Below are 70,185 nucleotides of genomic sequence, written 5' to 3'. Positions count from 1 at the left end.
GAGGCTTCATGAGAGCAGAGATTGGTCTGTTCTGTCCTCCCAGCGTCTGGGACCGTGCCCAGCCTGGCGAGATATTCAGCAAATATTTTAGAATGAATGAATGAATCTCATAGGATTTGCCCTTCTGGTCATTCACTCATTCAACAAGGACCAATCTTGAGCATCACTTCTTGTGCAGGTAACTGGCTTATTTCTGGAAGGGATGTCATGGCCATTCAGATGGGGGCAGCCTGATGCCTGGTCCTCCACCCTCGCATCCTCCCCCCGCCCCCCATTGCACAGCCAGCTCCAGACCTGTAGAACCTACAGATCCAACAGACCCTACAGACCTGTAGGCTCCGTGGAGGAGGGGTTAACAGCACTGCTCCCCAAGGCCAGGGACAGGGCCACTGGGCTGGTCAGGAAGCAAGGGCTTTGGGGGAGAAGGAGGCGGGGAGGGAGCTGCTGACGAGTCATTCCTGGGGACTGTTCAATCATCCTGGGGTTGAATGCTTCCCGACAGCCCTGACAAGGAGCACGCGTCTGAGCTGCAGCTCGGTGCCAGGGACAGCACGATGCACCCGGGATCAGGGTGCTCACTGCAGGCACAGTCCCTCCTCCATCGCTCAGGGCTGGGGCCGCTCCTCGGAGCCCCACTGCTTGTAGAGTGTACTAGCGGGGTCGTCGGTGGATGCAAAATAGTCGCTTTGGGTAAATAAGAGGCTTTAGGGGACGTGCGTGGGGAAGGCCTCTTGAGGGTTATCTGGCATGGATCCTCAGGAGTAATATCTTTCGTACATTAGAGCGGATTTGCTGTAATGCCTTCATGTCAGAGGGCGACGCAGAAGAGAGGGCTGGGAGAGTCGTAGGAGTGGCGTGTATTTAGATCGGGGTTTCTCCGCCTTGGCACCGCTGGCATTTTAAAACGGCTAATTCTCTGTTGCGGGGGCTGTCCCGTGCATTGTAGGATGTCTGGCTGCCTTTTTGGCCTCTACCCACCGGATGCCAGAATCATCTCTCTCGTTGTGACAACCCAGAATGCCTCCAGATATTGCCAAGTGTTCCCTAGGGGGCAAAACTGTCCGTGGGTGAGGACCACTGAGGTATGAACTCAGTGAGTAGGGAATATTGATTCTTAAAATTGAAATCTGCAAGGACTGGGGCTCAGACTGTCGGTGTGAATCCTGCTTTGTCTTGTAAGGTTTGTTTCCCCATCCCTGCTCGCGTGGGTGCCTCAGGACTAGCTGAGTTAACACACGTCAGGGGTCTAGGACAGCGCCTGACAAATGGTAAGGCTCCGTATACACCAGCTCTTCTGAACAGCCGTTGGGATGCTGATGAATCCCCCTAGGGTGAGCCCTCATGCAGCCGTGGCTTCTGTTTTGCAGTTTCCTATAACGCGCTGTGTCGCATCTGCCTTCTGGGACACCGCCTTCTGCTGGTAATGACCTTCGCTGTTCACGTGGGCCTGGTTGTTTATGCCTCGCTGATGCGGTGCTTGGCGGTGGTGGCCATCTCGGTAAAGGGCAGAGGGAATGTGACTGACTCACTTTCTGCGCGCCCGGAATGCAAAGTGCAGCCCTGAGTGGTGGCCGCGGAATCGCGCGGAGGCCGTGATGTCCTGATGGCGTCAGCAGAGGGCAGCAGGCGCCGGGACAATGCCGGCTGCAGGGGCCCCTGAGCGCTGCCTGTCGCGGTTTTGATTTACTGCGAGGCTGCGTGTATTTAAAGTTGAGTAAATCATCCCTCCTGAGCCGCGGAGGCTGTAACAGCCCGCGATAGCTCATCTGCGGGAGCCGGGAGCTGCTGTTCTAGAACATTCCACATTTAGCATGTCTATTTCCCATGGCTCCCTCTGAACGTAGGCCAAATTCTGCTAGGGGCAAAGTTAAGCTCGTTCCTGTTGCTCTACTTTTTCCCCCCACTTTCTGCTCGCCTCACCCTGTCCTGTCCCGTCCAGTGACACAATGCCTTTCCCAGGTAGCCCCCCAAGCAGCTGCAGCCCAGGGTCACCCCGTCTAACCATGTTCTTGCCCCCTCCTCCTAAAAACTTAGCGGTCCAGAGCCTCGCTCTCTCATCGTTCCCCTGAATCCGCTCTTGACCCTCCCCACTGCATTTCCCACCCAGCTGCCAGGCCGTCTTTAAGACGTTAAAATAGCAGAAGCTGTCACACACGCTCTGCTGCACTTTGCTTTTTCCATCTAGGGATATACTTTGGGGAGTTTCCACGCTGGCACCCAGAGGGCCCCTTGTTCTTTTTTAATGGCTGTGTCCTATTCCGCTGAGAGAGTGGGCTTTCTCAATCTTGTCCTATTTCCACTGCAACCCCCCCGAAGGCTTCCTGCTGTCCTTGGGGTAAGGTCTGCTTTCCCCACAGAGCTGTCCAGCCTGGTGCGCAGGCCGTTGCCTGTCTCCAGCTTCATCTCGCGTTCTGTGCCCAGGGCAAGCTGGCTTTCTCCGTCCTCAAACCTGACCTGCCTCTCCTGCCCCAGGGCCTTTGCCCCTGCTCTCCCCTCCTAACCTAGTTAGCTCCTACTGTGCTTTTCTCAGCTCAGACATCACTTGCTCCATGTGTCCTGTACATTCCATCATAGCCATGACCAGGGTTTGTAGTTATTGGCAGTGTAGCACAGTGGCTAAGTCACAGGTTCTAAGGCCAGACTCCTGGGGTTCAAATCCCAGCTGGGCCACTTCATCGCTGTGTGACCTTGGGCAGCTTACCATCCCTCTCTGCCGAGTGGTATGGGAACAATGATAGACCCTTGGTCCTGGGCTTTTGTGGTGAGGATTCAATGATGGGGTGAGTAGCCCAGGGTGAGCCTCTATGAGCGTGGTGACAGGAGCAAAGCTCTTTCACCCTGCGTGCAAACTCCTGGGGGAGGGGCTGTGTCTCCTTTGCAGGGGTCACATCCAGTGCCTGGGATGGAGTAGGAATTCTGTAAATATGGGCTAAACCTGTGGGGCATATTCACACGGGAGAAAGAGCCTCTGGAGGAATCACTGTCTTAACCCAGTAGTTTTAAACCGTGCCCATTGTGATACTAGTTAATAGTAGAGGCCAACAGTAATTGGCCCTTGCGCCAGGCTCGCCCTTAGATTATTGCCTCTTGTCCTCATGAAAATCTTGACAGGTAGGGAGCATCATTATTCCTATTTTCCAGATGAGGAAACTGAGGCACAGAGAGATTCAGTAACTTGCCAGAGGTCACACAGGAGCAGAGCTTGGAGTCAAACCCAGGAAGCCTTCTAGGAAGCAATAAAGGTTTGAGAAGCATTGTCTGGACTCGGACTGTCATCTCCGTGACGAGGGTGGGCTGTGCTCAGGGGCACCCTTCTCGTCCATCTCTGCCGGTGTCAATTCCAGGCAGGTTTCCATTCCCAACTCCAATACACGCTCCTTCACCCACCTGGCAGCCTGTGTCCTCATCTACCTCTGGACCCTCAGACAGGGGGGGTGGCCAGTCCCTCCTCCTGGGTCTGGGCCCCTCCACCATTACCCCCTCTGGTTCCCAGGCCTTCCGTCTCCTCTGCCCCCTTGCCCTCCCCGCCCCCACGCTGCCCACATAAGCTCCAGTCGTCTGCAGCTCCCAAAGGAGCCTGTCCCTCAGTCCTGCATCCCCATGCCTCCTTTCGAGGCTCGGCTCCTCTGAAAGGACGTGCCCACCCCTCTTTCATCCCCTCACCTCCCGCTTACTCCATAATCTACTGCCAACAGTTTTCCCCTGTGTCCAAGGCCACTCACGGCCGAGTGATCACCTCCAATGCCAGGCAGCAGGACTCGGGGACACTGTGCACTCAGTACATGTCAGGCCCGTGATAAGAGCTTAGGCCTCTGGGTGTCCTTGTGAGGTGGGGACTACTGTTATCCCCATTCTACAGATGAGGAAATTGTGGCACAGAGAGGGTTAGTAACGTGCCTAGGGTCACACGCTTGAAACAGTGGGGCAGGATTCGAACCCAGGCAGGCTGGCTCCCTGAGCCACACTCGGGGCCACTCTGCCACTCTGTCTCCGATGGGGCCGCTCCTCCCTCCCGGCATTCTCTCTGCCTTGCTCGGTGACGCCCCTCCTCCTGGTTCTCCTCCTGCCCCTGACCAGAGGCTCCTCTGCTCCCTGCTCCTGAAATGGCCCTCGGGTGGCCTCCTTCCCTTGGGGCTGAGTGCACTCAGGCCCTGACTGACCTCCCACCACAGGCCGCCTGACACAGCTGGACTTGGGAATAACAATATCCCCCTCCCCAGAGAGTTCCTGTGAGGGTCAAAATTGGTGCCACGTGTTGCCTAAGGTATCCGTTGCAAACTGTGAAGTGCTGACAAAGGGGAGGGCTGTGACTGTTACCAGGAAGGGCTCCATCCAGAGGTCGGTTCCTGTCTGCTGCCCCAGATCTTCCCGGGCCACGTCATCACACCGCATCATGGCACCTGTGAGTTGGAACCTGGCAGCCTCTTGGGCTGAAAATGCCCGAGAGCCGTTCAGGATGGAAGGTCCAGGGGGTAAACACGGGCTGACCGGCATGTTACCTGACTGGCGGCCCCCAGGCGTGCCCGCCGAGCCTGGGGAAGCTGTGGACAGGCGGGATTGCTCCTATGCACAGGCGTCCCGCACTCTGGAAAGGGGGCTGGGGAGACACGGGCAGCCCAGATGCTGTGGACTCATCACCCCCGAGGGCCACGTGCCTGATGGTGCCAGCGCTGGCTCCCGTGGGTGCCGATGGACAGGAGGACGGACTTTGAAGCCAACAGACCTGGATTTGGAGTCTGACTGGGAACAAAAAAGGAGCCTCTGGTCTAGCCTGTCAGTGAGACGGCCCTCAGCAGCCCCAAAGAGAAGTTCCGACATCTGGCTTCCTCGGAAAAGTTTTTAAAATCTCACAAGTTGAATCTTTGTTGGGGGGAAAGCGGATTTAGGATATGGGAGGCTGAAGAGCAGGCGCCAGATCGTGTGACGTGGCCCCTCAGAGTGTCGGCACGTCGCCCCTCCGATAGCTCTGGTCTGTTCTCTCAAACTTCAATAGTCAGCATGTCCATTTTCCAGAGGAGGAAACTGAGGCCCAGTTAAATGACGATTCCGACATGACGTGGCTGGGGATTGGAATGCACATCTTCTCTGTCTGAATGCGGCTGCACTGCTGACCGGCTGAGTGGCCTAGGGAGAGCTAATGAGCCTTGCTGAGCCTCTGTTTTCTCATCTGTAAAGTGGGCTAATGAGCGACCCCAGGGAGCTGGGACGATTAATGGGGTGATGCGTGTGAAGCGCTCGATGAGCCACAGAGCAAACACACAACAAATGCTGGCGGTTATGACTACCCTCGGGCATGTGGTTGTTCAATGAATGAATGAACGAATAGCTTTAAGCTACTTCTACCGTCCACCGAGGCACAGGAAGCTTTCTTTGCAAGAAACACAAGAAATAAAGGCAATTTCCTTTAGACAGAAATAAAGTGCCCGTTGAAGCAGTTTGTTGTGGCAGAAGAAATTGGTCATCGCTTCCTCTGTGTTATTCACCTTCTTGAAGGAGAGAAAGGGCTGGCCCGGAGCAGATCATGCGCGACAGTGTCTCTGGCAATGCTGACACGGCAGTGTTTTCTGATGATTACGCAAGAAACCTTTCAATAACTGACCAGCAAAAAGCTTTGAATCTGGCAGAACTGCTGGGGCGTGGCAATTTCTCGTCCGGCGCTGGCTCGCCCAGCAAGTTTCGCGGCCATGCCACGATTGTCTCCGAAGCACTCTGCCCAACCAACTGCCCTCTGCTTGTTTCTGGAGAGTTAACAGAGGTGAGCCTTAGAGAGGTGACAAGTGGCCTGAGACCTGGAGGAGCTGGGGTAGTAAGAGAGGGGGCGGGCATCTCTTGGAGCGCATCCAAGTCAGCACCAGAGACGCTGTGGTGCATGTAGAAAACGTTAGAATGTTCTGTTTCCGCAGCATGATGTTCAAGAGCCTCACCATCAGAGCTGCCTCCATGTCGTCCCTCGGCTGCTGCTTCTCTGCTGCGTCCCGCTCTTGGCTGCAGATAGCTGGCCACTGCAAGTTTGTGTCCCTAACTATGGGATGCACCTCGGAGCTGTTATGCATATAACCCCACGGGGCAGAGGAGTTTAGTGGGTCCGTCCAAGCCTGGGCTCTGGGGTCTGAGAAACCAGGGATGGGCTCTGACTCCAACCCTGTCTTGGTTTGGAGTTCTGAGCAAGGACTTGAGCACAGCAGTTTACTGTGAGTCGATCCCTGGAAGCACCACTCGGGGAGCAGGAACACGAGACGTGGAGGGTGATAAATAAATAAAAAGCAACGGGAAATATCGGAGTGTATAAGGAAGTTTTGGTGTAAAATTAATTTGGCCTGACCTCGTTTATCCAAAAGGACCTGATGTGGCCTGTTGAGCATGCATTGTACATCTGCTTTAAACATTTACAGTGTCCCAAAGATAAGAATGATGCACTCAAAGATAGGGATGTAGCTTTCCCCCATATTGGCATTTCTTTAAGGATAACCATCTTTTCCTGGAAACTAAGGATTAATTATCTACCTACTGTGCTCACCTTGTGACCGCTGACCTGCTGACCGCTGACCTTCTGTGCCAGCTAAGCATCTCATGACAGTAAAAGAGATAATCCTGTCGTACGTGATGTATGCTCTTTGTTCCAAGATGGTATATACCCACTCTGTATACCCCACTTTGGTGCCCTTCCTTCCTTGCAGATGGAAGGCCTTGGGCTATAGTCCTCGAACCTGGCTCATAATAAAGTCACCCCAATTTTGACTTATAAATTGATTATGGATTTTTTGCATCGACAAGGGGAAAGGAGCCAGGAGGGCACACCACTAAGCCAACTGCCTCTGTGGGCAGCTCAGCCCTGCTGGGGACTTGGGGAGACTGTGTGCAGCGTGCCTGCAGTCACCCCACTGAGGGCTGAGGATGCTGGTGAGTTCGTATCCGGCTCATCATCCGGCAGTGGTCCAGCGCTGCACGGCTGGGACCCTCGGCACTTCCGCTGTGTCTTGTGTCGGGGCTGGACATCCAAAGCCAGGAACAAAAAACCCCTTGGACAATGAGTCTTGGATCTTTGGGGTGGCAGGAGCACCTGTTGTGACCAGCTCAGGCATTTAACCCCTCTCTGCCTCAGTTTCCTGTGCTGTCAGAATAACAATACCCATCACCGGGGCTTGGTGTAAGGATTAGGGGAGAGGGGACATAAGGCACGCAGCAGAGGACGCACTCAACGGTGTTGCTAATGTTATCATAGTTTGCCACCCGTGTTTCTAGAAGGCCCTTCTTGTCTTTTTTAACCGAAGAACTCCTAGTTATGCTTTGAAGGCCCAGCTTTGATGTCATATCTTCTGTGACACCTCCTTTTCTGTATATATTTGTGTCTTAGGGCTGCTGTAACAAATGACCACAAACTTGGTCACTTCAAACAACAGGAATTTCTTCTCTCACAGTTCCGGAGGCCGGAAGCCTGAAATGAGCTGTGAGGGGCTGCGCTCCCTCAGAAGGCTCCTGGGTGGACCCTTCCCCACCTCTTCCAGCAACTGGTGGCTCCTGACGTTTGCTCCTTGGCTTGTGGCCTCATCACTCCCGCCTCTGCCTCATCTTCACACGGCGTCTTCCCTGTGTGTTTTCTCATGACCCGTGTTGTTGGATTTAGGGCCCACGCTGATCCAGGATGACCTCATCTTGAGGTCCTCACCTTAACACATCTGCAAAGACCTTCATTCCAAATAAGGTCACATTCTGAGGTTCCAAGAGGACATATCGAGTCAACCCACGACACTGCATTTTGTACATTGTCTTTAATTAGAATCGCATTGGTTACAGTTCGGTTTGCTTCATGCGCTAACCACAGCAGCTTAACCAATACGGCCTTATTTTCCTCCTGTCACGAGGACTCTCAAGGTTGGCAGCTGCCAGGCTGATACCAGGGCTTCAAGGAGCCGTCAGGAACCAGGCTCCTCCCAGCTTCCCGATGGCACCATCGCCAGCTGTGTCTTTAATCCCCATGGTCGTAAGCAGGCAGCTCCATCTTTGGGCACCAAGGCTGCATCCTAGACAGGGTGAAGGGGGAAGGCAAAGGCTGAAAGTCTAAGGGATCTGCTTCTCCAGAAGCTTCCATGCAAGCCCTACCCAGGGATGTATGTTTATATCTCATGGACCAAAACCGTGTCTCCAGGTCAGGGGAGTCTTTTTCACAGGGTGCATTGCTGTCCTGCCCCCAAACGGGATTGTGATAGAAAGAAAGAGGGCAGAATTAATGGTAAGTAGGCAATGATACTGATGAGTAGGCAAACTTTGATATAATATAAAATGTGTTACCTATAAACAATTAAAATTCCCATCACAGATCTTTCCCCATGTCCTTATAGAACATCCACCACGGCTAGTTTACAGGACACACTATAGCTGATTCGTGGGTACCCCATAACTTTCCTCAACCTTGGCCGTCCTGGCGCTGCAGGAGCCTCCTTTCTGGACAGAGGGCCTGGCCCTGGGGGAGAGAGGGGCCAGGACGTGGGCAGACAGGTCAGCCCGGTAGAGCGGCATCGGTCCCGGCAGCTGGTGGCGAGGCTGCCAGTACGGGTCAGTGCGGGGCCAGGAGGCGGGGAGCACACCAAGGGGACAGCAGAAACCTGCAGCAGGGACATTAGGTGAACCTGGTGACATCTGCACATCAGAGCCTTGCTGAGCTGACGTTCTGAACACTGGGTCATGTCGGGAGGGAGAAAATAAAAGGAACGACCTGGAAACTTCTCTGCCTCTTTAGGACCCCATACCTCTTTGGATCCATCCGCGCAATATCAGTGCTCAATAAATATTGGGTGGACGATTGATGCGGCAGGGTAGCGAGCAGCCAGCGGGAAGTTAAATGGATTTCTGACGGCCCAGATCACAGCCTCTCAGAGTTGGAAGGAACTGGCTGTCTAGGGGACCTCTCCTGCTGATGTGTGAGTTCTTTCAACAAGTCCTCTCATCTGCATTTGTATGCCTCTCATGACAGGATGCTCACTGCCACACAGGCCAGCCCGTCTTACTGCCCAGGAGCTCAAAGGGGAGACAGGGCTTCCTTAGGTTTAGTCAAGAGCATTGCCTCGTAAATCCCCTAGTGGGTCCTGATTTTGGGCCTGCAGAATCACACAAAATAAACCCACTTCCTCCTCAGGCTGCACTCCCTGCCTTTACTTATGGAAAGGATCACCATCCTCCATCTGGTGATGCCTTGCTTTTTTCTTCACTCGTGAATGTTCTTCTTTGTTTTATGTGCTTATTTACTCCACAAAGACGTATTAAGCACCTCCTTTGTGCCAGCGACTGTGTGGGGTGCTGGGGTTACAATGGTGAGTGAGGTAACCATGATTCCAGCTCTCAGGAAACCTAATGACCAAATGGGGAAGATAGGTGACAGTGATGGTGATGACGATGGCAATGGTCATGATGGAGATGATGGTGATGGTGATGATGGAGGTGATGGTGATAATGGAGGTGATGGTGATAATGGAGGTGATGGTGATGGTGATGACAGAGGTGATGGTGGTAATGGAGGTGGTGGCAATGGTGTTGATGGAGGTGATGGTGATGATGGAGGTGATGGTGATAATGGAGGTGATGGTGATAATGGAGGTGATAGTGATGGTGATGACAGAGGTGATGGTGGTAATGGAGGTGGTGGCAATGGTGATGATGGAGGTGATAGTGATGATGGAGGTGATGGTGATAATGGAGGTGATGGTGATGATGGAGGTGATAATGGAGATGATGGTGATGATGGAGGTGATGATGGAGGTGATGGTGATGGTGGTAATGGAGGTGGTGGCAATGTTGATAATGGAGGTGATAGTGATGATGGAGGTGATGGTGATAATGGAGGTGATGGTGATGATGGAGGTGATGGTGATGGTGATGATGGAGGTGATGGTGATGGTGGTAATGGAGGTGATGGCGATGGTGATGATGGAGGTGATAGTGATGATGGAGGTGATGGTGATAATGGAAGTGATGGCAATGGTGGTGATGGAGGTGATGCCAATGGTGATGAGGGAGGTGAAATTCACATCATATACAATGAACCGTTTCAGAGTGTACAGTTCGGTGGCATCTATGTATTCACAATCTTGTGCAATCACCACCTCTCTCGAGTTTCAAAACTTTTGATCACCCCAGAAGAACACCCATACCCATTAAGTAATCTCTCCCCATTCCCCTTTTTCATTCAGCCCCTGGCAACCTGTAGTCTGCTTTCTCTCTCTTTGGATTTACCTATTCTGGACATTTCATGTAAGAGGAGTCATACAATATGTGACCTTTTGTGTCTGGCTTCTTTCACTTAGCATAATGTTTTTGAGGTCCATCCATGTTATAGCATATATCTGTATTCTATTCTTTTTTTTCTTTTCTTTTTTTACTTGAGAAGGATGACCCCTGAGCTAACATCCATGCCAATCTTCCTCTGTTTTGTATGTGGGACGCCACCACAGCATGGCTTAATGAGCAGTGTGTAGGTCTGTGCCTGGGATCCAAACCCATGAACCCCAGGCTGCCAAAATGGAGCTTGCAAACTTAACCACTACGCCACTGGGCCAGCCCCCTGTTCTTTTTTATGGCCAAGTAATATTCCATTGTATGGATATACCACATTTTGATTATCCATCCATCCACCGATGGACATTTGGGTTGTTTTCACCTTCTGGCTATTATGAATAATGCTGTTATAAACATTTGTATACAAGTTTCTGAGTGGACATATGGCTTCATTTCTCTTGTATGTATACCTAGGAGTGAATTTCTGGGGCATATAGGAATCCTATGTTTAACTTTTTGAGGAACCACCAAAATATTTTCCACAGTGACTGCACCATTTTCTGTTCTCACCAGCAATACATGAGAGTAGTAATTTCTCCACATCCCTGCCAATAATTCTTCTTTTCCTTTTTTGGATTATAGGCATCCTAATGGGTGTGAAGTGGTATCTCATCGTGGGTTTGATTTTCAGCTCCTTAATGAGCAGTGATGTTGAGCATCTTTTCATGTGCTTGTTGGCCATTTGTGTATATTCTGTGGAGAAATGCCTGTTCAGGTCATTTGCCTATTTTAAAATTGGATTTTGTGACGGTTAATTTTATGTGTCAACGTGACTGGGCCATGGGATGCCCAGATGTGTGGTCAAACATTAGTCTGGGTGCTTCTGCGAGAGTGTGTTGGGATGACAGTAGCATTTAAATTGGCAGACTGAGTGAAGCAGATGATGCGCCTTAATGTGGGTGGGCTTCACCCAATCAGTTGAAGGCCTGAATAGAATGAAAGGCTGACTTCCCTGCGTTAGAGAGAATTCTTCAGCCTGACTGCCTTTGAGCTGGGACACTGGCTTTTTTCCTGCCTTCAGACTTGAACTGGAACTTCAGCACGAGCTCTCCAGCTTGCCAGTTCACCCTGCAGACCTTGCGACTTGTCAGCCTCCATAACTACATGAGCCAATTCCTTACAATAAATCATATATACTTGGAGATATATATATATCTGCTATTGGTTCTGTTTCTCTGGAAAACTCTGACAGATATAGGTTGTTATCTTTTTGTTGTTGAATTGTAAGTGTTCTTTGTATATTCAGGATACTAAACCCTCAGCTGATACATGATTGGCAAACATTTTCTTCCCTTGAGGAAGATAGATTATGAAGAGGCAGTAAACATGAAGTGGAGTGGGTGTCGAGGGCAGCCCAGAGCACAGAGTGGGGTCCCCTGGGATGGAAGCTCCATGAGCGCAGGCCTGATCTGGTTTATTGATTGTGGCCCTACTGTGCCTGAGGCATAGTAGGGACTTAAGGAAGGGTTGTAAGTCAAAGTGAGCAGCTACACTTGGGGGTTCGTTGGGAGAGGAGAAGGCTTCCAAGAGGCAGCCTTGTTGGGCTGAGGCCTGGGGTTGCATAGGAATTAGCCAGGCAGGAAAGAAACAGCGTCCAGCCAAAAATGTGGCTTTGGGGAATGGCACACTCTCTCTGGTTGGAGCAGAGAATGCAGGGAATGAATGTAGGGTTGGGGTCCAAGTGGAGGTGGGGAGAGAGGAGCATGCAGGCAGAGTGGCAAGTGACGAGACTGGTGAGGCTGGAAGGGGCCAGACACGAAGGGCTTTGTAGGTTGTGAAGGAGTTTGAGGCTCTGAGAAGGAGAGAGGGAGCACAAAGCAACGAAGGGTTAGTGAATGCGTGGAAGCCACAGGCAGGCCCGGGGATGCCCACAGAGGACGTGGGAGAAGCAGGCGAAGAATGTGGCCTCGGGCGCTGGATTCAGGCTCCTTGGAGTTTAAATCCTGGCTCTGTCCCCCTCAGGCAAAGAGTGGGGGTGAGCAAGGGGGTCCTGGAATCTCAGCCAAGACACTTGCGCCCCATTTCCTCATCTGCAAAGGAGGGATAGTGAGGGTACCCTGGCTCGAGTGCCACCATGCGTGGGGCAGCCTGCCCTGGCCCCGGGGAGCCCTCAGTCTGACCTCATAAAGCCCCGGATGCGGACACGTCTTCTGCCACTTCCCTGAGAAGGCGCAACAAGACCAGAAACGAAGGTAGGGCAGGTGAGGGCCCTTCGGGACACGGTCTGGGGTCCAGGCTGGCTGCCCAGGCCCTTCTCCTGGACTGGCTGGACCGATGGAGGAGGACAGAAAGTGGGCAGTGATCCGGTCCCCTTCTGAACCGCCCCTCATAAACGACCTCCTGATTCCTGTTTAAACTCGAATATCAAATTCACTGAATTCGAATCTTCCAGCGTTAATTCTCCCTGTAGAGTGGCCGCAGGGGCCCCAGGGTGGGGAATCTACTGTCGGAGGCAGAGCCAGCGGGAGGCTGAACACTTTGGGAAAGGTTCTAGCAGTTACTATGACGATTCAGTGAGCTGATGTTTCTGAAGTGCTTAGCCATGTCAGGCACAAGTAGGCACTCCAAAATTATTTGTTGGATGGGTGAATAAATGTTTTCATTTTCCATTTTCTATTTTCATTTTTATTAGCTGTGTGGTTTGGGCGACTTACCTAACCTCTCTGAACTTTAGGTTTTTTCACTTGCAAAATGGAGACTGTTCTCTTCTGTGGAGGGTGGTGGTGTGGGTTAAGAGGCGGCAAATATGAAGCACCCGGCACATAGTGGGTGCTCAAAGGAGGAGGCAGCAGATTGGGAAGGCAGCTCTGTCCAGCCGGAAGGTGGAGCCAAGTCATCTTCTCCAAGCCCATGGCTGAAAGAGGAGAGAGGCCCCCGCCTCGACTTTCCCCTCCGTCCTTGCCCGCGTCTGATTCTCCCTCGCTCCCTCCTTCCCTGCTATCTGCATCCTCTCCTTGCTCCGGGACCTTCCATCCAGCAGTCGGCACTCTGCCCACAGGCTGCCCTCGGAACCGGCCCCTCCTCCCGGCCCCCCTCCCTGCCCCCAGCCTCTCCCAGACAGAAGGGGGCGGAGGTCATGAGGGAGGCTCCTCTGAGCACAACAATCAAGAGGAGTCAGTCGTGTTCAGCTGAGGAGCAAACCAGGAGGGGAGTTGTTGGGGGTCGGACGGCTGGGTGGCGGGGGGTGCCGGAGTCCACCGACAGTGGCTCCCCTCTGAGCCCCACCCTCCTCGCTGAGTTGGAAGGTGTGTGGATGAGGCACCCCGTGGCAGGCGACTGTTCTGTTCCGCTCTGCACTTCTGTGTGGCTCTGAGCAAGTCACGGGCCACGCTGCACCTCTGTGACCACATCTGCGTCAAGACAGCTTCCAGCGTGCCAGGCCCTGGGGTCACGGGGACCCCACAGACACGCCCTCGGGCATCTTTCCATCTCTGGGAGCCATGGCGGTGAATTAGGTGGTCACACCTTTTTTTTCCCATTTCACCTGTGATGAGGGGAAGTTCAGGGGCTCCAAGCCCGGCCAGGGGGCATCGTCCAGGGCAGCTGTCCTGAGGGTGAATAGGGCTGAGGCAGGGGAAGGAGGGTGGAAGCAGAGGGCGGGGAGGGGGGGGGAAGGGATGGGAGGGGACGGGCGGGAGAGGGAGGCTGGGCCGGCCCTGTGCGCAGGAAAGGCTGCACTTGGATTTTTAGTCCATAAATTATTTATAGAGATATATTATAAAATTAGAAATAAAATAGAATTGTTTTATTCTATAATGGGACGATCGCTGGACGGTTTTAAGCAGGAGAACAGTGTGACCTGCTCTGCTTTGGAAAGAGCCCTGGGGGGGTCTGGGTGCGGAGTGGATTGGGGAGGGGGAGGGGTGCCGGGAGACAGGCCAGGAGGCCACTGCCACGGTCAGGGGCTGGGCAGTGCCCGCCTGCATCTCTCAGAGCCTGGGTGAAGCCAGGTCACCCGCTCATGGCAGAGGTCCCAATATACAGAAATGCCCAACCTGAGTTACGGCGACTGGAGGTGTTGCCTCATGGGAAGAGATGCCCGAAGTCCGAACGGGAGGCTTTTCTTGAACGTGAGACCCAGGCCACACGGCTCCGTGGAGTCAGGCCCCTACCCTGCCCCGCCATGGGGCCTGGACCCACAGGGTGGCAGAGAGGGCGAGGGAAATGGGCAGAAGCAAGAACAACGTAGGAGGGCTTGGCGACTGACTGCTGGTGTCAGCGTTGCTTGTCATTACTCCCTCCCTGACCACGCTGCTGCTACCCCCCCACCCTCCACAAGGTGCCCCTACCTTGTCCTGACCTTGTCCTGCCCTGGCTCCAGGTACATCCTTTCCCAATGGACGGCCCCGGAGCCGATGTCCTGTGTCCTCTAAGAGTCAGGACGGCCCTGCTCTCAAACCAGCTTGGCTGTGTCACGTGCTGCCCTGCGTCTGAACTGCGACGTGTGGGCGGTCTGTTGCATGTGGGGCGAGAGGCACTGAAGGCCACCCCCGGCCAGCGGGAGCAGCAGCTGTCACTGTCGTCCTGAGCTGCCTGTCCTCCTGGGGCCCTGAACCGGCTCCGCAGCCCCAGTGCCCGCCCTGCACTCCACAGGGGCCTGGCACTGGGCGGCCCGTCTGCAGCCTCTCAGCCCCGCCCCATCCTCAGTGTCCAAAGTCCGGCGCCCTCAGACCCCACATGAGAACCTGCGTCTACCCTGGTCCCGACTGCGGTCACAGCACGTGTGCACACGTGTGCCCTCACACTGGCCACAACACTCACGCCACCTCTCACTCACACACTCAGACACGTTCCCAGCCCCCTCGGCCCGCGTCCACCCGCTGACCTCTGGCTCAGCCCCCGCCTTCAGGTGCAGCCCTGCAGCTCCGGTGCCGGGCGCCTCGCTGAGCCCACGGCGGGATGGCCCTGTGGGGCTTGCTGCTGCTTTGGCCCAATTCCGGTTCTGGTCCCAAGGCCCCTCCCAGGCCCGGGCCTGCTGGCTCGGCCTGGCTGCCACCTTGGAAGGTGGCCCGTCCCTTTCTGCCCCACAGCCTGAATCCTGATGGGGTTGCCTGCCCCGGGCCTCGCCCTCGGCAAGCACCTTCCCTGACGGGCCTGCCCAGGGCGACACTTTGGGGCCCAGGGGAAGCGTCGAGTGGCACCGCTGGGTGCAGGGTCTGGAGACCCGACACATGGGAGGGAAAACACTGCTCCAGTTCCCACCCCACGGCGGCCATGGGAAAGGGCGGAAGCCATCCTGCAGGCTGCTGCCATGCTCACCCCCCAGCTTCCGTCCCCTTTTCTGATGGCCCCTGGGACTCCTCTCCCCAACTCTCAGGCCATGAGCTTTCTGTGTGACTGACCCCACCTGTCTCCGCAGATGGGCACCATCCAGGGTGGGCCAATCACAGCCCCATCCTCTGGCCATTGTGACCTGTTCAGTGGGGGACACAGGCTCTGCAGGTGACTGCCGGGGTTGGGGTCCTGCTTCACCACTTACTCGCATGTCATCTTGGACAAACGTTTAACTTCCCTGTGCCTCAGTTTCCCTACCTGTACCATGGAGATAACAATAGTCTCCACTTCATAGGGCTGTTGTACAGATGGAGACATGGAAAGGGCTTAGCACAGAGGAAGTGCTCAATAAACATTACCTACTGGTATTGATGGAACTAAATTTGACGCCTTCTGATGGAAAGACTGGGAAAGAAGCTCTTTGTTTTCTGGTACTGCTGACTGTACTCCTGGAGCTGCAGGGGAACCCTCCCATCAGGAGTAGAGCCTGCCTGAGAGCACATCCTGCACAAAGGAAAGCAATGCTCAGAGGTGGAGAGAGAAGGACTCAATCCTCATGATATCACTTGAGCCCCTTGATCAAGCTGTTCCTGAAGATGTATCCCTGGACTATTCAGGCACATAACCAGTCAAGTCTTTGTGTTTTCTTCCTTTTTTGCCTAAGTCATTTTGAGTTGGGTTTCTGTCATTTGTAGCAAAAAGAGTCTTAATGGGCATCCATTCATCCATCAGTCCATCCACAAGTCCTAGCCATGTCAGCTCAGACACATCACTTTTCTCTCCAAGACTTAGTTTCTGCATCTGTAAAATGGGAGTTTCATTGCCTACCTTATGGGGTGGTTTCAAGGATTAATGGGCAGCCCACGTAGAGTACCACGTTCAGTACCAAACACAGAAGAGAGGCTTAGTACCTTTCTCTTCCATCCCATCTCTTCTAACCATCTAAATCCCGGCCCCACCCCTGCACAGGTGTGTCTGCAAAGTCACGGCGGGACCCACACCCTGCCAGGCCAAGTCCTCCCGAGCAGCAGAGTCCGATTGGTACAGCCTTTATTGTTTCTCCAGCATTTTCCAGAAGAAGGGTGTCACTCGAGGGCCACAGGGCACAGGGGGGAGTAAAAAATAACATAAACAAACTCAACAGAAACGCAGGAGGGTGGCGAGAGGGGCTGAGATCGGGGGTCCGGGGTGGAGAGGTGGAGGACCCGGGGCCGTCGGAGCCTCTTAGCTTTCAGCCACCAGGACGGAGAATTCTGCGAAAGACAACGACAAAGCAGTGAGCGAGAGTGGACAGCGTGGAAGAGACTGGGCCCCTGCACCGGGCTTCCCACGTCTCGGTTCCCACGTCTGCTGCCGAAGACCTGGAGTGAAGGCAGGAGTGAGTGTGGGAATGAATGAATGGAGATGGGAAATGACGAGCCTACCCTATCTTTTGCTTCATGGTGTCATGAAGCAAATTATTAACAATAATAACTTAGGATTAAATTATTAAGAACTACAAATCATCGTATTATTACACAAATTATTAATGACTACCATAATAATAGCAATGATAATTTTCTGAGTGTTTATCGTAGGCCAGTCACGATTCTAAAGACTTGATATACATCTTATTTGACTCTGACAATAATCTTATAATGTGCATTTTATCATTATTTCCATTCTACTGATGGGGAAACTGAGGCTCAGAGTCCGGCAATTTTTACAAGGTCATAAAGCTAGGAAGAAGCAGGGCCAGGATGCAGACCCAGGTCTGTCCGACTTTGGACCAGGAGCCCTTTCTCACCTGGTTGTTCCCCAGCTGCCCATCAGCATCAGCAGCAGAATCTGAGAAGACACAGGCTCCCAGGCCATTGTCCCGGAATTGACTTAGGAGGGCTGGAGGAGGGGACGACTACTTTATTGACTGAAAGGTGATTCTGGTGAGCAGCCAGGTTCAAGAACTTCCTCCTCAGGGACCCAGCAAGACCCCAGAGGAGCCCCGAGCACGTGGAGACCTCTCCACGCTGCCCAGAGGGCCGGGCGCGTACAGGTGCTGGGAAGGAGCTGGGCTCCGTCTCACCAGCTCCTCACTTAACCCTCCTGACAGACCCTTAGGTCATGGGGAGTCATTGTCCCCATTTTACAGAAGGGAAAACTGAGGCCAGGAGAGGAGAAGTGACTTTCGGAGCCTCAAGGGTCATAAGTGGCTGAGCCGGGAGTCAAGCCCTGGGGCCCAGGCTCCTCCCCATGGGCCTGCCTTCGAGGCCATGGTGGGGGAGGCCGGGTGCTCGCCTGCCCCTGCCTCCCCCGTGGTGTCGGTCCGCCAGGCTTCACCTCCTGCTGATTAATGATGTCAGAGACCAGTGTTGGCACTAGGGGGCAATCGAGTCCCTCTCGTGAATCCAGCTCCTCCTGAAGGAACAAAGGAATGGCCTGAACCGGGTGAGGGGAGACATGGGTAGCAGGAGATAGTCCCTGCCCAGCAGGAGCTTCTGGTCCAGTCCGAGAAGAAGACCATATCTGGCAGGAAGTGCTCCACGCTGCCGGCCTTCCTCTGAGCCCCCAGCACGCTGAGTGCATTCCTACCTCAGGATCTTTGCACCTGCTGTTCTCTCCGCCCAGGACACTCATGGGCCAGCTGTTTCTCACCTGGTCTCAGCTCGAGTGTCCCTCTTCCAGGGGCCTTCTCTGACCACTCTGGCGAAAGTAGTGACCTGCCTGACTGGGGTCCTCTTTGCTATGACCATTTTTTGTTATATTCACAGCACTTAGCACCCTGGAAATAATTTTGAGTACATGTTGCTTATTCCTTTGTCGTCTGCCTCTCTCGTTGGAACACAGAGCTCCCACCCGCCTTGTTCATGCCTCCATCCCACCACCTGGCTCAGCACCAGACACCAAGGGGCCACTGTGTCTGGGAAAGGATGAGGGGACACAGAGACTTGTCTTTCCCAGGGAGAAAAGCTGCCTTCTGAGGAAGCAGTGAAGCCTTCAGAGGGAAGGTGGGTCTGAGAGAGTCCCTGAGAAGATGCAGGATTCCCACAGCAAGAAGCAGAGGGAGGAAGGGACTGAGGTGGGGGCCTTCCACCGTCGAGGCCCAGAGGGCAGGAAACAGTGGGGTGTATTTGGGAAAGACCCGTAGCCATGCTGGGCTGGCGTCTTGTGTGACGGGACTGGCACAGCTGAAGAAGCCTGGGCCTCAAATCTGGCTCTCCCACTTACGGTCTGTGTCACCTCAGAAAAGGCGCCTGGCCTCTCTGAGCCTCCTCCTCATCATCCGTAAAAGGAGGAGAAGTCCGCTCTGCTTCTTGGGTCGGAGATGGTCAGAAGAGACGTGTCCTGGCCCACAGGAGGTCCTCGGCTCCCCCCGTGAGCTCCTCTGCCCGTCTCCCATGTTCTCTCAACTGCAGGGTCCTTACTGTGGTGGTCAAAGGGGACTGCCCAGCAGCCAGCTCTTCTGAGACCTTTATTTGGAATCAAGGAGTCCAGGGAGGGTCTTCTCTGTTGTTTTTCTCTCCAGGAGACAAGAGAGGACAGAAGGGGTTTGCCACCCTCTGCCACTGCGTGTCTCTGAGATGCCATGTCCCCTCCCTGAAGCAGGGGCCCCAGGTAAGTCCCCATGGCCTCTAGAAGATGCAGTGTCATAATGTGGGGACAGCACGGGGAGGGGGGCAGTATGGAGAGTTGGGGTCCAGGAGCAGCCTGGCCCTACTAGGTGGGAAACGTACCTCTCGGGCATCACTTCCTCCACTGGTCAGTGGAGTGAAGTGAGGGGGCAGTGACAATTCCTTGTGAGAGACAAACAAGACACTGGATGTGAAGTGGCTTCGAAAAGGCTGTAAAAGGTATCTGGGGCTCCCTGAGGTTCGCCCCACCCTCCCAGAGTCAGTATGAAGCACTTACGTAAAAACCTCCCGGTGTGATTTCTTAGTTCTCACTATTGGACCAGGGTCATGTAAATGTTGGCCTTAGGGATGCTGGGAGAAGGGCATCCGGAATTCTCTGGGCTATTGTTGCAACTCTTTAGTTCAGCTAGAATTATTTCAAAATAAAAGAGGGAAAAAAACAAAACCAAATCCGCCCATGCTGTCGTCATGGAAATAACCTGGCGCCGACCCCCGCCAGGTGGAGGACATGTACCCCGGCTCCTCACCTTTCTGGGGTTTGACCTGGGAAATGGACACCACCCTCTCCTCTCCCCAGGCTGTCCCTGAGGACAGGAAGGCAGGTGACCCAGATGTGGGGGCCTAGGCATGACTCCAGGTGGGAGAGAGGGAGGGTCCCCCAGGGTAGCGGGCTGAGTGGTAACAGTGAGTGGCAGGGATGGGGCCCTTCTAACAGCCCTCCCCTCGGGCCAGGTGTCAGAACGTCCTCTCTCAGCCTCGGGCTTCCATGGTCCTGCAGACCCTCGCTAAGGCAGCTGGTTCTTTTGAGATGCTTTTTTATCATTAGTACTTTGACGAGTATTGTCCATTGTTAGAGAATTTAAGAATCCTTATTCCTTGAATGCCTACGTGGGAAGTGTTTTGCATTTATTATCTCATTAAATTCTCACGACTACTCCATGGGAAGGACACTCTCGTCTGCACTTTACAGTTGGGGAAACTGAGGCCCGAGAGTTAAGTAGCTGGACCAACATCACCCAGTGGACATGATTCAAGCACTATGCTCCCAGGCTTCCTTCTTTACCCCGGACGTTTCTGACCTACTGTAACCTAGGTAGAGAGTGACTCAGGAGCCAGCTCAGATATTGCCAGCCCCTGACTGTCATATTAGCCCTTTTTAATTCGCTTCATGGGACTTAACGCTCTCTGAAATGATCTAATTTATGTACTTAGTTGTTTTTGTTGGTCTCCCCTACTAGAATGTAAACTCCAGGAGGGCAGGGAGCCCTGTCTGTCTTGTTCACCACTCTCCTAGCACTGGCATAGGCCTGGCGCAAAGCAGGTGCTAGTGAACGAAGGCCAGATGGATGGATGGATGGATGGATGGTCGGACGGATGGATGGATGGATGGACGGACAGATGGACAGATGGATGGATGGATGGATGGATGGCTCATGGGTCCTCCTGAGGGTTCAACAAGTACCCATTTACCTCATATAATTTTCACGACAGTCCTGCGGGGTAAGTGGGACGATTCCCATTTTATATCTGGGGAGATGGAGGCCTGGAGAGGGGACATGTCAGGGCACATGGATAATAAGAGGCAGAGGCAGCACTCGGCCTGGGGTCTCAGGAACAGCCCTCCCTGGATGCGCAGAGGCCACGTCCCAGATTGGGTGGGAGCCTGAACTCTCTCCAGCTTCAACCTGCCATTTAATCCGGGACACTGGGCCACAGCCGGTCTCTCCTGTCCTTGGGCACCGAGCTGCTCTGTCCTGGGATAAAGGAGGCACGAGTCCGTCCTTGATGCCAGCTCACGGAGAGATTATCAACAGAGGAAGTTGGTCCTGACGGTTTCCCGACCTGCGCCGACCTCCCTAACACTCACCCTAGAAATTACGGGTTCTCGGGCTGCTCATCAGCAAAGAGCCCATTAGTCACCTTCACACTGAGGCATTTGGCGCTGTCAGCGTGAGAGGGACCAAGGGACGCTGACCAAGGGACCCTCTGGTGCTGGAAAGTCAGGCATTTTGGAGCCTGACTATGGGAGATGTTTTGGACCTGTGGGGTTTTTGAAAGCAGCCCCCTCCGCCCCTGGCATCTGCCCTGAAGCAGCCGGGATGTCACGATGGCCTCGTGCCCTGGCTTTCTGCAGAGAACGCAGGATTCTAATTTTATCCTCCCGGAACCTGGAGCAGGGCACTTTGTAGACAAATTGAGGACAGAGGTCACCTACTCTGTACTTTCCGTGTCTCCCTGAGGGCAGAGTGCTTAGGAAGCAGTCAATTAACGAACAGCCCTCCCATCAAAAAAAATCTCCTCTAAAACATCCAGCTCTCTCCTTAAAGAAAAACAAAAGAAGAAACGTACCAAGACTCTGTAAAGTCTAGGTCCACCAATTTGGCGGTAGGATGCTGGGAGGGGAATGGGGCATCAAGGGTGGGGTTCTAGTCTTGGCTCTGCCATCCACTCAGGTCCACGAACAAGACACCTCACCCTCCAGGTCCTGGTTTTCTCATCCGTGCAGTGTCGGGTCTAGAACACAGCTCTCCAGCTCTCCCACAGCATTTGGAGCAAGGAGGCTGAGAGTGAATTCCCAACTCCCATTCTTGCTCCTGTGACCTTGGACCAGATCCTTCACCTCCTTGTGCCTCAGTTTCCTCATCTGTAAGATGGAGCTCCTTGGGGTGCTCAGAGGAAGCAGCGTTAAAGCTCTGGGTCACACGCCTGATACACAGCCAGCACTCAGCCTTTGGTACCCGTTGTTATCAAGATGCTTCTATAGTTCCAGCCACCTTAAAACCAAGCCTATAAGATGCCTGGCCACTGCCTGGCACAGAGCGAGGACCCTGCAAATGGCATGGTACCTTTATTTCTTGGCCTTGTCATTGTTATCCCCCGTCATTTCCTGTCCCCGCCCTGGCACCTGCCTGCAACCTTCCAGCAGCCCTGGGGCTGGGTCTGAATCTTGTTCCATCACCTCCTGGCTGGGTGGCCTCAGGTCACTACTTTACCTCTCTGAGCCTCAGTTTTCTCATCTGCAAAGTGGGTATGATGCGGCCTACTTGCACATCTCTGGGGAAGATGAGATGAGAGAATACAGAGAGATGCCTGGCATACAGTAGGTGGTCTATAAATGTTAGTCTCGCCTCCCTTGTATCTCCTCAGCACAACTGTCACAGGTTGGGGCTTTGAAATAACAACAATAACCATAAAAATCCTGAAACGAAGACAAGGAGGATGTAAAGAGCCAGCGGACACGGGAAGCCTAAAGGACCGGCAGCTGAGCTCGTGGAAGTTTCTGACGCTGTCTATCACATCTGAGTCAAGATCGCCCCTCCAGCACACCCATCCGTGGAAACTTAGTCTCTGACCCTCAGTTTCCACATCCGTAGAATGGGGATATGAGAGCACCTGCTGTAGGGTTGTAGTGAGGACGGCATGGGATGATGGATGAGAAGTGCCCAGTACGGTGGTGCTGACAGAGGGTCACGCTAGATCAATGCTCACTGCTGACGTGCGAGGGAGAGTGCCCCTCTGGAGGGACCCAGCACCCTTCCTCCTATGAGCACCCAGGCACAGCCCTACCTCTGCATGGACGCCTCACCCGAGGCCCCCGGGGCCAGTTTGCTGGTTTCTCCATCATCCAATCAGAGAGGCGAGAGGTAGGGATTGGTGGGGGGGAGCAGCCGATGGAGGGTCAGAGGATGGGAGGACTCAGTCCTTTCCTTTCCCTTAGGAGACTGAAATTAGCCTAATTAGGTCTGTCCCAGTCCTGGGTGCTGTGGGAATGGACAAATTTAGAAGCTATTGACAGGTGAGCCCAGCACACGCTGATAGCCCGAAATGAAACTGAGACAGACATTAGTCAGCGCCTGGAAGGCTGCTTCCTCCCCTCTGTCGTGATGACCAGACGAAGGCACCGGTCTGCTGGTTTATCACCTCGCCTCGAAATAGCTCCAGGGCTGGGCTTCTTATAAATCCGTATTGCAAAGAGGGATCACTTTCCCACCCCACAGAACCGGGAGGCAGGATCATTCGGGGTCGAACCGGAGGGCGTCAACAGTTCCGGGGGCTCACTGTGTGCCAGGCACTGCCCTGCATGTCATCCCATTTCATCCTCGCCAGCTCTCTTACCCCCATTTTACTTACAGGGAAACTGAGGCTCGGAGGCACTCAGCCAGGAAGATTCTGACTCAGGCGTGGCTCATGCCGGGGCGAGTCTCTTTCTTAGAGGTTGGAGTAGAAGCACCCTGGGTTCTGACTTGAGCCGTGACCCCCCCAGAGGCAGGAAGGGATGTCACCTGCCCCCACTACTGCTCCTCATCACAGGAGGGCAGTTATGTGAGCAGGGCCGCCCCTCCCCCTTTGCCAGCCTCATCCAACGCAGCGGAAGGCCGCAGTTAGGGGGAGTCCAGGCAGGAATTAAGGCGAGCATCCTGCAAAGCACAGCAACCATTTATAATTCGAGGATCTCAACTCAGCTGGGGGGAGGGAGTGGCAGAGTCAGGAGACCCAGGTGCCATTCGGCCAAGGTTTGCTATGTGACTTTGGCATTTCATGTCTACTGGGCCTCAGTTTCCACATCTCTCAGTGGGGCTCACAGGCTCTGTCCCCTGATCATAGGGGGCCGGTGTGAGGGTACAGTGAGGTGGGACAAAACGCTGCGCACCTTAGGGCCCTGCCCTCAGGACTGCGGGCTGGCCCCAGTGTGCTCATCCTGCCCTGCTTGGAAATCAGATCGCATAGGGGCTGGAGGGCTGGCATTACAGGGAGGCGGCAGGGCTCCCCCGCCCTCCTGCTCACTTTCCTCCCATCTGGGACTCCATTTCCTTTTCTTCCGGGACTGGTGTTCCAGTACTTCCTAAGGGTTTTGAGGGGGCTTACAAGAGAAAGCATACATACAAAGGAAGAGGAGAGGAATCATCTCCTGAATGTTCACTCAGTTCAAGCAGTACCCCTGTGAGGGGTGTTCCTACCCCGCTCTGGGGTGAGGGGATGGATGCCCAGAGAGGAGAAGCCGTGGCAGCTCACAGGGCTGGCAGCACGCCTTCTGCTCTCCCGCCTTCAGGTGTTTAAGCCTCAGGGCTCCCCACTCCTGCCCCTGTTAAATAGGCTACTTAAGGATAAAACAGAAGGGATTTTGCCAGAAGGAAGCAGAAAAGGCGAATGCCTTCAGGCACGTGAGTTGAGCAGCCTGCAACAGTCAGGCAATAATTATGACTAAATTTTGCAGCAGCGGAAGCAAAAAGCAAACCACAGGCTTTCGAGCTGGAAGAGGCTTGAAGCGTAGGAAACTGGATCTGCCGCCGGGATCGGGTTTCAGGGAACCGTAACCAGGATGGCGTGTGTGCATGCGTGTGTGCGTGGGTATGGGGTGTGCAGATCTTGTCTACAGCAAGGTGGGGAAAGGGGTGCTATTTGGAGCCGGAGTGTCAAGGTTTGAAGCGGGCCTGAGTGCCGAATAGCTGGGTGATCCTGGGCAAGTGGCTCCCCTTCCCTGGGCCTCAGTTTCCTTGTCTGTCCAGTGAGGGTGTATTTTGTGGAGCTGCTGTGAGGACTGCGTGAGCTAAAAGGGGGAAGGCCGTGTGCAGCCCCTGGCACACAGGATGTGCCCAGGGGGTGGTAACTGCTCTTCCTGCCAGCCTGCACGTTCCATGCGGGCAGGCGTTGGGTGTGGAAAGCCCAGGCTGGGGACACGGGCCCATGTGAGAGGCAAGGAAGCAGAGGGTCCTGGCTCTGCTCCTGAGTGACTCTAGGCATGTTACTTAACCTCTCTGTGCCCCGGTTTCCTCATCTGTAAAACAGGGAGAGTGATGGCATCCACTTTCTAGGATTATTGTAAGGCAGTGGTTCTCAAAGGGTGGCCCCGGGACCATCAGCTCCACCTGGGAACTTGGTAGAAATGCAAGCGCTTGGGCCCCACCCCAGACTTAAGGAATCAGAAACTCTGGGGTGGGGCCCAGCCATCTGTGCTGTGAAAAGCTGGGGGGTTCTGACGCTGGGCCCTGTATGTGAGCCACCCTTGTGAAGGACAAGTACTCAAGAAGGAACCTGCCACTTAGCAGTCTCGCCTGCTATTTGTGCCTGGTTTTGCAACTGTGGCTGGGTTTTTGGCCACCTTCCACCTCTGTCCAGCTTCTGTCTCCTTTTCTGCCTTAAAACCCCCTTTTACCAGCTCTGCCCCAGCCTTTCAAGGGTGGCCTTCCAGAATCAATCGACCACATCTATAAACGTCTTTGCGCTTCCTGGAAGCAGTTGCCCCAGAGACGGGAATGCAAAGGGTCATCAGGAGGACTTTGTCTTTCTGCCCCTCCCTTCCATCTGGGGCCCTGAAGGGCCTGGCAAATATCACTCACCTTCAGAAGGGCAAACAGCTGGAGAGGGAGGCAGACCCTGCTCTGGAATCCCCCAGCACCTGCTACACGCCAGCACCCAGCCCACACGGGTCTGCAGCCTTGACCTGCAGACCTCTCCCTGTGTACCGCACCTCCTCATCATTGGATCTCCAGAGCTGGACACATATTCACTCATTCATTCATTCAACAAACTTTTCTTGTGCCCCTCCTATGTGGCAGGGCTTATTCCAGGTGTTGGGGTCAGAATCGAACAAAACAAAGTTCCTGCTCCCATGGAGCTGACGTCCCAGTGGGGGAGAAAGAAGCATCAGTGAATAAGAAAATCATCTCATGGTGGATGCTCCCTAAACTCTGAATGAATGAAGCAGGCAGCATAGGCCATGTGCTTTGGATCTGGACAGACCCGAACTCAGATCTTGACCTTATCTCTTCCTAGGCATGGGAGTTTAGGCAAACCCTTAGCCTCTCTGAGCCTCAGTGTCCTCATCTGTAAAATGGAGACAGTAACAGTATCCGCCTCACAGAGAGCTAGGAGGATGAAATGAGTGACTTGCTAAGCCGGGTGCCTGGCTCACAGTAACAGCTCCCCCAGGTTAGATGTCATTGCTATTGATATTCAAGGTCACACGGCTGGGCCAAAGGGCGGAGCTGGTCCTGTCTAGAGGTTTATTCACTGGGACATCCAGGGCATCTCAGAGCTGGAAGGGACCCCTGTGACTGGCCAGTGATTTGACCCCTGGTTTTAAAGAGCAGGCACCGGAAGGTCAGAGGAGCTCTGTGACTTGCCCCAGGTCCCGCTGGGAGTTGAAGGCATCCTCCAGCTGGTGGGCAGGGCTCCTGCCCTTTGGCCTTTAGAGGGAGAGGCAGCAAAGCCGAGTGCCTGGAATAGAATTTCCTGGGCCCACAAAGGGCTCTGCCTCCCATCTTGCTGCCTGTTGGGCATCATCACATCCATCCTGCCCATCACCCTCCAGAAAAAGGACTGTGTTTGGGGGTGGCAGTGGGGAAGGGGAGGTGTCTGCATCTTCCCACCCCAGAAGCACAAAGAGTGGGGCCCCACTGCCTCGGGCAATCTGTTCTTATTGCCCATTTCTTCTCTTGCTCCCCTGTTTTGCTCTGGCCTGACCTCCAGTCCTTCACCAGTTCGGCCTGAGCCTGGACGGTGCTGGCAGACAGACCTGGGTGTCAGTCCAGTGTCACCTTGGGCACTGGAGCCCTCTTTCTGCCCCTCTCTTTTCTACACCTTTGTCCTCTGTCATCCCAAGGTCAAATGGGGTGACGTGTGCAGACCCCAGCATGGGGCTGGGCACACGTTCCATGCCCTGCTACAATTCTCTCTCCGCTCCCACACCCAGCAAACCAATCTTCCTGCCTCTTTCTAAACACCCCCTGAACTTCCCAGCCTCAGTGTCTTTGCTGATACCAACCAGCCTGCACCTCCCTCCTTGGCCCCTGCCAGCCTGCAGCCCTCCTGCCACGGCCTCCAGAGCTGCAGAATGCCCGCTGTCTCCCCCTCCACAGAGCTTGTCTGGACCTCCCGGCCTCTGCCTGGGACCCCTGTTCATTTGTGTCTATACACAGAGCTGCCAGCAACGTGCAGACAGAACGGGATTGCAGCTGCCATTTGTGGGGCACTCGCGGGGCACTGGGCTCGACACTCCCATACATTGTGTCCTGGAATCCTCGACAATCCCAGGGACGTATGTGTTGTCCTACCCAGTTTACAGATGAGGAAACCGGGGCTCAGGGGCACCCAGCCGGGAGATGGTGCCTCTGGGAGCTGGGCCTGATTCATCTTTATCTCCCCCACTGCCCGGCACAGGGTCGCTACTCAGTAAATGTCTGTTGGGTCTGTTGGAAGAGTTGTGTTGGCTCTTTAAGATCTGAGCATGGCAGGGAGGGAGGGAGGGAGGGGAGCAGGGAAGTGGCCAGGATCTGGCCTGGTTTTTCTTCATCGTGGAGTTAGTTGCTCATGAGCAGTCAGCCATGAAGACCCTGCCTAGGGCTTCTGAGCTGTGACATATTGGCTGCAAATAAAAATGGGAGGCAGGTCTGGAGGCCTGGGCTGGGGTCATGGCAGGAACCCAGGCTCCGGGAGAGCTATCTGATAAGAGGCTTGGTGAGGATGGGGGTGAGGGGTGATGGGCCACTGACTGGAACCAAGACCAGCCAGCAATTTCTCTCTAGCACCCTCTGCTCCGGCTGTTTTAAAACCACCTCCCTCCTTCCCAGCCAGGAGAAGGGCAGGTGGCATCGGAAGGCCAGAGGACTGGCTGCATCTGACCTTGCTGGAATTTCTGGCATTAAACTTTAATACACTACATCCGTAATTAGAATCCTTGTAGCTACCTTTCCCAAAGCAATTTTGTGTCTATATTTTCACAACAAGCCCTAGCTGGTCTTAGGATAAAGCTGTGCACCCTATTTGCCAGAGACGAGAACCTCAGTGTGGTGAGGTGACGTGGTCAAGGTCATAGCTGGTGACGGGCAGAGAGGAAGCAGAGCCTGAGGGCGCTGGACTTCGACAGATGTTTACTAAGTGCCTGCTTTGGGTCAAGTAAGGGCTAAATGCTGGGGATAAAAGGATGAATACAACCTAGTCCCTATTTTTTAAAATTTAGTTAACAAACACATACATAGCACTCACTCTGTGCCAGACACTAGTGTAAACACCTTACACGCTGACACATCTAATTCTCAAGACAATTCTGTAAGATAAGAATGATCATTATCCTCAGTTTGGAGATGAGAAAACTGAGGCCCAGAGTAGTTTCTTGAATTGCCCAAAGTGACACAGCTAGAAAGTGGCAGGGCTGGGATTTGAACCCAGACAGCCTGGCCCAGAGGCCTAGCACTGACACACAGTTTTCTCTTAGATTGACAGCAAGGACTATCACGGGAATGAACGCAGCAAAGCATGTTGGAAAGAGTTTTTCAGACTTGGCTCTGAATCTCTGCTCCACCACTTATGTCCCAGCTCTGAGAGCAGGGTGAGCATCTTCAACCTCAGTTTGCCCGTCAGCAAAATGGAGATAACTCCCAAGCACGTGGTGATGCTAAGAAAGATAACAAGACTGAGATGTGCCCCGTGAATGCTGGTTAGATCTGAATGGAGAAGGATGTGGGACAGTGGACCACCAGCCCCTCACCTGTTCCGAAAGCAAAGCTTGCAAAGCAAGACAGGGCCAGATATTCCGTTTCCTAGTTCGCAGCTGATTCCTGGCTGGCTGTGTCTCCTGGCTCCCTACAATGCTGGAATTGTATATTTGGGCGAAGCCAAAACAGGTTCTGAGACTTGAAGTTATAGGACACCAGGACAAGATGCTGAGGGAGATGGGAGATAAGGAATTTCCATCCCTGGAATCTGAGAAGGCAGGGTCCTTGGGAATCAGCTGGCCTCATCTCCTCAGGTTACAGATGGGAGACTGGGGCCCAGAGAAGGAGAGAGACTGCTCAAGGTCACACAGCCAGTTTGGGCAGAACCAGGACTAGAACCCAAGGAAAGTGCAGGCAAAGTTCAGGGAAGATGCCAAATTCTCCCAAATTCCCTATGCAGCAGGGAGAAAAAAAAGGATCTCTTCCTTCTGGATTGTTCAAATTTAGAAAAAAATACCTGTTTCTCTTTGCCTGGCTTTCATGACAGAGCACACAGACATAATGGATTGCCTTTTTCTTCTAATCTTGGGGACTGTGGGATCCCCACCCTTCCCTTTCACGGCAGGCACAGCTCTGAGCTTTTAGCACCCAAATATCCGAAGATCCACGATGTGCCCAGGCCCCAAGTCATGGCTACTCACCGTCGGCCCCAATCTTGCCGTCCCCATCTTTGTCTCCCGCAGCCAGCAGCATCTTGGTTTCCTTAGTAGTCAGGTCTCGGGCATCCGGGAGGAAGCCCTTCAGGATGAATCTGGGGAGAGAAGCCGGGGAGGGAGTCAGGTCAAGGTCACCTTGCAGGAGCGCCGCACGGATGGTGGGCTGGCATCTGCGCAGGGGAAGTGGGCAGCTGGGCCGGGCGGCAGCAGCCAGCATGCATGCAGCTGTGCTGAGCCAGGTAGCCCGGGCTGTGGCTGTGCCTTTGTGGGTGGGTGTGCAGGGAAGGACAGGCTGTCCTCACCGGAGGGTTGACCTCACTCCAGGCAAGGAGTTTTGTTTATTTTTTTATCTGTTTATTTTTCAGCCAACACAACAAACACAAAAGTGTCTTCTCTGTGCCAGGGCCATGCTGGAAACTGGGGGCACAGAGATGATCTCAGGAAGCTGCCTGAAAACAAGAGGAGGAGGTCAAGTACTCCGAGAGACCACACAGTGTGAGGGATACAGTGATGGGGAAGCAGAGAAGGTGCACAAAGGAGGCATCCATCCACCTGGGGTGAGGGGAAGACTCAGGGGGGCTTCCTAGAGGAGGGGATGGCTGGAGGGCAGGTAGAAGTCAGCCTCTGCGTGTGTGTGCACATTGGGCGTGGGTGGTTAGAAGGAGAAGGTTCTAGACAAAGGGTACCCTTGTGGGATGCTTTGGGATGAGAGTGGATGGATGGGGAAGTGTCTACTTGAAAGGCCCCTCTCCACACTCTCCCCTTTCTCTTTGTGGCAACACTCAAGGCAGTCTTGGCCAGAGAGTGACATAAGGCACAGCTGGGCGGGCAGACACAGGCCAGGTGGCCAAGGGGGTGATGGCAGGAGGTTCCTTTGCTGATGCACTCTTGCATTTTCCTGGTCATAGGCTCTCTCCCTCAGCTCTGCTCCCAGGACTCCTGAGTCCCCACAGCTGGTTCTGCATCCCTGGCTTGCCCAGAAACTGCTCTGGCCGCCCTGGTTCGGAAGGGTGGGGGTCTGCGGGGTGGCAAAGGTGCCTTTCAGACAAATGAAAATCAATGACATACTCAAGCGAGCGCTGTCTGTCTTGCCTGTGGTGTTAGGCAGCGAGAAAACCTGCCTCCTCATTGGTATTAAATTATTAAGTAGCATCATTCCATTAGCAATATTAAGTGCCTATAATTTAACCCAGTTAGTTGCACTTTCTGCTGAGGATTTTACCCTTCCGGAAACGACAGCGGCCGTGCTCTGTTATTTTCTGTGAAAAGTGCAGAGAGAGGGCAGACCTGCCAGGAACTCAGAAGCAGGAGTCCCAACCCCCACTCCCTCTCCTGGAGCCTCGGGCTGGGCAGCCCCTGCAGGCCTCAGTGTACCCCAGCTCTTCCTCCTCGATGAAGCCGCTCTTGTCTTTATCCAGGATGTGGAACACCTTCTTCACATCATCCGGGCTCTTTTTCTTCAGGCCCACCATTTGGAAGAACTTTTTGTGGTCGAAGGATTCTGCAGCTGTTGGGGGGCAAGGAATGGGATAAAATGAGGACAAAGAGGAGGCAGTGGGGAAGGAGGGGAGAAGGGAGGTGTCTGGCAGCATCTGTCCATTGACTCCTCTGTGCCCGTCCTGGGGGATGGAGGGCATGCGCCTCCACGGGAGGGCTGAGGGACCCCAAACCAGGACGGGGTGCTTTGCCCAAGGTCACACAGCTCAAGGCAGCAGAGGTGGGCTTGCACGCAGATCTCCCTGGCTCCCAAGCCTGCCCCCACCTTCCTCGGGACCCTTTGCTGATGGTGGACGTAGATGTTGAAGCAGAGGGCTTCCTGGTGTCCACGAAACCTTTGGGTGGTGGCTGAGTGGGAGTGGGCTGGGGAACTGGAGGTGGTGTGAACACGGTGTGTGTGGGGGGGGGGCGTGGGGAGGGTCGACCTTTTTTCTTGGCCACAGATTGTGTTGCCAGAAAATCGACACAGAAAGGACAAGTTTCTTTCAAGGTCACACAGTGGGAGGAGGAGGGGGAGGACCCAGAACTCTTAGTTTGCTGTAGAAATCCATTCTGGTGGGAGTCGGGGGTGGGGGGGGGGGTGTTGGAAGGCTCCCCAGGAATTCCAAGTTAAGTTTCTTCTCAAAGGGAGGAAGGTGGGTTATAGAGAAGTGGGTGGGCTATTGCAGCCCCCTTGGAGGGGGAGCCAGGCAGAAAGAAAATGAATCCCTCTCCCCAATTTTCTGTGTCCTGAGATCCTTTATAAGAACACCTGGGAACAGGCACAATGTTAGACGGAGTAGCGTATGTGAGTAGGGGAGGGGGTCATGTTCTCCCTTCAGCTCCAGGCAGGATGTAAGGAAAGTTGCTCTGACGCTAGGGTGGGGGACTACGACCCCCATCCTAATCCCTCTTCTGCAGAGCTAGGTGACCTTGGGCAAGTTTTTAGCCCTCTCAGAGCCTCAGTTTCCCCCTCCGGGTTATGGGAGGCAGGAGGAAGGTAGGCAGCCAAGCGCTCAAGCCCAGAGCAGCTCACAGAAGTGAGACTGCCGGCTCCGCTGCCTCGGCCGCCTAAGGAGGCTGCAGGTTACAAGCGCTAAGGATGCCCAGCACGGGGTCGGGCAGAGCAGAAGGCCAGCTGTCGGAAGGTCACCTCGCTCGCGGGTCCGTTTGGGGAGGGGGGACTCTGAGCCCCAAAGAGGAGGCTTGGACAGTTGGGGAGCCAGCAAAGGCCACCATTGGGGGAGCAGAGTCCTGTCTAGAATGGGGGTCTTGGAAGGGGGTCGCTTGGAGAGAAGGTGTGCGCACCTGCAGCCCCCTCCAAGGGCCTTAAAGGGGAAGTCCCGAGCGCTCACAGGGACCCGGAGACCCTGCTTTCCACCCTGGTCTTCGCCCTTGGTCGGGGACCCCAGTCCTCGCAGCGTGGGCACCCAGCCTTCGGCGCCTGCAAGTTTCGGTCTTCTGGTAGGGCACCGGGCCTCCCTGCCTCCTCCCTGGGCCACGTCCCGCCCGGTCCGAGTTTGGAAAATGCTGAGGACCCCCCTCCCCGCCTGGCCAGCGCCCCGAGGGATACGTGGGCAGAGGAGTGCTGGGGAGGACCGCACGTCCGCGCAGCCCGCGGGGGTGCGGGGGCCAAGGTGGTGGATGAGGGAAGGGAGCTGGGGAGGGGAGCGCGCTGCTCACCGGTAAAGGCCCCCACTGCCTTCTTGATGTCCTCAGCGTGGAGCAAGTCTGTCATCGACATCCTGCAACTGTTTGAGCGGGCAGAGCAAGTGTGAAAAGATTAAAAAGTGCTTTTCTCATCATTTCTGCTCATATGACCAGCGCTGCAGTGCTGCGCGCCGGGCGCACGCCCGCCGGCCTGGCGCAGAGCCAGGGGGCGCGGGGCTCGGCGCGCAGCCAGAGCCGCTCAGTCCCGCCGAGCCACTGGGCTGCGCGGGCCGGGCGGGCGGGCGTCCCGCGGCCGATCCTTCCCCGCCCCCGCCGAGGGTCCTCGGGACCCCAGGGGCTGCGGCTGGGGAGCCAGAGCAAGGGGCGACCTCTGGAATTTACGGGGCGCCCGCGTCACCAGCCGGGTCTGGAGGGTTCGCCTGCCGTCAAGGGCGCGCAGGAGGCACCGGCTTGGTGCAGCGCAGTCCCGGGTCGACGCACCTCGGAGGATGTCGCGCCGCTTCTGGGAGGATACTGACCGGCCGGGGCCAGGCCTGCACCCTCGTGGGCCCCTCGGCCCTGTTCCCATTCTCTCTCTGCTCCTACCTCAGCCTCGGCTCTTGTCTGTCCTGGATGCAAATTTATGCTGCAAAATCTGAGCTCTGAGGTCTGGAAACCCGACCCACGGGACGCTGGGAGAGGGTGGCACGGATAGGCAGGCGCTGCTGGGGCCCCCTGCAGGTGCCCCATCCCACATCTGGCCAGGATGCACGTTCTGAATCCTGATTTTTTTTTTTTTTCCGTTTTGCTAGTCTGACTTTTCGAAGATCTCTTCTCAGATCCCCCCTAACTACTTTCCTGGTCTCCTGGGCCCCAGAGGATTGCACCTGGTCCAGACGCCTCCTGCCCCACAAAGCTTTGAGGGAGGGGGAGGTGGGAAAGACTACTTGGAATCTCCATGCAGCCTCACCCCACTTGGAGAGCAGATGGCCCATGTCTGGGGAGAAGGTGGCACATTCACTTTTTAGACAACGGAAGCAGATTTCATGACCTGAATTGTGTCTCTGGGAAACATGACACTTCCTAATCTTTGTGCAGCCAGAGACCAATTGCATTCTTTCCCACGGTCTCCCAAGGACTCAGGCTGCAACCGGCTGCCTCTAGAGTGTGTGGAGCACTGGACAGGGAGTCAGGAGGCTGGGGTTCTAGATTTGGGGCTGCACTAAATCCTTGTGTGACCTTGGGTGGTGACCTTCCCCGTTTCTGGGCTTCTGCCTCCCTCCGTTGTGATGATGGTGTTGTAGTCCCTTGTGGTGGAATCTTGAGACCCCAACTCAAGATGTGGGCAGGCGGGCAGGGGCTGACACTGGTGGCCTTTGGCGGGCTGGAGAGAGCTGCCCAGCTGTCCGTTAGCTCCGGTTGCCCGGCCTTGGCTGTCCACACTGTCTGCCTCGGCTCGGCCCTGGACGGCTGCCCTCCTGGAAACCCTAGGACACCGCTGGCTCAGGCTGTCCCCCTGCCTGTGAGTCAGCTTGTTCAGGCACCAGCCCACCAGCGGCTTCCAAGGCGCCAAGGCTGCAGACCTGGCCTCCCGGCACGAGACCTTCCCCAGACACCTCGGCTGCCCCTGCTGCCCCGACCCCAGCCGGGCTGTTAACTCCAACATGCTGGGCTTCTGTGCTATCATTTCAGCCCCTGGGCTCGGCTCAGTCAAGGCGCCTAGCTGAGGATCTGTTTCCCCGGGTGAAGGATCCTTATTCTACGCTGGTGGGGAGACTGAGGCCAGAGAGAGTCAGTGAATGGCTTGAGGATGCACAGCGAGGCAGTGGCAGAGAGGGGCCCACTCCCAGGTCGACTGACTTGGAGTTCAGGGACCCGCTCTCCGGAGCTCCTCCCCAGGGCTTAGGGCGCAGCCCCATCAAGTCCCACGTGTCTGAGCCACAGACGAGCTCCTGGAGAGTCCCAGACAGGGGCCCCTGTGGCAACGGCTGGAGCCTCCACAGAGGCTCGTCCTTCTCCCTCCTTCGTCCATCTCTCCCTGCTGCCTTCCATCAACTGGACGCTTTCAGGCCCAGTCCATCCACCGAGTGTCAGACAATATTGTCAGCTCAACCGTCAGCCCTGCACACTCCTTCCTCCTGCCTCCTCTGCCCACTCAGCTCGTGGGCCCCCTCTGATGGCATCACCGGAGTCCACAGATGTCAGGCTCCATCCCTCTTGTTCTACAGGTGGGAAGCTGAGGCCCAGCCAGCGGGAGAGATTTGCCTCAGGTCACCTTGGGAGACAGGATGGACAGCACAAGAATCCCGTGCTCTCAGGCCTGGACTCCACAGCTGCCTACCTCTGGGCATCCCCTCCCCCAGCCCTTGTGTCACTGGGGGAAGGGGAAATGTGGCTGTCCCTTCCAGCTGGCTTCCTCCCCACTGCCTCCCTGCATCCTCCTCCAGCCTCCGTAGCTGCCACTCACCTCGGGTGGGGATGGAGGGCTGGAACTGCACCGGAAGGCTGGGTTGGTGGGAGGTCCTGTTGGGAAGTGAGCCTGGTGGTGGGACGGCCACCTATATAGGCTTCTGCTCTGGCTATTTTGGGAGGTGGCGCTCCCCCCGGCCCGCAGCCCCCTCCCCTTCCGGTGTCAGGTACTCCCCAACGATGGTGCTGGGTGTCTGTATCACATTCGCCCGCCCTGGGCCCATCAAGCCAGGCCTATTAATAACCCTTGGCCCCTGCCCTCCTCCAGCACCCAAAGCTGAAGCTCAGGCGGGGCTTTTCTCTTCCGCGAAGACTTCCATGACCTCTTTAGACGGCAGCGACGTTTCTGTGCTCCAAAATCCTGCAAGGAAAGGAAGAGAAAAGGCAAGCAGGAGAATGGGACAGGAATTGTCTTCCACACACGTGGCTGGGCCAGGCTCCTCTGTACACAGCATCTTCTCTCTGCAGCCTCACAGTGCGGGCCTGGTCCCTCGTGCGTGGATGGGGAGACAGCACAAAGATGTGAGGTGTTACGTGACTTACTACTCAAAGCCTGGACCTGGAGCCGGGAGTGGATCCAGCTCTTTCATAAGATGATCTGGTGCCTGGCTGACGACTAGCTCTGCATGTTCTCTGACACGTCCCTTTGTCTCTTTGCGTCTCAGTCTCCCCATCCATAAAACGAGCTCAATCAGGGGCAACCTTTGCTCTGTAGATGGGCTTGGGGGGCTATGAACCCGCTGAAATGATACGCAAAATGTCACATAGGTAAACAAAGGCCCATAGCTTTCACGAGATTTGCAAAGCGACCTCTGGCGTTGTCTGTCTTGGATTGGAGATGACCATCCAGAGGGTGTGTTTCGAAAAGCATGAATGAATGAATGAATTTAACAAATATTTATTGAGCATCTAGTATGGACCCCACGAGGGGTTTCTCTCCTCATCCCCAACCTTAGAAAGAATCTCCAGGGCACTGACACTGTCAACAGCGAAGTCCAGGTCTTGATGGTGACATGAGAAGGCCCAGCCTCCACGCTAAGACTGTTTGAGAGGGAAGCTGCCCAGGCCTTCACTGACCATCGGTTCATGGGTGGGAGGAGCAGAGGGTGGACGGAGTGGGGAAGCCAGTGCGGGGCCCGGAGGTGTAGTGCTGAGAGTCCGGCCTAGGACGACGGTGGGGCCACAGGAGGGGTGTAGAGATAGGGCAGCATATCCGAGGCAGACCCTCCCAGATGTGGGGGCTGTGATGACCAAGGCGGACGAACCCACGCTGACTCGGAGTTTCTAGGCTGGGCTTCGCTGGAGAACCGTGCTGCTGCTTTTGGGGGTGATGAGTCTGGGGAGATGACATGTTGGAGGTGAGAATCCTAGGATGTTAGGGCCACACTACCAGCTGCTCATGTTATAGGTGAAGAAACCAAGGCGACAGACCCAAATCACACAGGGAGCAGTGGACGATCCAGGACCTGGCGCTGGGTTCGGAGTGCCTGGAGGACATCCCGGTGGAGGCGCCCAGGAGGTCTGGACTCTGGAGAGAGGTCGGGGCTGGACACGGACCTTTGCGGTCATCAGGGAGACCGAGGAGTTGAAGTCACAGGCGTGGCTGAGCTCAGGGAGGCAGGAACGTGGCAGGGTCTTAAGGACCAACCTTTGAGGAAGAGCCTGGCTAGGCCTGGGAGCATAAGCGTGCTTGCTGAGTCCAGTGTCTGCTGCATCGTGCTTTCGTCCCATATCTCCTTACGAGGTACCATTGCCTTCCCCATTTTACTAACGAGGGAACAAGGCTCCGAGAGGTTAGGCAACTTGCCTAAGGTCACAGAGCAGAGACAGAACTTAAACCCAGGTTTCTCTGACCCCAAAGCCCTTGCTCCTTTCTACCGTACCCTCCTGCTTCCTGCTAAGACCAACAGAAGCTACACGTCGAGGGAGCACCCACAATGAGTGAATTCTGGGGAAACAGGCTGGCCTTCCTCTCTGTCCCCATATGTCTTCTTCACGTGCCTGTAATTAAGTAGATGTAGACGCGCTGAGCCACATTGTATGGGTGCATTTATTGAGGACCTACTGTGTACTTAGCACTTTATGCACATTATTTCATTTTACTGTCATTATAGCCTTCAGAGGTTTGAAGAAATAGAGTCTCAGAGAGGTTTAGTGACTTGTCCAAGGTCACACAGCTAGTGAGTAAGTGAGAGGGCTGAGTTTTCAACTCAAGTCTTCCAATTCTGAAGCATTTTTTTTTCCTGCAATACCTGAAGTAGGGTAGGGATGCCCCAAAGCCTGAGTAGAATGTCTGGAAACATTTTCTCCTTCCTTTTGCTCTGAATTTGTGCTAATCCAGGCAGCCACCACTTTATTAATTGGGTTCACAGAGGCCTTGATGCCAGAGAATGGGTTTATCAGTCAGGCCTTTTTTGACTGTGAGTGACAGAAAGCCTGACTCAGGCTAGATTAAGACAAAAGGGGGACTTATCGATTCAAGTGACTGATTGATAAATCCAGGAAGGTTCAAGTACGGCTTGATCCAGAACTCAAACGCTGCCGTGAGAACGCTGTTTCTCTCTATTGCTCAGCAATACCTTGTGCTGCATCCGCCACCTTCTCAGACTGGGTGTCCCCCTCAGTGCTATAAACTTTCAGACCCACGTCCTGGGAGAAAAGGGAGTCCACTGCCCCAAAAGCTTGACCAGAAGTCCCAGAACTGAGGTTTCCTGGCTGGGATTAGCTGGGTTTGGGCACACAGGTCCCTGAACCGGCCACTGAATGCATGGGGAGCGCAGGCCTGGGTCACAAGGCACCTTCAGCCTGGGAGCTGTGTGGGAGGAGGGCTGGCCCGGAGAGAGGTAAGGGATTCTGGGATGTCGAACCCAGTGAACTGTGCAGTGTGGCAAATCTCTGGGGGGCGCCCAAGCGTGACGGGTGCTGGGGAGGGTTATGCTTGGTGAGTTTGACCACAGTGTGCACGGAACTTCTAGAGAATGATTCACTCTGGGGCCCAGAGTAACCTTTCTGGACTTGGGACCCCTGCCCCCATCCTGTCCCTCATGAGGTGTGACAGGCAGTTGCTCTCGCCCCCTTGGACCTCTGCTTAAAGGCAGCAGCGGTCCCCAGTGGAATCTCCCGCTTGCATAAGGATTTCTTACTCTGAACAAGGATGAGGCACTTGGGTAGATGGGATGGAGGTTGTACCCCCATGTTGACCTGGCTTCTATCCCCTAGGTCCCAGTACTGTGTCTGGCCCTCAGCTGGACACTTCTACGTGTATGTTACTGAAATGGATCCCATTATTCTCTTTTTAGAGATGAAAAAACTGAGGTTCAGAGAAGTCAAGTCTCTTGCCCAAGGTTACACAGCATGCCAAGAGCAGAGCCTGGTCTGTCTGCCTCCACTCACATCCAGTGCTCTCCCCAGAGCCCGCTCTAGCCTCCCAGCTGCTGGAAGGAAGGCAGCCAGCGTGTGGGGCTCAGCACTCTCTTAGCTGCCATCTGCCGGGAGACGAGCATTCAGCTGTTCGCTTCGCTGGTGCTATTTCATTAGTTCACACTATTTCCACCTGCTGTGGTTGGGAACAGGATACAGGGCTCCTCACGTCCAGGGCCCTGGCAGGCCGCATGGATTCTGCACGGTCTAATGATAGTTCTGAGGCCAGACCTGTGAGATGACGTGTATTCACTCGAAGGAATCTCGGCCCCATTCCGGAGAGCCGGATCTTGGGCCTGTGGCCTGGTTTCCCCTCCCGCCCCTCACCTGTATTTAAGCATAATTTCACCACTGAGAGAGGCCAAGGGGTAGAGGGTCCTAAGGGTGGTCAGGGCACGTAGGTGGACAGCCCTGGGTCCCCACTCTGGCTCTGCCAGTTACCCACTGTGTGACCTTGAGCCAGTCGCTTCACCTCTCTGGGCTTCAGTTTCTCCATCTGTGAGATGGAGCTGAAGAGGAAGCTGTGGTGAAGAGTTAGTGAGATCATGTCTGCGGAAGGGCTGTGGAGGATACGAAATCCTACACAAATGATAGTCAGGCTGGTTATCATTGCAAGGGATTCACCCTTGCTCCCGGCCTGCCATGGAATGAGAGGACCCCAGAGGGGCTTTAAGGATAGAAACGTGGAGAACCAGGCAGTGCCAGTCCCTGACCACCCCTGGCTTTCCCAGCAAGGTCTCCGAGACCAGGACTCAGTGTCCTTGCTGGGGAGTCAGGAGCTACAGATGGGAGAGAGAAGGGAAGGAGTGGAGAAGGTGGGAGGGGAAGGGGCTGAGAGTGGTCTCAGACCCAGTGTGGCCCTTGATGGGGCTGGGACTCAGGAAGGTGACCTGAGGTAGGGCTGGAAGAGCGAGGTGTTGGTGGCCCCTGGCCGCCTGGGTTGTGTCTTTCTCTTGAAAACCCCATCTCGTCTTGTGGTGCTCAGAGGAGACCAGCGGAGAGTTTGGTCCCTGTGTGGGGTGGAGTTATAAAGCGGGGCAGGGCACCCCAAGATCACGGCCGTGGAAATCAGAAGACCTGGTAGAAATCGGTAACGGGCAGCCTCTGGGGTTCTCCCTCCTTGGGTTGGGCTGGGGGATGTGCATGGAGAAGCAGAGAGAGGTCAGTCTGCAGAATCTCTAAGAACACTCTTGGCTCCCGGATGCCTGCTGACATCAGGGGAGCAGGCGACACCAGGTTTGGGCTCAGCTCAGATGCACACGGCGACCCTGGGTTATCAAGGCCACAGCCTCCTCACGTTATCATCTCTCCCTCGGTCCACTTCTACCTCAGTCCCTCTGTGCTCCCATCACCATAACAACCCACATCCCATAACAAAGAGTTAGAGTGGTGGTTGAGAGAGATGTGTGTTCCATGTGTGCGTCTGTGTGTGTGCATGTGTGCCCGCAGGGGCAGCTGATAACTTTCCATGTATTTTTCAGGACTCCCAGCCAGTGCCTGGTCCTTCCTCCCAGGTGGGCGAGGGGCTCTAACAATCCACATGTGTCCTCTCCGGCACCCAGCATCTTTGCATAAAAATCAGGTGAGTACTAATGCTCTGAACCCTCTCACAGCAAAGGGGGAGCACAAAGGAGTCATCTTGACTCATTTTTCTGCACCCCAGTGGGATAGCTGAACGTGTACCTCCAGAATTCATCTGTTGAAACCTGACCCCCAGGACCCCAGAATGTGACTGTATTTGGAGAGACGGGTGATAGAGAGGTAGCTAACATGACATAAGGTCACCAGGGTGGGCCTTAACCCAATGTGCCTGGTGTCCTTATAAGAGGAAATCAGGACACAGACACACAGAGGGAGACCGTGTGAAGACACGGGGCGAAGACGGCCGTCTGCAAGCCCAGGAGAGAGGACCCCGATGGAATCCACCCTGAGACACCTTGATCGCAGACTCCCAGCCTCCAGAACCGTGAGAGAATCAATGTCTGTCGTCTGAGCCCCCCAGCATGGTCCTTTGTTGAGGCTGGCCCAGCAAACGGCCACACCAATGACAGGAAGAGGCTGCTGGAGGGGGCGCGAGAAGGTAAAGGTCTCCCTTCCCAGGATCATGACACAGACGCTGGACCACGTTCTCATGAAAACTCTCCAGGTCCTTTGAAATGGTTACTTTTCCTTTTGTTTAAAAAATTTTATTAAAAAAGTGACATATGGGGGCTGGCCCCGCGGCCGAGTGGTTAAGTTCGCGCGCTCTGCTGCAGGCAGCCCAGTGTTTCGTTGGTTCGAATCCTGGGCGCGGACATGGCACTGCTCATCAGACCATGCTGAGGCAGCGTCCCACATGCCACAACTAGAAGAACCCACAACGAAGAATATACAACTATGTACCGGGGGGCTTTGGGGAGAAAAAGGAAATAATAAAATCTTTAAAAAAAAAAAAAGTGACATATGCTCTTTAAAGGAATAGTGGAAAATAGAGGGGCTCAATGGAGAGGGGCAGTCACCAATAAGCCATTGCTGCCCGAGTCCAACCCCCATTAGCATTTCTGGGGCTCTGGCCTTCTCACTCCATCACCCTTGGTGACTCAGCTCGGGTGCCACCGCTTACTGGAAGCCCTCCTTGGTTTCTTCCCCCTGACCTCATGCCCCTCCTAGCACCTGCATTTACCTCCATCACTACCTCAACAATGGCCCCATAGCTCTGCTTGTTCTCTCTGTGTTTCCAGCTGCCTTTTCAGCTGGGAGTTTGAGGCACCAACTCCAGTGTCCAGCTTCTCTCCAGGAGGGCCTCCGAGGAGAATAAATCAAACTGATGTTTTATTTTGGGTTCTGTGTGGACAGTGGTTGTCCTCCAAAACGTTCTCGGATTGCTACTTGCAATGCTGTCTAAATCCATTTATCCACCTGCACTTTAGGGGCGAAGGCTGGTATATAATTAGTCTTTCAGGAACTGTGGGCTTCCCTTGGGGTTCAAGCCTCGTATCCACAGGGCTCTCACTTCCTGACCCAAAACTGCGGCTCCCGTTCTGATGAGGGAGGGTGCTCAGAGGAACAGGAACCCGGATATTTGAAAGGAAGCGAAGCGAAGCTGGAGCGTGTGGTCCCTGTACATCTTGGTGTCTCTTCAGCCAGGGAGGGGAGGCTTGGTGCTGGCGCCTGGTGTGCAAGCCCCCGGTCACACGGCTTTAAGGACATGGTTGAACTGTGCTTTTCTCTTGTCAAATATTTGTTGCTCTCATCCTGATTCCGGGTCAAATTACTGTTGGAAAAAAATGTTTCAATCACAGAGGCTGAATCAGTTTGAAAACACAACGGTTCCCATCTGCTGCAGGACTGTAGACTAACCCACAGATCATGCTGGAGGCCAGGACTGAGGTTTGAAGAAGGATGACGACTGAGAATTGGGAAATAAACACATGGGCACCGAGGCAGAGAAGGACCGGCTGGCACTGCAGGACGGCCGTCCCCCTGCTCCCCCTCCCTGTACCTCTCCTCTCTCCCTCCCCTCACTCTCCTTCTCTCAATCTCCCTCCTCCTCCCTCTCCTCTCTCTCTCTCTCTCTCTCTCTCTCTCTCTTTCTTAACTGGCTTGCTCCTTTCCTTTCTGTCTCCTTAGCCAGCCTTCCCCCTACCCCCGATCCCCGACTTTCAGTCATGAGTCCTTGTCTTATAGATCTATAAGATTGGGGGGCCCTTAGCAATCAACTGATCAATTCAACTGTCCCCTTGTTTTAGGCTTTTCCTTGTATTGCCTTTTTTTTTATTGCAATAGAAAAATACATAACAAAATCTACCATCGTAACCATTTTAAAGTGTGCAGCTCAGGAGTGTTAAGTATGTTTACACAGTTATGTCAACCATCTCATTTTACAGATGGGAAGCCTGAGGCTCAGAGAGGACATAAGCCACAGGACGGAACCAGCAGAGCAAGAACTCACCCTGGGCCTGCGGATGGCCTCCTGGGTCCTGAGGAGGCAGGACACACCTAAGGGCAGAGCAGGGTGGGGAGGGAGAGGCCCCGCATGAGCAGAAGAGGCTGGGTCGTATTCAGACCGTGGTCTGAGCTCTGCTCCGTCCTCCTCCTCAGCTGGAAAAGGTCTAAGATATCAAGTGAAACCTTGAAAACGTGATGCTAAGTGAAGAAGCCACATACAAAAGGTCACACGGTGTAAATTCCATTTGTGTGAAATTCCCGGAACAGGTAAACCCACAGGGACGGAATGGGGCTGGTGGTTGCCAGGGGTGGCGGAGGCGGCAGTGGGGATAATGGTCAATGGATGCAGACCTTTATTATGGGGTGATGACACTGTTTCAGAACTAGATAGAGGTGGTGGTCGCATAACACGGTGGAGGCATGGAATGAATTGTTCACTTTGAAAAATGGTTAACTTTCTGTCAGGTGAATGTCACCTCAGTTGAAAACGTGTTTTTCCACCAGATTCTTAGTGTGTCCTATAGATGACAAAATATCAAATGACGGTCGTTTTTACTGACAGAGTTGTGTGCGTCATGTCACACTCCAAGGAGACCTGGCCTTTGGTTGCCCTGAGGACTTCAGAGACCGCTGTGACAGTGGCTTGTATGTGGCTGCAGGTGACAGCATGCTCCCTTCTCTGGATGTTTTCTTGCCTTCTCCCCTCTGCAGGCCCTTGACACCGGCCGCTCATCCCTCAGGGCTTAGCTCAGGCATCACCTCTTTCGAGAAGCCCTCCTTGATTCCTTCCCCCCCAGTTACATGAACTTGCATGCTCCCTGTGTTTGCTGTGACCATTCCTGTGAGCAGTGACCCATGGACCTGTCTGCACCCCACCCTGTCCATGTACCCCTGAGGTCAGGGACCCTGTGGAGGCAGACTGGGGAGGAAACTACGTTGTAGATCTTGGTGCCACATTGACCTGGGTTCAAAACCTGGCTCAACCAACTTATTAGCTCTGCGACCTTGGGACAAGTTGCTTAGCCTTCAGGAACATCAGTCTGAGGTCTAGAGAATGAAGATAATGTTTTCCTTATGGGGCTGCGCCAAGGAGCCTTGGTTGTATAATCTCATTGCCTGTGAGATGCTTAGCTCCGCCTCCTCCTCGTTGTTAGGATTATTAGATTGCTGCCTGTTTTTCCGTAGTTTCAGCCCTTTCTGAATATTTTCAAACCATCTTGCTGACCATTTGGACAACAAACTGGGCAGAATGCCTCACTGATGGGGCAGCCTGGGGTCCGGAGGGAGGGTGGCAGTGGCACAGGAGGGGCGAGCTGGGGGAGCTGAGGCAGCGAGGAGGTGAGTGGGGGGTGAGTGTTTGGGGACAGCGACGCGTGCTGTTGTGTGTGGACAGGAGAGGATATTTAGGCTGACTCCTACCTCTAGCTGTGTGATGTGGCCCGAGACTCGCCCTCTCTGAGCCTCCACTTGCGCTTCTATAAGTTGAGACTCTGGAGACTATTTCCCTGGAGTGTTGCGAGGGTGAAATGAAGGCCCTGGTGGGCCGACCTGATGCAGAGAGGGGGTCACAGGAAGCTCTCAATAACTGTGGATACACGGAGCACCCCACCGCGACTTCTTGCTTGTGTAACGTACGTGCTCTATGGAGAATAATGTCACGCAACAGAAATAGAAATATACCAGCTGGGTCCTGAGCAGATTCTTCCGTAAGTGAGCTTTCAAGGACTCCAAATTCCTACCCAGGTTCTTAGAATGATTTGCAGACAAGCAGGAAGTTCCATTCCTGTTGGCATGGCTGGTGCCTGGTCTTGTAGGCGGAGGGGAGCTTGCAAGGGGCAGGCGAGGCTAGAGGCAGGAAGTGGTGCCCGCCCTTGAATTCAGTCGGACCACAGGCGTGGGCCACGACCCCTCGGCTTTTGGAGGGTGAGAGGGAGGGGTGAGGAGCGTGACCAGGATCATTCTCAGGGGCCAGGTGATAGTTGAGTCCCCTGGTTGTGCAACCTTGGAACAAGGTGGGGGACATGGGGTTCCCCTCTCCGGGCTGAGGAGGCCAGAGCAAGCAGTTCCCTGAAGAATCCAAATTCTAGGGTGGGAGTGAAATTAAAGTGTTACATGCACAAGCGATAAAGAAATGTCACCAGGATGAGCCCCAAATCGTGAGCTGATCCCTCACTTCCCTCCTCTTACTTCCCTCGGGCCTCACCGTGATGGAAGGAAACGCACTGCAAATTCGAGACCAGCTCGGAACTCCCGGAAATGCTCCAGCCGCTGGAGCTCGGCTTCTCCTTCTGTCGAATGGGCACAATCCGCCCACTTCAGCGGCTTCCTGTCTGAGATCCTAGGGGAAGTCCCTGGCATGGGGCCCGCTTCACAGGCATCCAGTCCCTGCTGTTCCTCATGCTTCTTTCTTACACGCGGCGCAATCACTCGCCTCTCCAGCCCTCAGTTTCCTTATCTGGAAAATGGGGGAGGCGTGCTGTCCGCCTTCCCACTGAGGGAAGCCTGTGAGCTGGAAGGCAGGAGGGGGACGCCTCCATCCCCGCTGAGCCCTGGAAGTGCTGAGTAGGGGCTGGGGGGGATGGAGATGTCCGAGGAGCTGACCCTGCCCTGGAGACTTGTCGCCCCTCCCTCGGGCACCCTCCTGGTCTGCTCCCCGTTCTCCGTGGCTCTCGAGCTCTGAGAAAATAGGAGACCCAAGCTCGGCTCAAATCGCACCTGTCACCTCTGAGGCTCCCTCAGGGGTCCACGGGCCGACCGTCCTTCCTGGGTTGAAGAAACGTGTCATCTTGGTTCTTCTCTGGGTCAACGTTCTCTGCATTAGACAAGACAGATCCTGGAGCCTTTCTCCTCATGATGGGAAATCAGTCAGTCCTTCTCCAGCAGGTATTCACCGAGCAAAACACCTAGGAGAATGTTTCTGCTCCAGGCATGTGTGAACTGGCTACAGTACCATACTGTGTATGGTGTTTGGAACAGTGGTGGGTACACGAAACTTTGTAGATGTGTGTAAATATGTGTATACCTCCAAGAGTTTCTTCACCAGGTCCCTATGCCATACAGTTCAGGCCACTGCCGTGTCTTCCTTGGAGCGTAACAGTAAATGTTCATATAGACACATACACATATAAGAGGTAATAATATTCTTACTTGGTGCTAAACCTGGATTTAAGTCCAGCTACTTTGCATTTTTGAACTCATTTGTCCTCTAAAGCTATCGTCATTCTCATTTTACAGTTGGAAGTGCAAAGGCATCAGAGAGGTTAAGTATCTTGCCCAAAGTCACACAGCAGGTAAGTGGCAGAGCTGGGATCTGAACCCCGACAGTCCGACTCCGCTCACCAGCAACAGCCTCTGATTTGCCCTTCTGCCTGCAGAATCAGCCCCTCCAACCACCTTCCACACACTGAATCGACCATCCCCTGCTTAAAGGGGCGGCCTCTCGCCTGTGGGATGGCAGTGAAACCCCTTGGGCAGGTTCTGCTGCCCTTCCCTGCCTTGTTTTTAGAAGTGGCCCCTTTGCAACACACATTTGAGATCAATGTCTCTCAGTGTTTTGTCGTATAAAGCCTCCTTTATAATATCAAAATAATTCCTGAGTCGAGCATGGCAATAATTCTATTTTTAGTAGCTACCGATTGAAAAAAAAGCTACCATGAATTCAGCAATACTTTTAAATAAATTTGATAAGTTGTTCTATGTGATATATTCTTTTTTCAGTTTATAAACCAGGCTGGATTCAGAGGTAAATTCTCAGACTTCTATAATAAATCCTTGGATCCAGAGATCCTTAGCCCTCAGCTTGGAAACCACTTTTTTTCCCCCCTTCCAAAATCTTGCAGGTTCCTGAGGCACATTTAAACATGCTGATCCCTTGTCCTGGAGTGACCCTCCCTAAGGACCCGGCACGAGCATTGCCTCCTCTGGGAAGTCCTCCCTGACTCGTCGCCCCACCATGGCCAGTGAACGTCCCTGCCCCATCCCCTCTGCACCGTGGCCCGTTCCGTCCGTGCCCACTTCACACTGTCTTGTCATTGTTTGTTGGCAAACACTGTTGTCTAATTTGGCCATTGAGAACAAGAGCTTTGGCATCTACGGGACCCAGGTTCCTGGCTTGGCTGAGGCGTCTCCTAGCTCTGGAAACTTGGGCAAGTCCCTCCGCTAGTTTTGGGCATCAGATTCTTCATTTGTAAAATGCAGATGCTCATACCGCCTGTCTGCCCAGCATCCCATAACTCGTTCTGGTAACAGAGACTGGCTTTTCCCCTCCCTCCTCCCTTCATCCTTCCTCCTCCCTTCCTCCTTTCCTTCCTCCCTTCCTTCCTTCCTACCTACTTTTGCATCAGGAATTCCTTCCATGCGGTTTGATAGGCTGACAGTGGGGGGCGGGTGTTCCAGACCTGGCCCATAAGAGAACTCCATCCCCTGGTCATAGTGATTGGTCTAAAGATGAGTGTGTAAACCCAAATGAACCTTTTCTAGACCTGCTTGGAACTCTCTGTAAGAAAATGGGAAGGGATTGTCTCTTCACACAGGGCTTGCTAAGCAGGTGGGATGCAGTCCTAAAGGAGTGGGCAGCCATCTTAGCCACCACATAGAGAGAATCTGTCTGAGAAATGGAGAGAAAGGTGAAACCTTGATTATATCATATGAGCTCCTTGATCCGGCCATTCCTGAAGACAGATGCACATCTGGGCTTCCAGTTACAAAAGCCAATAAATCCTCCTCCCCCCACACACATACCCCTTTTTTAAGAACTTAAGTCAGCATGACACAAATTTATCCCACTTGCAACAAAAAGACTCCTGACTATGATAGTCGATTATATTGACGGTTCCTGATGAACTACACTTTTTACTATTCATGCCCTTGTGTTGTCACCTCCTCTTGACTTCCGGTAGGGCTTGCAGTTTGATGTAATTAGTGGAATGGGATGGAAGTGATGCTGTGCCAGTTCTGGGCCTAAGCCTGAGGAAGCCTGAAAGCTTCTGTGCTCTCGGGAGCCCTGAGCTGCCATGTAAGTGCAGGCACCCTGCTGGAGAGACCACGTGGAGATGCCACACGAGGAGGGAAAGGCCCAGACACCACGCAGCGAGATAGCAGCCCAGCTTCCCCGTGTCCTAGCTGAGCCCAGTCCCCGTCTCCCTGCCAGCTGGATGCAGCCACAGGAGGGAGCACAGACAAAAGCAGAAGAACCGCTCACTTGAGCCCCGTTCAGATGACAGAATTTGGAGAACTGATGAAAGGATTGTTGTCTTAAGCCCCCGTGTTCTGGTGTAGCCTGTTACACAGCCACGGAGAACTGAAGCCCTGACGAACATGCGGCTTCACGGGGTTGTCGTGGGAACCGGGTAAGAAGCGTGTAAATTACCTGGCATCTGGCTGGCGTGTGGGAGGTGCTCCTCAACCATCAACTATTCGTTGTCTTCTTGTGGCCATTGCTACATGTTTGTCGCCTAAATTAGATTATGTACTTATTGGGGCAACACGTGTGTCCTACGCATTGCTGTATCCCCCGGGATCCAGCACAGGACCGGGCATATGCTAGGCCTTCTGACAACGTTGCTGTCAATGAACAAGTGAATGGACAGCAAGGGGAAGTGTTTGCAAAATGCAAAACCCGGACCCTTCTGCACAGTTTGTCTTAGCCCGTATTTTTTGATCTGAACGTGCTTCAGGTGAAATTCTATTCAAAGGATATGTGGACCACTGAGATCTCCAGGACAACTGATCTCCTCGTAGCAACTCAACGATCCGGGCTGAGGGAGGCTCCCCCACCCTGTGGCTGCACCATCTGGAACACGGGCTCTCGTTGGTTGGCGCACCAGGGGAACACAGGGTGTGGAGAATACCACATTGGCTCTTAAATTCTTTCCTATAGAAGGGACGCGCCTTACTTCCAGTTACTTTTCATTGGCCAAAGCCAGTCACCCGGCCCCAGCTAACTTCAAGAGGCAGGAAGTGCAGTCCTCCGCTGTGGCCTGGAGGAGAGGAGAATCAGAATGCCAGTGAGCAGCAAGGATGTCTGCTCTTCCATCTCTGCACCACTCGTCCCAGGGGGCAAGGCCACGTAGTACCCATGTGGCCACTCGGGACTCACACACGTCTGACAGCGGGCTGTTCTCAAAGAGGGAACAGTTTTAAACCAGGGAGCCACCCCAGGAGATGCTTATGAAATAGGGGCAAGACAGCCGACAGCTGTGCCGCACAGATTAGCTGTGGTGATAGAGAATAACAGGCCTATTACCCCACGCGTCTCATGTGACAGAGAGAAAATCAAGATCTACTAATAAAGTGCCTTGCCTAGGCCTTAGAGATCAATTAATTTTTCTTTTAAAAATTTAATATTTATGAGATAAAGTCGGTGTGGCAAAATAGTAACAGTAATTCTTAGCAGTGGGTATGTCATTCAGTGAAATTCCTTCAACTTTTCTGTACGTTTGAAATTTTCATAATAAAATGTTGGCAAATTTAAAACTACTTTTAGAAAAGTTAATAGGTTTACATGCTTCCTAATCGAAGGTTAAAAAGTTAAACAGTATCAAGTTCTCCCTTTATCCTTGTCCAGCAGGTCCCTCCCCAAAGGCAAACAATGTTACCAGCTTCTGAGTCTGTGTCTGGGTCCCAACAGTTCCAGACAGATGCAGCCTCCCCGCTTTTCATTCTTAGGAGGTGGCCCTCTGCCCACAGGAACCTGCATCCAGGATTTCCTCTGCACCAGCTAAATGCTTTGCACCCATTACCTCCTAATCCTCACAACAACCTTGGGAGGGAGGCATCATCATATCCCTATTTTATGGATGAGAAAAGTGAAGTGCAGAGAAATTGGGTTATTCTAGATCCCGTGAATAAAAAGTGGCAGCATTAGAATCTGAACCTAGGTTTTCCTGACCCCAGATCCCATGCCATGAGCCACCACATTGCAGTGCAGGTGTGTAGCGTCAGTGGGATGTTCTGGCATCTTGTCCACGGGGACAGAGGGGGACGCGTCTTCTAAATGAAGCCAGGAATGAGTATGTACATCACATTGTGAACCAGCCTCCGCTGGTGGGAATGAGGCTCCCACGTCCTGCTAATTTTCACCAAAAGTCTTTCCCAAGCAGTGTCTCCTGGGACGGAAATAGACTTATAACTGTCACATGGACTGATCAAGTATAAGCAGAGAACAGTTTTTCTGCCCCACCTGCCCCAACGCTGTGCAGTAGATCCTGGCCTGCTCCCCAAGAAATCATCTCACTCTTAGGCAATGAAAAGCTCTCTCGTGCTGGTGGCCACCCCAGATCGGTCGGTTCAGCAACTAGCACGTCCAGTTTGACTTAATATTGGAAACTCCAAATTTTATTCAGAGATTAAGCTCCGCCCCTCCTCTAGGGGCAGGAGGGGGAGCCCGCGTGGCAAAGGCGGGTGGGACCGACTTTTTTCTGGTTCCTTTCATTTTGCATTTATCGCTCATCCTCCAGCCTGCGATGGCGAGGGCGCAGGGAAGTTCTCTGGCACGCCTGGGAACTGGCATCAGCTCTTTTTGGGTTTGGCAGATGTTTAAAGCTGAGTCCTTCGGGAGGCCACTTACGGGGCTGCTTTGGAGGTCCTCACTGCTAGGGACTCCTCCCCTTATGTGGGTGTTGCTTCTCAGGAAGGACACTGAAGACCCCTGTCCTGACCCCTGGGCACCCAGCTCTACCCCTCCAGGCAGTGGTCAAGGGCAGGGTCTAAGGCGATCTTACACCGGCTTGCTCTCCTGTGTGGCCGCGTCTCTAGAAAATAGACTCCCCAGACAATATCAGACTTTCTGCGTCTGGGAATACAGTTACTTGTCAATCCGAGTCCTGTACTCTGCTGGCCCTGGCGCTTCATCAGACAGCAATCCACGGCACCACAGCATCCAGGATGGTTGGGGCAACCTTTCCCATTGGTCTGCTTGGAGCTTCTCGAGCAGCCCATGGTGAGTGAATCCGCAAGTATGGCCACAGACAATTCCTCCTGTCTCTATGTGCACACCATTGATCTCTGCAAGAGGTGGGGCCTATTCCTTCTCTCCTTTGATAGGTGGAGATGACCTTGTGATTGCTTTGACCAAACTGAAGAGGTTCAAGTGAATTGTGTAAATTCTGGAGCCTGGTCCTCAGGACACTGTGTAGCTTCCACTTTTGCTTTTTGGGATCCGGCTGCCATGTACTGAAGCTCAGGCTAGACCACTGAGTGAGGAGAAACCACATAAAAAGAGAGAGGCCTGGCCAGCCCCCCACCCTTCCACCCACTCCAGCTTTCGGCCGAATGCAGCCACGTGAGGGACCCCAGCTGATGCCATGTGAAGCAGAAGAACCTCCCAGCAGAGCCCAGTTGACTCACAGAGTCATGAGACACAATATGCTGTTTTCAGCCACTAATTATAACTGTAGAAAACTGAAGTGGAAATGGGTACCTAGAAGTGGGTGTGGCTGGAACAAAACCTAAAAGCCATGGCATTGGCTTTGGGACATGGCGACAGATGGAGCTAGAACGATGGGGAGGAGATTGCCAGTGGCTGCTGCAAGAGCAGTGAGGACGCTTCTCCTAGAGGCTGGAGAAAGGGGGGCCCTTAGGTGGGAGCAGAACTTTTAGCAACACTGTTACCTCCAACAATACAGAAGATAGAAAATGTACCTCATGGATCTGTGGCCCTTCTAAGGAGATTTTCAGGCAGAACGTTGAAAGTGACAATTGCCTTTTTGTAGTGACATATAATAGGATATTTCAAGAAAACAGTAAGTCAGAGATGGAACTGTACAATTTTCTGGTAGAATTTTGAGGAAACAGAGGAACCAGGATAGTCTCTCCAGTCAGCAAAAAATCCCCAAAGTAAGAAATAGTCTCAGGAAAAAGACAAAATACAGTGGGGTGTGGCCAGTAAAATATGGCCTCAGGATAAAGATCATACTGAGGCTGTAGGACCTCTTTTAAGACTTTTGAGGGGCTGGCCTGGTGGCGCAGCAGTTAAGTTCACACATTTCGCTTCTCGGCGGCCCTGGAGTTTGCCAATCCTGGGTGCAGACATGGCACCACTTGGCAAGCCATGCTGTGGCAGGCATCCCACGTATAAAGTAGAGGAAGATGGGCATGGATGTTAGCTCAGGGCCAGTCTTCTTCAGCAAAAAGAAGAGGATTGGCAGTAGTTAGCTCAGGGCTAATCTTCCTCAAAAACAAACAAAAAAAAAGACTTTTGAAACATTTAAGGTTGTTCTTGATAGACCCACTCAGATAGACAAAGGGGCTTAAAAAAATCTTAAGGGAATTTTCCCAGACATCCTGCCATGCTCAAAGCAGAAGAAAAGCTGTCTTGGAAAAAATTATGGATGAGTCTTTTGAGGCACAGAGTAAATCCCAGTAATATTCATGGGAAACCTACATAATTTTTAAGGAAAGTGATTGGTGAAAGAACCATCAGCCTAGACTCAACTCTGTTTCTAACAGAGACACAGTTTGAATTGAAAAGAGGTCTTTGGGATCTCAACTTTCTACAGTTAGGAAGCAAGCTGAGAAAGCTACTATGCTACAAATGTGGGCCATTTCTTATGGAAAAGGAAAGATGACTCAGAAGGTGGAGCCAAGAGCCCAGAGGGTAGACCAAGAGCCAAGGAGAACAGTGGATTAGGGAATTACTCTGTAGTGAAGTAGCATTTCCTGCCTTAGAGGAGAGGGAAATGGCAACATGAGCCCAGGTAGATTTCCAGATTTTCTGTGGACCAGTCACTGCTATGTGCTTCCCTTTCCCCCTCATTTTGACTGGGAGCATCTATTGTGGTTACCTAGTCCCTGTCTCACTGTTGCATGCTGGGTGTGTGGGGGCAGGGAACTTGTCTTTTTGGTTCACAAGTGTCTGAAACAAGAGGAAACTGAACTTGAGGAGCTGCATCTGAGAAGCCACCTGATTGAGATGATGAGATCCTGGACCTTAAGCTTGATGGCAAAATGAGACGAGACTTTGGGGGTCTTGGGAGGGAGGAAGTATATCTTACAGATACAGAAGTTGGTATCAGAAGTGGGATATGAAACCACACAAATATTGAACCCACTGGCACGTGTGCCTAGCTGGACTTCAAATTGCTACAGCTCATTGACTGCCGTGAGCCTTCTGTTTTCTCTCTTCTTGCTTTTTGATAAAAGTATCTATTGCAGTCATGTCCCCATCTCACCCTGCATGTACATGCCCCTCCTCCCGTCAAAAAGGTGGAATCTGTTTCTCCATCCCCTTGACTCTGGGATGTCCTCGGGACTTGCTTTGACCTACAGCAGGGGTAAAAGTTACACTGTGTGAGTTTCAGAGCCTAAGCTTCAAGACACATTGCAGTTTCCACCTTTGCTTTCTTCAGATCCAGCCACCGTGTAACCAACTTGGGCTAAACCACTGAATAGGGAGAGCCCACATGGAGAGAGAGGGGCCCGGCCAGCCTCCAGCCCACCCCAGCTGATGTGCCAGACTTGTGAGTGAATCCACCGTGGTCTCCCAGTTGTTGAGTGTAGCCATGTGAGTAACCCCGTATGACACCACAGGAACCAAAAGAACTACTGAACCCAAAGAATCACTGGAAATAGGATATCATGGAAGATTAAGTTTTGCCATGGTTTTCTCCACAGTAATAGATAATGGGGACACACCCCAACAATTACCCTTTGGGGACTGGGGCACATGGCCCTCCAACAACTCCATCTAGAGAAAAATCTGCAACCTTCGACTTCTCCACTTCTCCAACTTTCAACCCTTTTATAGCTTCCAGTGGGTGAGAGGCCAGAGTCACAAAACTGTTTTTGGCCCTCTCATTTCTGCAAGACCAGCATAAGGGAGCTAGTGCAGGTGTTGGCAAACTATAGCTCAAATGTAGCCAACCACTCCCCATCTCCCGCAAGTTTTATTGAGATAGAGTTTTCTTACTGGCCATGAACTATGACCCACAAAGCCTAAAATATTTACCGTCTGGCCCTTTAAGAAAAATTTTCCAATCTGGAATCTTACTTTGGCATGTGGGAACAGTTGGCAGCTCTTGTCTTGGACACTCAGCTAAAAATTAGATAGAAATACTTCCATTTTAGCCAAGTGTTTCAGGTGTTTGACAAACAGAACGTTCCATGGCCAGATAAATTTGAGAAACGCACACAGTAGAAAGACAAAAGGTAAATAAGATTCTTTAATTGCAGCTTTCTCTCCAAGGGGACAAGAAGAGGCCCATATTATGCTGTTTCCTTAAATATTCTGGAAGCTTTTCCACTGGAGCGTCTTATGTGATTTGTGTACCATGTGACACAATTTGGGAACTCCTGTTTCCTGATGCAAAAATGGTGGACTTTCAGAAAGGTGTCGTGGAGCCAGGCTGAATTCCTGACCCTGTGTCTTCAGCTCGACCATTTTTACCTCTTTTCTCACTAGGGTTATCTGGCTGCCTGCCCATCGGTCGTAAACGGTCTAATTCATACTAGGCTGTGAGAGACTTAGTGTTCTCTGGTAGAGGTGAGGTGGGGGTTGGAGATTTAGCTTTTGGAGGGTGACAGGGAAGCGAAAAGTTGACTTCAAAGATGCTCACCTTCTCTCCTTCACCACCATCAAAGTTGTGATTTGTCACTCCACATTTCCTGTAATGGTTCTGTGGTTTGCTGGAGTTACTTCTGAGCAGATTTCTTGATGATCAGAAGGAATCTTTTATGCCAGGAGGAAATTAATCTGCTCAGACTTGCCGCATAGTCCCCTGACTTGACAGGCTCGCTTTCAAGGGACGTTTTAACTTCCAGCTTCTTCCTTTGATTACATTCAGAGGGTCCTGGCCGTGCGGAGCCACCGTTTCAGCTCATAAGAGCTTTTCTCTCGTGTTTGTCATCCCAGCAACTCAAAAAGAATTAACTTGCCGTGGAAATGATGGAGGAACGCTCTTTCCTCTTTGCAAAGCACATTTGGGGTTGGAGGAAGATTCATGCAGGGGGGAGAGAATATGTTCAAAGCAGCCGTGGTCGTGTTGATTTTTGAATGGACCGTCGAGCTGCGTTCGCACGTCTCGCATTTGCTGATGCTCCAAGGGTAGGACCTGCACACATAAAGCTTTGCTGATTTAGTCCCAAAAGGCAATATTTTCTCTTATTGGCACAAAATTTCCACCTCCAATTTCTTGGAACCCTGTGAATGACTGAGAGGCATTTTTAGGGACATATAATGCTCTGTATGTTCAATGAAAGTCAGATGAGTGAGGCTTGGCCGCGGTTGGATGTGTGCAGAGTTTGGTGGTCCGGGTGGAATTTGGTGGTGGAATTTGGGACTTAACAATGGAATTGTGGGGGTGGTACTTGGGCCAGGGGGCCCTCTCTCTGCAAAAATGGATGATGGGAACTATTTGTATGGAGCTGACTGTGTGCGTATGTGCGAGTGCATGCGTGTGTGTGTGTGTGTGTGAGGTTTGTTGTCGAGTCAGCAAACTGTGGCCGGGCTCCGTCTGGGCTGGTCCCAACACTCCTGTCTCGGCTGCCCCTGGGGGTGTCTGAATGACTCACCTGCATGGATTCGAGAGGGAGCCGGACGGAGCCAGGCTCGCTGTACACCAGGTGTGCTTTATCATGAATCCTCCCGCAGCCTAACAAGCCAGTGCAGGGCTGTGCATTCGGCTCAGCTCTCGGGATGCTGGCCAGCTCAACTCCGGAGATTTCAGCACTGGAGGCCACACCCGGCCTATTGTGCCTGCACAGGATGGTGCTTCCCTACCCCTCCTGCCCCGTCCTCAGAGGCCAGGCTGAGCAGCTGGGACCCAGCACCTGGACACAGGGGCACAGCTGGGCCCACGCGAGGAGCTTGCAGGGCTCAAGTCTCCGGGTGTGGTGGCAGGGCGTCCTCCCTCCAGGTGAGAGGGGTGTAGATTTGGGTGAGGTGGACCTTGCTACGTGTGACTCTGTGCCCAGAGCAGGGAGGGCCTCATGGGCATTTCAGGATGGAACAGCAGCCGTGGCAGCGCCTGCAACATCATTAGAGCTTGCGTGTCGCTACTGGTCAGGCATCCCATAGCCGGCATCCATGTCTGGCCTTTCCTGCGCATAGGCTGCCCTGGAGGGGAACCCAGTAAGGACGAAAATCAGATCACTTGACTCCCAATTCTCAACCCTCCCATGACTCCCGGTCATATGTGGAACGAAATCCCAATTTCTTCCCACGACCTATACCCACAAGGCTCCACCCTTCTTCTCTCTGACCTCACCTCCCACCCCGCCCCACCTCCTTCACCACAGGCTCTGGGAGTCCTGACATGCTTGTGGGTCCTGTGACCCACCGTCCATGTTCTCGCCTCGGGGCCTTTACACTAACTCCGCCCCCAGATATCCTGTCCTTGTGGCTCGCTCTCTGGGGGCTAGCACTTCATCCGGATCTCAGCACATGTGGCCTCCTGGGAGAGGCCGTCCCTGGCCACCACGTCTATGGTGACATCCAACCCTCCCCTCCACCTCTCCTTCTCTCTATTTGCTTTAGTTTCTTCAAGGCTCTTCTGCTGCTTGACTTGAGATTACATGTTCATTTCTCCATCATTTGTCTCCTCCACTGGAAAGGAGACTGCACAGGTTTCCCCACCCCCCCAAGGATGCCTGTCAAAAAGCATCAGTAAATATTTGTTGAATGAACGAAGTGAGTCCTTGAGATGGTGGAAGTAACTCGATATAAATGGTGGGACAATGGTGTATCTAAGTGAAGGAAGATGCCAGGAGGGCCAGGGAGAGCTTGACCCCCAGCCCTCAGGACAGATGGTGCGTGGTGCTCCCACCACTCCTCACGAAGGGCATCTGATACACTGTGTCCACAACTCCGACGTTTAATTTAGCCGATGTCTTGGCTGCAAACAAGAGCTGGTAAATTTAGTTGGAGGATTAAGGAACATATAAGATGCATAGCTCCTTAAAAGGAGCTGGATGTCATGGGAGAAGCGGAGTGGGGTGCCTCCCAAAGCTGGCCGTGAAAGGGAGGCAGAAACACTCTCCAAGCGGGCCAAGGGGCCGTGTTTGCTGAGTCTTCTGAGGGGGCAGCATCTCCACGTGAAGGTGGTGGGTGGGTGAGCATGGGCTCACAGCCGGTCACTGAGACGCCCGGCAGCCCAGAGCAATCCCTCCAACTGCTGACAAGGAGAGGGGACAGCTCTGAACCACGAGGCTACCCAGAAACCATAAATTAATAGATGGATGAACGTGACTGTAGGAAAATGTAAAACTTCTGTGAGGCAAAAAATGCCATCGACAAAGTCAAAAACAAACAACAAAATGGAAAGAAAAATATCTGTAACACAAACGATAGAAAAAGGGCCAGTTGCTGCTGATTTACAAAGAGCTCATAGTCAATGAGAAAATGACCAACAATCCAATAGAAAAAAGGGTCCCAGGGCATAAACAGGAGGGTAAAGGAAAAGAAATAGAAATGGCTAATAGAGTTGTAGAATGTTCTCAGCCTCCTCTAGCATCAAGGAAACACAAGTCAAAATGAAATACTCTCTTTACTTGTCAGTTGGCAAAAATGTTAAGCTATGATGGTACCCAGCTATGGCAATGAGGGGAGGAGCTAAATTTCCCCTTGAAGAGGGAAATTTGGTGATTCCTAGGGAGCTAAAAATGCACAAGACTTTGACCCAGAAATTCCACCTACTAGGTAGTTACCCTATGGATCCTTGTGAATATTCTCCCAAAAGAATGTTTATTTCAGAAGACTTCGGTAATAGCAAAATTAAACTATGAACAATGTAAATTTCCACCGACGGGAGACACTTACGGATTAGCAATGAAATGTATTGTGGAGTTGTTGGTTTTCTTTTCTTTTCTTTTCTTTTCTTTTTTTTTACCATGTACGTAATTTATTTTTATTAAAATAATGTTAATGGGGATAATCTGGGTCACAGGTGATTAGGCCATTTTTATTTTATGATTTATAAAAAAACCCTATTACATGTAATATAAAACAAAATGGAAAAACCTGCCACTGGCTTTTGGCAAGCCGAGTTCCAGACGTGCAGTCTGAGGATGTGTCTGAATCGCTTTGCCATTTGTTAGGTTGTCTTATGACTTTGAGTAAGTCATTTAGCTTCTTTTGACTTCAATGTTTTCATTTTTAAGATGGGAGGAACAATTTCTGTGTTGTATTGTGACTTTGGGCAAGTGATTTTACCTCTGAGACTTGGGTTCTTTATCTATAAAATGTGGATAATAATATTACTCACTTTATAAGATTGTTGTGAGGAGTAAATAAAATAATGCATGTAAAGCATTTAACACAGCATCTAAGTAGGAGGCGCCCAAGAAATGGTGATGAAGATGATGGTGACGATGATGGCGATGAGGATGCTGAGAATGGTGATGATGATGATGATGATGGTCATGATGATGATGGCGATGGTGGTGATGGTGATGATGATGATAGTGATGATGATGCTGATAAAGGTGATGATGATGCTGATTATGGTGATGCTGATGATGGTGATGATGCTGATGCTGATAATGGTGACGGTGATGATGATGATGATGATGGTAGAGGAGGAGGTAAAGAAGGAAGACCAGGAGCAGAGGAGGCACCAAGATGAGGCAAATGAAAAGCAGGGGAAAAGGAAGGACCAACTGGAGGCTACTGTGTGGTGGGCACTTTACCTACCTCAGCTCATGCAATTGTCCTAATTGTGCCATGAGGTTTACACCTAATGTGGCCACCCCATCCACATTTTATGATCAAGGAAATAGAGGTCAAAACTGTGACTCCTCTGAGGTCACCTAGCAGGCAGTAGCAGAGCCAGCCTTTGCCTTGTAATTTTTTCTTGATAAAGAGCCAGCATTTGAACACTCAACCCTGAAGATCTTGTTGGTTCCAAGCCTCCCCGTAGTGTCCAGCACAGTGCTTGACACATACTAGGTGATCAGGACATGTTGGATAAATCAGAATGTATTTCTAAAAGAAATACAGTATTTCTTTTAATATACATAACAAATATATTCTTAATAAATATATACTATCCCTCTACATGCGGATCTTTGGGAGTTGCTCCAAGGGCTGTGGTCCATTTCTTTGTGAGTCCCCAGTGGTGAAGACAGGCCTCCTTCCCGAGTGTGCTGGTCAGTAAGCTATCATCTCAGCCCCAAACCTGTCCTTCTCCTTGTCCGCTCTGTGGCGCAGGGGCTGGGATGCTGCAAACCCACTTCTGCGCCGCCAGCTGCCTCCAGTTAGGCTCTGTCGCTAGTGGGCACTAGAGGGAGGCTGGGAGGCTGGAGGGAGAGGACGGGCCTCGCACTTTCCCTTCCGCTTCCTGTTCTGAGCATCCTTCCCCTCACTTCTTTTCCCTAGCAATGGCCCTTCATCTTGGCGGCTGCACTTGGTTATCATCTCCGGTTTTTTCCAGCGCCCCCAGAACCAGCCCCATTGCTTTCCCTCAGGATCCCAGAGCAGCTGATACTGTCCCCAGGTCCCAGCTCCCTGGGGTCCTTTTTCTGAGCTTCTAAGACCTGTCTAAACAGTTCCCTATCGTAAATTCTCTGTGCAAATAACTGGTGTGCTTTCTCCTTTTTGGCTGGACTCTGGCTGATGCACAAGGTAAATCTAACTTGGGGCAGTAATCGTTCTTTACACTCCAGTCTTGGAAAAAAAAGAAGAAGAAGGATCAGGCTGTCTGACACCATTTCTCTTCAGAAATAAGGCTTGACCGTGAAGAAATGAGACGGATTTTCTCACGTGACTCACCCAGCTCTCTCTTTACAACCCTGACAGGCAGGGTGTGAACAGAAGCAGATGGAGGTGGAGCACAGGAAGTCCAGTTTCCTCGTGGGCAGTGGACACGACCTCCCTGGAGGCTGGATCTGTCAACACCTTCACTCTGGCTGCAAGGGCTGGGAAGGGGATGCTGTCATCCTTATAATGTTCTGGCCCAACCAGGGCCACAATCTCCTTCTTACATTTATCCCTAGGATGGCAGAATCAGCCTGAAACTGTCAAAAGACTTTACCAAACCCTGAAGGAGGACCACTGAGAAGTAAACACAAGGAGGGCCTGGATTTAGGCAAGTCCTGCTTGGCCAGTGTTTGGAACCTGCTTGCGACCTGTCAACCAAGAGAATCCAGAGAAACATTGCTTAGCTGGGTCCCCCACTAACTAGCTCCTGACCTACCTCCTTGGGATCAGTACCATTTGCCACCCACCCTCAGGGGTGTGATAAGGATGCTGATAACGGTGAGTAAACTCCTGTATTAACTCATTTAATCACCATATCAGATAGACACTATTCTTAGCCTCATTTTACAACTGACCAAACTGAGCCACAATGAGGCGAAGTAACTTTCCTAAAGTCACTCAGCTGGTCAGTAGCACGTGGAGATTTGAACCCACTTATTCTGGATCCAGAACCCCCTCTTATCCAAACCTCTCAGTTCTTTCTCGGGAACGTCCTCGTCAGCAGGCAGTTCAGCCTGGGGAGGCAGGGCCTTGCTCTCATGTACTGCCATCCACCAAAAGCTTACTGCTTCACAGGGCAGACTGGATTGTTAGAAATTCTTTATGTTGAGCTGGCATTTCCTCCTGGTCGCTCCTACCCCATTCCTGGAATTTCCTTATAAAGACACACAGAATCAGTCTCCGTTTCTTCAAAGTCAGCATCAATCTCTTTCTGAGTTTTCTCCTCTTCTCACTTTGCCCTGATCATCTGGATCCGCTGCCTCCTAGCTGTGTGACCTTGGGCCAGTTACTTAGCCACTCTTTGCCTCGGTTTCCTCATCTGTAAAGTGGGAATCATAGGAATGTGTACCTCATTGGGTGCTTTACGTGTAAAGGCCCTGGGGCAGGGCTGCACCGGCAGGAAGCACTCAATAAAGGTGGGCTGCCTTCATTGTTCTGCAGCCTTGACATTCTGGGTCTTTCAAATGGGGCTGATCCTGAGCCTTGCTCAGTACGCAGTGTGGTTGAGGGGAACCTGACAGGGATTTTGTGATCCTGCCTTCTGTCTGCCCGTCTCCACTGCCCCTCTCCTCAGACCCTATCAACCCTCCCTTGGGTCTGCACTCAGCCCGCTACTCAATCTACCAGCTTCTAGTCTTGCCCTGCTCCAAACCGTTTTCCCCTCGGCTTCCTTGGACTTCTGGGTAAGACACAAATCCGATCTGACGGCTCCCCTGCTCAGATGTCTCCCGGGCTACTCCTGGCCGCCAGATGAAGTTCAAACGCCTCAGTTCCGTTTCTCAGGCCTCCTCGGTCTGTTCCCTTTCTCCCCACCTACTCCGTTTTCGGCCAAACAAAACCACCTCCCAGGTCTCCGAGCCTCACCTGACTTTGCATTGTACCTGCCTCCTGTCTGATTCTCCAGGGCCGCACAGGGCCCCGTGCACAGCAAGGGCTCTTGTCACCCTTGGTCCACGTATGCCCCTATGCCCGGTGGGAGAATGCACAGAGCAGATGCTCTGTGAGCGAGCATGGCATCCACGTCCACTAATGTCATTACTTTTCCAGGGGTCATATTCAAAATCTGTAACCACAGTTGTCTGCTCTGAGAGCTGTGTCCTGGAGCCCTCCTGATGTCCCAGGCATCAACTCTGGTTGTCGGATTGCGAGAAGGTTCTGGGGATGCAGGGGGAGCATGAGCAGGGGGCACAGGCACCGAGGGGCAGTGCTTCTTAACTCCCCGTTGTCGAAGCATCTCAATATTTCACGATTGGCACGGCTGTGCCTGCTTCTCTGGAAAGCTCCTTCCCCATCCCGGGACCCTGCTCCCTCCCCTCTTCCTGGCGTCCCCAGGCCTTGCCCTATTGTTCTGCCAGCTGCCTCCAGCCCTTCCCTATTTGGAGGCTTTTATTTTGAAGGCTGCACTGGGGTTCGGGTGACCCGCTTTTCCCAGAGTTTGTCCACAGGGCTTGGAAAGGCTCCCTCGCCACATGGCACTGTGGACACCCGTCTGGCCGCTTTCTTTAGCCTAAAGGTCCCTCACCCCCGGGGCTGCACATTCAGGATGGGGACAGGGCGCTCCCAGCCTGCTCTCCTCACCTCTCCCAGCACATGCGATACAAACAGCAGGGGATGACGTGCACAATAATGATTCATCGCCTGAGACCTTTGTCAAAACAGGTTTGCAAATTGGATTAACTTTGAGACAACAGTTCAGTCACCAGGTGAAAAATGAAGGGTGTTTTCCCTTAGGTGGCGAGAATGGAGAGCTCTCGGGCTGATGGGAGAAGGTTGACCTTGCACTGGGTACTCAATCTCTTTAGCCCTCTGGGTCCCCACTGGTCATGTGGAATGATGGTGTCCAAAGGGAAAACCCTATTCTGTGGGCTTGTTTCATGTTCTCCCTGGCACCCCCCCGGTTAGCTTCTTGGATGTCCATGGGGTCCATTGGGAAACCATCTTTGAGTTTGTGACAAAGTTGGAAATCTCTGCAAAGGAAGCGTCAGATAATGGGTTAGGTCAGCCTCACGTAGGGGAGAACTGCCCTACGAGGACGTGCCGTGTGTTGCTTTGGCAGTTCTGAGTTTCCTTGTGTATAAGATGGGGGCCATTGCTGCCTGCAGTGCTGAACGAGCCAGGCCGGGCACCTGCGCCTGTGTCCTCTCTGCACCCGGTGGCGCTCTGGCCACATGATGTAGAGGAAGCAGCAGGCCCTCGAAATGAGATGAATGGAGCTCAAGTCCCGGCCCAGCCCTGTGGCCTGGGGCAACTCATTCCCCTCCCCAAGCTCCAGTTTCCTCACCTATGAGATGAGAGGAATCATGTAAAAAAAAGAAAAAGAAAAAAATACACGTTGCCAATTACAAAACAATGAAATTCCCGTTATGCTTCCTTCCTGGAGGAGTTGGTAGCTGATGACGTCCTAGTTCAGGAAAATATCTTGACTAATCTTTGCGCTCTTGTTGGAAATGGGAGGCCTCTTGGGTGTAGTCGGATGGAAGATGTTCACACACAAAATGCAGTGGACCGCTTTGCAGAGAAAAGCATATAGAAAATATAATCCCACAAGGACAAAGGAAATAGAAAGGGGGCATCAAGAGGTGAGAGATGATAACACACTTTCGGAAGGGGGGGTCTGTTTGGAATGATGGTAATGTGTTTAGAAAGGCAGAAGAAAGCAGAACACACAGAGGGGGATACAAGTGAGAAGAAAACGAATGAGCCTCCGGAACCCCAATAAGGTCCAGGACGTGAGCGGGCAGGTAGAGAGGATGATGGGGTGAGTTGAGAGCTATAGCTTATCCCTGAGCCTCTGCAGGAGGTTTATTCTCTAGAGCTGGTAGAGGGGACACTCGCAGGACACCAAGGCCACCAGCACGCCAGAGGACAGGGACAGAACTTGAAGCTGAAAACAGGGAATTAAAGGGAAGTCTGCGTTCTGAATGGTCAGAGCCTGCTCCCCATCCTCTCCTCTCAAATCCACACTTGCCTGTTCCTAGTTTCAACCATAGAGTGTCAGCTGCCAGACAAGTTACCTGAAAATTTGCTAGAGAAAAAGACTTTTGCGTGCCCTCATTTGTGGAGGTTCTCAACAACACAGCTGCCTCTCTGCGCCAGCACCCAAGTGGACACCTGTCAGTCCACAAGGCCTCACCCGCACTTGCAGAGCTTCTGATGAGCCCCATTAGTAAATTCCTCTTAAATGTTAATGAACCAGCAAAGGGCATTAGATGCATTAGGAAAGCCCCCAATGTAAAACAGAGACATCAAACTAAAGAGGTTAAAATAGAACCAGAAAGAACACTGTCCCTCTAGATTGGACTCAAGAATGAATCCCTGGATTGGAATGACTCCAGTCAAGCCACAGACGCATGACCAAAACCAAATTGCTTACTGTCATGTGGCATTGAGATTGCTATGGCTGTTTGTTACGCAGCAAAGGCTGACTGATCTGATCCATAAAACAAGAATAGGATGGTATGACAACTGAGCAGAGAACAGGAGAGAGATCTTGGAAATTTAATAAAAGGCAGCCAGAATAGGAATTGCAGTAGCAGATTTGGAAAATAAGTCACAGAAATATCTTCAAGGATATAACGGGAAGAAATGGAGACAGAAAATATGAGGGGGAAAAACAGACTTAGGAAAACAATCCAGGAGGTCTAAGATCTGACTTAGAAGAATTAAAAAAAAAAGAAAAGAAAAGAAAAGAAAAAAAGAGGGATAACAGAGAAAATAGAAGAAGAAATTATCAAAGACACAATTCAAGAAAATTTTCCCAAAATGAAAGATTTTGAGCCTCCAGATTGAGTAGTTCCACCATGGAACCAGTAAAATGAAGGAGAAGTAATCCACAATGCACATCATCATGTGACTCCAGAAGACCAGAGGTAAAGAGAAGGTCCCAAAAGCTGCCACAAGGAAAAGAAAAAGATTTAATACTGTGAACCGAAAATAAGAATGAAATCAGTATTTCTGTTTTTCTCAAGATCTACACAGGATACTAGAAAGCAATGGAAAACTGCCTTCAATTTTAACAAATAAATCAACACCCAATTAGGCTCAATCAAGTGTGAGGATGGAATAAAGACATTCTCAGGCATATAAGGACTGAGAATATTAACCTCCAATACATCCATTCTTAGGGAGCTACCAGAGGATGTGCTCCAGCAAAATGAAGGAGTAGAACAAAAAGGAGAAGGACATAGCATCCTGGAAATGGCAAATGAAAACAATGGGGAAAAGCCTCAGGAAGAAATGAGGAGGCCAAAAGGACTGATAGTTAGGACTAGCTTTTTTTTTTTTTTTTTAACCTACCACAGAGAGCTTTGAGGAAAAAAGCAGATAGAATAAGGTAAATGATACATTAGGTAACATGATGGAGCCTCTGGAAAGAATTTAAAAAATACATATTTGGAACATTCTGGCAAGTTAAAAGTCAAAGCAATTATTAACTCAGGGAAAAACAAAAGTTGCTCGAGAGGAAAAATTGATCATAATACACATGATGACTCCTAAATGAATAATATGTATGGTCGTGAATTTGTGCGTAGTATTAATGTTTGAACTTAAAGCAGTGATACAAATATTTCTGGAGGATGGGGAGTGGAGGAATAGTGTGTGTGCGTGCATGCATGCAACAATGCTGAATTCTCATCTACCATGGGAGGAACCCAATACGTAATATCTAAAAATCAATCAATCAATCAAAAGTAGCAATATAAGCTTCTTTATTTAGAAATATAGAGGCAGTTAGAGGAAATAATGGGAAAGGTTTAAGTAGTTCCTTTTGAGATGGGAAAGGGAGGGCGGGGTCTCAATAGTCTTCTTCCTATTGTGAACCAAGCGTATGTGGCTTTTACTCAAACATTGACAAACGTATGAAAAGAAGGAACGTGGACAGTCAGAGCCACTGCGCAGGGAGAACAGAGTTGGAAGGGGAGGGTCCTACATGGGAGAAGAGTCCCACAGTGGGCTGAGCATTGGGCCCGAGGACACAGAGCCACAGAGAAGTCGCTCTCCCCTCTGGTCGTGCCTGCGCCTTCCACCTTCCATAGAAGTCTGTAAATGTTTTTTGGGAGGAAAGAGGGCAGGGGCCCAGGGAGCCAGGGTGTGGGTGGAAGGGTGTGGCTGCAGAGGAGTAGAGGAGGAGAGGCCCCCCTTACTTCCTCCTCCTACTAGAAGAAGGGGGCTTTGGGAAAGAGTCAGAGCAGGGGGCTGGAGAAAGTCTAGAACCCAGCACTACGCTGGTCTGAGTTGTCTGAGCACCCAGTGTGACCGTGAGGTGAAGCCCACTCTGAGACACGCACAGAAGCAGTAACATCACGATCATTTTGGCACGCGGGGGCTCCAGGGCCCGGCACATAGCCGTCGCAGCTTCCTTGTCATAGACACTTACTGTGTGCCAGGCAGAGAACACATTTGTAATCCTTGTGACGCCTTTCCAGCGAGGGGTGTATGGTCTTTCGGGAGAAACAGGAGTCCGCCAAGCAGAGAAGGTGTGGGCATGACTGGGGACCAACCTGCCGCTGGGTTTGCGTTGGGAGAGGGGAGGGGTGAGGCTGGAGGGAGGCTGGAGGCCGGCTTCAACGAGAGCGGTCTGGACTCCGTCTCCAGAGACCTGGAGGGGTTGGAAGGCTGACAGGGAGTTATCTTTAGGCCAAGGCTGGATGACAGGCAGCGGGGCTGACCCGGGGCAGGAAGACCAGTTAGACAGCTGCTGAAATAGCTCGGGCAGGAGAGGAGGGAAGGCTGAACCAAGACCAGGCATTAGGGATGGCGGGAGCAGGCAGTGGAGGGGCCTTCGGAGGTAAGCTACATCCCTGGTGGATTGGAAATAGCAGCTAAAGGAGGACGAGAAGGTCACGGTGACTCCCGGGTTTCTGGGTTCAGTGAATGGAGGAGACAGATGCGTGAGGAAGAGCCGCTGTGAAGAAAGAGGGCCTGCCGGCTTTGACGAGCTGGGGAGCATCCAGGTGGAGGGGTCCAGGGGGCATTTAGGACACCCGGGCCTGGTGCTCCAGGCAGACTCTGGGGAACCCTCGGTGTGCAGATGGAAGTCGAGGCACAGGAGTGGATGCAAACTCACAGCTGGAGACAGCGTGGCGGGTGAGAAGGGGGCTGAGGAAGCAGACGGAGAGGAGGCTGGGAAGGAGCCCCCGGGACAAGGTGGCGGAGCAGGTGGCGGGGGGAATCGAGGAGCATTGTGGGCAGTCAGCAGAGGCCAGGGCTGGAGAGGAGGCCCCCACGAGGGCTGGGGCAGGGTGCACTGAGGGCCACACTGAGGAGGCCACCAGCCACCCCAGCAGGAGGGCCTAGGGCCTCAGAGGTGGGAGCAGATTGCCAAAGGGTGGGGGGGTGGAAGAGCAGTTACGGAATCTCCAGGGCCTCGTGCTGCAGAGCCGGCCGGTTCCTGGGTGTGCAATTGCGGCCAGCGGGCGCGCACTCGGGCGGTTATTGCGCACCCAGGGCTGGGAGAGGGGAAGCTCTTCCTTCACAGAGAGGGCAGAGCCCGGGAGGGGGAGGAAATGTGTCTCAGTCACCAGGCTCCTGACCTGGCGCCGGGAGGCGGGGGGGGCACCTGGGCCTGGAAGCCCACCCACCTGCCATGCCCCCTTCTTCCTGCCTCCCTCCACCCTCCCTCCCTCCCACCCACAAACGCTCATTGGTCCAGTTTTGGACACTGGAGATTCGTAGATGAATATGGCACAGTCCTTGACCTAAATGTGCTCATGGTACGTAATCCTTAGCAGGAAGAGGTGGAAAGTCTGGAAGACACCCTGATAGAGGCTGGAAGACTCTGATAGAGACTTCCAACTCATAAAGGCCGGAGAGAGAGGCTGCCCCAGCCTTCAAGGAAAGTCTCTGACCAGCTTTGGATCTTAGGTGATGCAGAAAGTCAAAGGACGAGGAAAAGCCACAGAATCTGGAGGTGTGAGGAGAGCAGGGCGAGTGCATCTTGAGAGGCCAGGACGTCTAGGATGAGGAACAGGCTGGAGAGAGGAAGCCCAGCAGGGGGGCTGGGGCTGGAGGAAGAAGGGGGTGAGGGGCTTCAGAGCAGCTGCAGAGACTGAAGGAGGAGGAGGAGGGGGAGGAGGGGGAGGAGAGGGCTCCCGAGGAGGAAGCGTGGCGTTCCTCTTCAGGTGCTATTTGGCGGCGGCACTCATTTTCAAATCGAGCCCCATGCAGCCACTGGGCAGCCTGGAGGCACAGCTTTCCTGCTGGTTATATTTTTCTCTCTTTTGGTGCCTTTAAGAAAGTCAACTTTCGACATGTCCGGGCTGCGCAAACCGTGGGCAGAGGAGCCCTCCTTTCCTGGGGCTGGCATCATAGCAGCACTGAGAAGCAGAGGTTGGCCCCCAGGGGGAGGTGACCTTTGGGTGGGGGAAGAGTCAACCTGCTGGGCCCCCTTGCCACCAAGGAGTCACCTTCCTGGGCTCTTCTCAGCTCTTCTCACCTAGAATCTCTGTGACTTGTTTCCAGGGAGACTCCTGGCTCTTAACTCTGGTGCAGGGGTCTGCAAACTACAGGTCGAGGGCCACATCTGCTGCCTACTTTGGTACATAAAGTTTCATCGGAAGACAGCCATGCCTATTCAATCATTTATTGTTTATGGCTGCTCTCATGCGACGACAGCAGAGTTCAATAGTTGTGACCGAGATCAACGCCCTGCAAAGCTTAAAATATTGACTATCTGGCCCTTTTCAGAAGACCTTTGCCAACCTAGCGTATGAAGGAGGGCACAGGGTCAGCCACTGCAGCAAAGGTCAAAATGCCAGTGGCTTGAAGACAATAGGGGTTTCTTTCTTGCTCATGAACCGTGTGAATGCAGGCCATCCGGGGTTGGCTCAGAGACCCAAACTGCCTCTACTTTGTTGCTCAACCATCCTCCTTCCTTGGTCTCTCCAGCCAGCAGGAAGGGAAGAGGGGACATGGAGGACATGCCTTCTCCTTGCGAGGGCACAGCCAGGAATTTGAGCCCATCGCCTCCTCTTCCATCCCACTGGTCAGCACTTGGTGACATGGTCCCATGCAGCTGCAAGGGAGATTGGGAAACGTTACCTTTAGCCAGCTGGCCATGGCTCCAGCTCCAGCTCAGAGACTTTGTCACCAAAGGAAGAAGGGGGCCATGGATTCCAGGGGATTAGCAGTCTCTAGTCAAGAAGAACAAAGGCACAGAGTGAGGAGGGGAAGGAATTTGCATTCTCTGTAAGGTGTTGGAATAAAATTGCTAACATGCCCAAATTGAGCAGGTCAGTAACTAATATAAAATGCCTCCTTCCCCGGCTTCCTTTCCCAAGTATTGATTGAGCCCTCAATTATAGCAGGTTCCAGCTGGGTGCCTTTTACAGATAAAGAAACTGATGGTCACAGTGGTTGGCTGAGTTATCCGAGGGCCCGTCCTTCTGCTCCCAGCAATGGGCTCCTCCTGCCTGACTGCCCCGCTTCCCTGGAGCTAGCTGGGAGCCAGACTCGTGGCCAGCTAGGCTGGCTGGGTGTTGGAAAAACAGAAAGCACATAAATTATTTCAGCAGTCTGGTACGGGATTGGTTGAGCAGATCTTGGAGGACTGTAAAGGCAGAAGGGAACGCTGAGGTGAGCAGAGATGGGACCTGCTTCCTGCGGCCGCGGGAAGAGCAGGAGGACAGTGGACACACAGCCCAGAAGCTCGGACGGAGGAGGGCGCTGGGGGCAGGGATGCTGTGGCCCAGCTGGTGCTGGTGACTTGGAAGCTTGGAAAGGGGCCCTCAGGGAGCTGGGACTCAGAACTTGAGATCTCTGGGGAGGGGCTGGTAAGGCTCATCCTGGGAATGTGGAAAAAACCAGAAACTAGAATCGATGTGACTCCATTTGTATGAAATCTCAGAAATGGCAAAAGAAAATGACAGGAAGCAGATCTGTGTTGTCAGGGCCTGAGGTGGGGAGGGAAGAGAGTGGTTGCAAAGGGGCATAAGGGATCTTTTTGGGATAATGGAAATGTCTGTATTGGGATGTGGCGGTTACATAATTGTCAAAACCCATAGAATTGTAGGCTTCGAGTTGGTGAGTTTTATCGCATGTAACTACACCTTGATTAAGCTGATTTTTAAAGACCGAATTAGAATGCTGTCAGAACGGACGCTTAGTCTACTTACTTCAGCGCCGCCTCCTGTGAGGCCAGCCAGGCTGCAGGCAAACGCGTCTTTTAAAAATGTTAATCAGATTACATCACTCTTTATTTAAACACGCTGATGGCTTCTCTTTCCTCTTTGAATGAAATCCAGAGGATTACTCTGGCCCACAAGTGCCCCTGGCCTGCCTGCTGACCCCAACACACGCAGGGACTGGAGCACGGTACCAACAGAAGCCACGGACCACGTGTCTACACACATGAAGCTGGAGATTGAGCCCACAAACTCCTAATAAAGCAAACTCTGTCCTTCCACCTGGGCAAGTGTGCCTTCCCGACGAGGAGAAGACCAAGTCCAAATTTAGAATTCTTGGGGTGCTTGGAGGCTGTGCCAGAAGGTGATGGCATGGAGGGGCAGACCCTAAGCCACAGCCTACCCCCCTTTACCTTTCCACCCGGGTTCCATCTGAAACTGTAGGGACACCTGCCAGGCCCCTGGAGACCTTTGTGTTTGCAGCCCCCTGGGGGTTGACGACAGCAGTGGGCATGGAATCAGGGAAACTGGATTTTTAACATGTATCTCTTGGTTTCTCCCCGATTTGGACTTTGTTCTGTCTGCATGTGTGTATGCATAGGTATGCGTGCCGGTGTATACGCATGTGTGCACACATACAGGTCCCTGTGTCTGCATGTCTGTGTGTGTGCATGGCTGTATGCATGCGTGTGCGTGTTTGTGCATGCTTGTGGATATGCATGTGTGCTTGCTTGCATGCATGTTTATATGTGTACTTCAAAACAAACATGAGCTCCTTGAGGGTACAACAGTGCCAGATTCGTCTCTGCATCCTTTATGCCTGTGCAGAGCGGATGCTAAACGAATGCTCATGGAACGGATAAATGAATGAATGGGGGCCAGGATAGCACGGTTATTAACAAGTGGGTTTGGAGTCAACCAAGTTTGAGGTCAAAAATTTCACTTTGCAGCTCTCACTAAGCCCCTTGGATTCAGTCTTCTGATCCCGTAGAGCCTCGGTTTCCTCATCTCCAGACCGGGGATCAAAATACGACCCATTTTATGGGGGTTGGTGTGAGGATGAAGTAGCAGTAACCAGAGCCAACGTCCACTGAACCGGAGTTTGGGCCCGGCACTGCCCTGAGGGCTCTGCAAGTGCTAACTCATGCATTCCTGCAATTCTATGGCGGAGCGATGCTTACACAGTCGGCTCAGTGTGTCTTGGCCAGTATCATATTTATGATCAATGGAGAGGAGATGGAGGATCCTTAGCCTCTGGGGGCATCTTCCATGAGTCTGCTGAGATTCTGATGGATGGGGCCGTCTGGAGAGAGCAGTGGGATCCAGGAGGCAGCTCCTGCCGGGCTGGCT

At 52.8% G+C, this 70,185-nt stretch overlaps 1 protein-coding gene across 8 annotated transcripts; it reads right to left on the bottom strand.

Moving 5' to 3' along the window:
* Positions 1-16,636: 16,636 nt before the first annotated feature.
* PVALB (parvalbumin) lies at positions 16,637-35,441 on the bottom strand. 8 transcript variants are annotated; one of them, XR_006534311.2, is made up of 6 exons: positions 34,955-35,043; positions 32,521-32,588; positions 30,736-30,868; positions 29,347-29,456; positions 18,808-19,049; positions 16,637-16,856 (listed from the first exon to the last, which is right to left on the bottom strand). XR_006534311.2 is itself a non-coding variant. In XM_070506934.1 (6 exons), the coding sequence occupies exons 2-6, from the start codon at positions 32,579-32,581 to the stop codon at positions 16,689-16,691; spliced, it is 564 nt and encodes a 187-aa protein (XP_070363035.1). In that variant the 5' UTR covers positions 32,582-32,588; positions 34,955-35,043; the 3' UTR covers positions 16,637-16,688. The 8 variants fall into 8 exon arrangements, 6 of the variants coding, with proteins under 6 accessions (XP_070363035.1, XP_070363036.1, XP_070363037.1 ...); XM_070506934.1 differs by lacking the exon at positions 18,808-19,049 and adding an exon at positions 17,390-17,481; XM_070506935.1 differs by lacking the exons at positions 18,808-19,049; positions 34,955-35,043 and adding exons at positions 17,390-17,481; positions 33,094-33,173.
* Between the last annotated feature and the right edge of the window lie 34,744 nt (positions 35,442-70,185).

This window comes from Equus asinus, chromosome 4 (assembly GCF_041296235.1).
Source record: "Equus asinus isolate D_3611 breed Donkey chromosome 4, EquAss-T2T_v2, whole genome shotgun sequence".
NCBI classification, from domain to species: Eukaryota; Metazoa; Chordata; class Mammalia; order Perissodactyla; family Equidae; genus Equus; species Equus asinus.
Note: the sequence above shows the minus strand (reverse complement) of the source record. Positions and strands in the feature narration are given on the sequence as shown.

Bases quoted from the DNA above. Each gene is read 5' to 3' on its own strand.
- PVALB (XM_070506934.1), bottom strand. From the start codon at position 32,581: ATGTCGATGACAGACTTGCTCCACGCTGAGGACATCAAGAAGGCAGTG. The intron at 17,482-29,346 runs GTGAGTAGCCAT...CCCCTCCTCCAG, and splicing joins CGGCAAGATTGGGGCCGACG to CCCTCCTAAGTCAATTCCGG. The intron at 16,857-17,389 runs GTGAGAAAGGGC...TGTCTTTCGCAG, and splicing joins GGCAGCTGGGGAACAACCAG to AATTCTCCGTCCTGGTGGCT.